Source organism: Martes martes (genome assembly GCF_963455335.1).
Source record: "Martes martes genome assembly, chromosome: 16".
Lineage (NCBI taxonomy): Eukaryota > Metazoa > Chordata > Mammalia > Carnivora > Mustelidae > Martes > Martes martes.
The window spans coordinates 12,415,024-12,487,112 of record NC_137904.1 but is presented as its reverse complement, the minus strand read 5'-3'; the positions used below and the strand labels follow the sequence as shown (position 1 = coordinate 12,487,112).

The 72,089-nt window shown below is 42.0% G+C and overlaps 2 protein-coding genes across 5 annotated transcripts; one reads left to right on the top strand and one right to left on the bottom strand.

Moving 5' to 3' along the window:
* Positions 1 to 22,673: 22,673 nt before the first annotated feature.
* Positions 22,674 to 24,157, top strand: LOC308357119 (tripartite motif-containing protein 16-like; the record flags this gene model as incomplete). The annotated part of the gene is made up of 2 exons (XM_080826606.1): positions 22,674 to 22,761; positions 23,574 to 24,157. The coding sequence occupies 2 exons, from the start codon at positions 22,674 to 22,676 to the stop codon at positions 24,155 to 24,157; spliced, it is 672 nt and encodes a 223-aa protein (XP_080682732.1).
* A 6,999-nt stretch (positions 24,158 to 31,156) lies between these two features.
* ZNF624 (zinc finger protein 624) lies at positions 31,157 to 65,261 on the bottom strand. 4 transcript variants are annotated; one of them, XM_080826483.1, is made up of 7 exons: positions 65,184 to 65,250; positions 63,765 to 63,933; positions 58,757 to 58,831; positions 55,771 to 55,836; positions 41,822 to 41,948; positions 41,021 to 41,116; positions 31,157 to 34,226 (listed from the first exon to the last, which is right to left on the bottom strand). In XM_080826483.1, the coding sequence occupies exons 2-7, from the start codon at positions 63,798 to 63,800 to the stop codon at positions 32,008 to 32,010; spliced, it is 2,619 nt and encodes an 872-aa protein (XP_080682609.1). In that variant the 5' UTR covers positions 63,801 to 63,933; positions 65,184 to 65,250; the 3' UTR covers positions 31,157 to 32,007. The 4 variants fall into 4 exon arrangements, with proteins under 4 accessions (XP_080682609.1, XP_080682608.1, XP_080682610.1 ...); XM_080826482.1 differs by lacking the exon at positions 63,765 to 63,933 and having other exon boundaries at positions 65,184 to 65,261; XM_080826484.1 differs by lacking the exons at positions 41,021 to 41,116; positions 41,822 to 41,948.
* Positions 65,262 to 72,089: the final 6,828 nt, after the last annotated feature.

Here is a 72,089-nt window from a genome sequence, read left to right as displayed (position 1 = left end):
ATAAGATAGTTACTTTCCTCAGGGGGAAAACTGTTAAAGCTGGAGATTAAACCAGATATTAAGATGGAACTAAAAATGTTTTATAGGCATGTAAAACATTTTTATATGAGGTTTTCAGAGGAGGAAGTTATTTGCAATTGTGGTGATCAAGGAGAAGATGACACTTGAAGTTGTGTCCTAAAGGAGACTGACTTGCAAACTGAAAAGAGTGATAATATGACAACTACCCTCTTGATTAAAAAAGACAAAAAAATAAACAAACAAAAAAGGATTAATGCCCCCTCAGAAAAGGCAGAAATCCCTGCTTTAATCAACAAAGCTCTCTTCCTGCAATCCTCAAATTAAGCCTGGGGTCACCATACAATGAGCTCATCACAATACTGAAAACTATCCAAGCTTCTTGGAGGAAAACTATTCTTCTTGGAGGAATCTGAGATGTAACATGTATGTTAATCTTCCCTCCACTCAACACAACTAAGTCAATCACAAGCAGTTTTAACCACATAAATTAGTTTTAACTATATATATTCATTCTAAATCAGGTTATCATAGATGAGGCCACTGAAGGAAGGAAGGTCAAATGTTTCTCCACAACCCAAACTAACTGGCTCCAGGAAAGAAAAGGTTTTTGTTTTTTAATTTTTTTTATTTTAATTTTTTAAAAGATTTTATTTATTTATTTGACACAGAGAGAGAGATCACAAGTAGGCAGAGAGGCAGGCAGAGAGAGGTGGGGGAAGAAGCTCCCTGCTGAACAGAGAGCCCGATGTGGGGCTTGATCCCAGGAACCTGAGATCATGACCTGAGCCGAAGGCAGAGGCTTTAACCCACTGAGCCACCCAGGTGCCCCAAGAAAAGTTTTTTTGAAAGGACCTTGCTATACCTAACATGTTAACTACCATTATTTGAAGAGCTCTGATTCTAATAACAAGACCCTTCCTTGGAGGACTCTTTTTTTTCTTGCCTCCAATTTCTAAAAGTTACTAAGAATTTCATGTATTTCAAAAATTATTTCCAGATGTCGCCATTTCTTCAGAGTATTTTGTCTTACAACTTTCAGAACAAAAATCCTTTTTCCCTCTATCTTCAGTTGTGCTTTTCAGCTCAGAAACTCAAGCCCTGTTGAACTTCAAGCTGTAGCTAACACTTTAAACAGAAGATAAGGGCGGGGAAGTCAGAAGGGAGAGTTCCAAGTAGCCCTTTTAGTGAGGACAGTACTGCTAGGAGGAGGAATGATTGTACATTAAGGCAAAGATTTCTAGAAAGGCAGTTTTCAAATATACGATCAACCATGAGTCTATTTAACTTGGACATGGGCGGTATTCTTTTTTTTTTTTTTTTAAAGATTTTATTTATTTATTTGACAGACAGAGATCACAAGGAGGCAGAGAGGCAGGCAGTGAGAGGAGGAAGCAGGCTCCCTGCTGAGCAGAGAGCCCGATGCGGGGCTCGATCCCAGGACCCTGGGATCATGACCCGAGCTGAAGGCAGAGGCTTTAACCCACTGAGCCACCCAGGCGCCCCATGGGCGGTATTCTGATCAGTACAAGGAGGGTCAATGAGCTCAAGTTTAAAGAACTGGAATTCCTTTGCACGTTGGAATAGCCCAATCCTGGGGTTAGGAAAAAAAAAAAAAATCACTTCATGGTGACACCAGTCATCTTCAGGCACAGATGAAAATACACACGCAGAAAGACCGATGGTTGCTCTCGGGCTATTTCAGCTTCCAGATCAGTACTTCTTCACATGGAATTGTGGTATGCTGCAACTAATTCTTTGCACGAGAAAACGGGAGGCAAGGATTCTCAGCCCTCAAAAAAAGGGGGGGTGGATCACAATTCTAGTAACTCATGAAAGTAGGATTCTTTGGTATTTAACAAAGTGACGGGTATGAATGACCACACATTCAGAGTGATTCTCCACTGTGAAGCCTCTGATGCCTGATGAGGGCTGAACTACACCTGAAAGCCCTGCCACGTTCATTACACCCACAGGGTTTCTCTCCTCTGCTGCTGAGTAAGATGGGCGCTCCTGCTGAAGCCTTTCCCACACTCGTGACACTCAAACAGCTTTTCTCCAGTATGAATCTTCTGATGTTGCATCAGGGATGAACCCTGGCTGAAGGCTTTCCCACATCTTTACAGGCATAAGGTTTCTCTCCAGTGTGGGTTTTTGTGTGTTTTATGAGCGTTGAGCTCTGGCTGAAAGCTTTACCGCATTCTCTGCACTTGTAGGGTTTTTCTCCAGTATGAGTTCTCTGATGTCGAATAAGGGCTGATCGATCCCTGAAGGCTTTCCCGCAGTCCTTACAGGCATGCAGTTTCTCTCCAGTGGGAGTTCTCTGATGTTGATAGAGGTGTGAGCTCTGACTAAAGACCTTGCCACACTCTCTACATTCATAGGGTTTCTCCCCAGTGTGAATAAACTGATGGACAATAAGGGAAGAGTTGTGACCAAAGGCTTTCCCACACTCACTGCATTCGTAGGCCTGCTCTCCAGTATGAATAAACTGATGTTCAATACAGGATGAGTTGTGACTGAAGGCTTTACCGCATTCGTTACGTTCATAAGGTTTCTCTCTGGTATGAATTCACTGATGTTGAATAAAGTGCGTGATCTGACCGAAAGCCTTCCCGCATTCATTACATTCATGGGGTTTCTCTGCAGTATGGATTCTCTGGTGTTGAATAAGAGAGACGTTATGATTAAAGGCTTTCTCACATTCCTTGCATGCATACAGTTTCTCTCCAGTATGAATTCTCTGATGTACTGTAAGGGCTGAGTAATTACCAAAAGTTTTTCCACATTCACTACATTCATAAGGTTTCTCTCCATGTTCGGGTGTCTGATGTGGAATAAACAGTGCATTCTGAATTAAGGCTCTTTCACGAACCATCCCACCATGAACACTCTGATGATGTCTGGCAAGGTGTGAGTTCCAGGTGTAGACTTTCCTATCTTCATAAGACTTCTCTCCAGTAGTAGTTTTCTGATGTTCCATGTGGTGTATATCATGACCAAAGGTCTTCCCATACTGATTACATTCCACATTTTTTTCTCCATTATGAACTATACAATGTTGAACATAAACTGAATGATCACTGAATATTTTACTACATACATTACACTGCAGAGCTTTCTCATTTATGCTCTTTTCTGATGTCTTATTAATTTTGAATTCTGTTTAAAGCTCTTTCCCTGAGCATCAGACATATAAGGTCTCTCTTCTTCGGGGTGTCTTGATTGTATAACAACGTCTGACTTCAGACTACCATGTCTGCCAGATTCAATACATTTGGGGTTACTACCGGCCATAGAAATTCTTTTCTTGAAGAGAACTGTTGCTTCTTTCCAGAGTCTATCATGAGCATCTTCTTTGATCTCTGCATATCCCCAGGCTTCCTTCAAACTGGAAGGACCATCATCCCCTGTGCTTTTCTCCATATTTATCCCCTGGTATGATTCTTTTCCAGAAAATACCTCCTTTGGGTTTGACTTTCTGGTTTCCAAATCTGGAGGGGAAAAGTAAAAATGTAAAGTAAAAAAATTAAAAAATAATAAATAATAAGTAAATAATAAAAAGTAAAAAAGTAAAAATGATGAGTTCTGTCTCTTCTGTTTGAAGAGTCTGTAGCAGATCTAAACCAGGGGTTCTCAAATAGGGTCGATTTTGCCCCCAGGGGCAAATGTCTGAAGACTGGGAGGATGCTATGGGCATCTAGTGGGTCGAGGCCAAAGATGGTGCCAAGTATCCTACCATGCACAGGACAGCCCCTCCCACAAAGACTTGTCTTGATAAAATGTCAGGAGTGCTGCAGTTGAGAAAGTTAAGTAGGGGTGTCTAGAAGGTAGAGAAATATACAGAGGAGATGTCAAACGGATCTTGGCAAGGGAAAGAGATACCTGGTGGTACAGCAAATAGGTGGTAATTAAAGACACTGGAGTGGATAAAATATGAGAAGGAGAAATAGGGCATGAAAAGAGTTGCAAGAGAACTTAGAAACCCAATGAACATACAGATTTAAGTATCTGCTGTCTGTCTGTCTATATCTGTATATATCTATATCACTTGTGTACTTAAAAAAATGTGGGGGAAAATGGTGTCAAAATAATAAAATAGCAATAATTCTTAATAATGGGTGATGGCAGTAGAGGATTGTTATACAAATTTTCTCAAAATAAATGAAGGAAAGGGAATCCAGAAAGGATACTAGGAAAGGGTGGCCAGAGTAGAAGGAAACCAGGTCAGGTTCTTATCATAGAAGCCCATAGAAAAGAGCTTTTCAAGGAGGGGAGGTGTGCATAGTGGTAGACACTAGAGAAGTCAAGTAAGGACCTGAAGAATGTCCATTGGACTTAACTGGTTGTTCCTTCTTTTTGGCTAACATGGTAGTGGATTAGTCCCCTGCTACCATTTCTCTCCCCTAGTTAACTTATGTTGCCTTCTTTTAACTTTCATTTTCCTACTTTATATAAGGTTTTCAAAGCCACATACTGAGTTTACTTTGAAGATAGTCCAGCTTGCAAAACACATGTGCTGTCTTATCCTTCATCAGGCTGAAAAACTACTTACAAGATCCCTAATTACAAAGTCCCAACTTTACAACAGCTAAAATGTCACGTATAGTTTCCCCATAAGAAAGCTGAACTAGTACTAGTAGTAAGCCTAAGCCCCGATCCTCCTAAAATCTCGGCATCCTCCTGAACTTTGACCGTCTTTGTCTTTTCTTGGGGCATGTACGTGTGTACTTTGGGAGGCCCAGAGAGAGAGGGAAAAAAGGGAAGCTGAAGGAAGTCTCCGGCAAATTCTCACATTCAGGGTAGCAAGGGAAAATATGGCTAATGATTTTACTGAGTCCAACAGCAACCCCAGGCATAATCAAGGAGCGTTACTGGGGAGCTGTGCCAGTGGGAGTGGAAGAGGTAGGCATTGAAGGAGGACCCTAGCAGGAGTGAACTCCAGACAGGGGACACGGGACTGCTGGTGGTGGTGGCATCAGAAGCCAGGGAAGATTCTCGTGCTTCAGAAGCTAGGGGCAGATATCATTCCAGTGTACGGTACTGATCATTTCCAGTTGAAATCTCCCTCACACGTATTTTACAGCATTCATCATTCTTGAAATCATTTAATACTTGTTTTCCGCCAAAGACTGTAAATCTCAAAAGAGCTGGTACTACATCTGCTTCGTTTGTCATTGAATCCTAGCATATAACACAGTGCCTAGCCCATAATAGGTGTTCAATAAATTATCTGTTGACTACTTGACTTATATTTGTGACTAATGGTATTTATGCAATTTTATTATCTCATTCCTACTTTGGTCATTTCCTTCTTCTAGTTCAGGGAACATTTTTACTTTTCCCCTCCAGATTTGGAGACCAGAAAGTCAAACCCAAAGGAGGTATTTTCTGGAAAAGAATCATACCAGGGGATAAATATGGAGAAAAGCACAGGGGCTGATGTTCCTTCCAGTTTGAAGGAAGCCTGGGGATATGCAGAGATCAAAGAAGATGCTCATGATAGACTCTGGAAAGAAGCAACAGTTCTCTTCAAGAAAAGACCTTCTATAGCCGGTAGTAACCCCAAATGTATTGAATCTGGCAGACATGGTAGTCTGAAGTCAGACGTTGTTATACAATCAAGACACCCCGAAGAAGAGAGACTTATACGTCTGATGCTCAGGGAAAGCTTTATTTTTTTTTTAAAGATTTTATTTATTTATTTGACAGACAGAGATCACAAGTAGGCAGAGAGGCAGGCAGAGAGAGAGGAGGAAGCAGGCTCCCCGCCGAGCAGAGAGCCCGATGCAGGGCTCGATCCCAGGACTCCGAGATCATGACCTGAGCTGAAGGCAGAGGCTTAACCCACTGAGCCACCCAGGCGCCCCTCAGGGAAAGCTTTAAACAGAATTCAAAATTAATAAGACATCAGAAAAAGAGCATAAATGAGAAAGCTCTGCAGTGTAATGTATGTAGTAAAATACTCAGTGATGATTCAGTTTATGTTCAACATTGTATAGTTCATAATGGAGAAAAAAATGTGGGATGTAATCAGTATGGGAAGACCATGGAACATCAGAAAACTACCACTGGTGAGAAGTCTTATGAAGATAGGAAAGTCTACACCTGGAACTCACACCTTGCCAAACATCATCAGAGTGTTCATGGTGGGATGGTGCATGAAAGAGCCTTAATTCAGAATGCACTGTTTATTCCACATCAGAGACCCGAACATGGAGAGAAACCTTATGAATGCAGTGAATGTGGAAAAACTTTTGGTAATTACTCAGCCCTTACAGTACATCAGAGAATTCATACTGGAGAGAAACCCTATGCATGCAAGGAATGTGGGAAAGCCTTTATTTTTTTATTAAGATTTTATTTATTTATTTGACAGAGATCACAAGTAGGCAGAGAGGCAGGCAGAGAGAGAGAGGAGGAAGCAGGCTTCCACTGAGCAGAGAGCCCGATGCGGGGCTCGATCCCAGGACCCTGAGATCATGACCTGAGCCGAAGGCAGAGGCTTTAACCGACTGAGCCACCCAGGCGCCCCGTGGGAAAGCCTTTAATCATAACATCTCTCTTATTCAACACCAGAGAATCCATACTGCAGAGAAACCCCATGAATGTAATGAATGCGGGAAGGCTTTCAGTCAAATCACGCACTTTATTCAACATCAGTGAATTCATACCAGCGAGAAACCTTATGAACGTAACGAATGCGGTAAAGCCTTCAGTCACAACTCATCCTGTATTGAACATCAGTTTATTCATACTGGAGAGCAGGCCTACGAATGCAGTGAGTGTGGGAAAGCCTTTGGTCACAACTCTTCCCTTATTGTCCATCAGTTTATTCACACTGGGGAGAAACCCTATGAATGTAGAGAGTGTGGCAAGGTCTTTAGTCAGACCTCACACCTCTCTCAACATCAGAGAGCTCCCACTGGAGAGAAACCGTACACCTGTAAGGACTGCGGGAATGCCTTCAGGGATCGATCAGCCCTTATTCGACATCAGAGAACTCATACTGGAGAAAAACCCTACAAGTGCAGAGAATGCGGTAAAGCTTTCAGCCAGAGCTCAACGCTCATAAAACACACAAAAACCCACACTGGAGAGAAACCTTATGCCTGTAAAGATGTGGGAAAACCTTCAGCCAGAGTTCATCCCTGACACAACATCAGAAGATTCATACTGGAGAAAAGCCGTTTGAGTGTCACGAGTGTGGGAAAGGCTTCAGCAGGAGCGCCCATCTTACTCAGCAGCAGAGGAGAGAAACCCTGTGGGTGTAATGAACGTGGCAGGGCTTTCAGGTGTAGTTCAGCCCTCATCAGGCATCAGAGGCTTCACAGTGGAGAATCACTCTGAATGTGTGGTCATTCATACCCGTCACTTTGTTAAATACCAAAGAATCCTACTTTCATGAGTTACTAGAATTGTGATCCACCCCCCCTTTTTTTGAGGGCTGAGAATCCTTGCCTCTCGTTTTCTTGTGCAAAGAATTAGCTGCAGCATACCACAATTCCATGTGAAGAAGTACTGATCTGGAAGCTAGAATAGCCCGAGAGCAACCATCGGTCTTTCTGCGTGTGTATTTTCATCTGTGCCTGAAGACGACTGGTGTCACCATGTAGTGATTTTTTTTTTCCTAACCCCAGGATTGGGCTATTCCAACGTGCAAAGGAATTCCAGTTCTTTTTTTTTTTTTTTTAAAGATTTTATTTATCCATTTGACAGAGATCACAAGTAGGCAGGGAAGGAGGCAGAGAGAGAGGAAGGGAAGCACGCTCCCCGCTGAGCAGAGAGCCTGATGCGGGGCTCGATCCCAGGACCCTGAGATCATGACCCGAGCAGAAGGCAGAGGCTTTAACCCACTGAGCCACCCAGGCGCCCCAGGAATTCCAGTTCTTTAAACTTGAGCTCATTGACCCTCCTTGTACTGATCAGAATACCGCCCATGTCCAAGTTAAATAGACTCATGGTTGATCGTATATTTGAAAACCGCCTTTCTAGAAATCTTTGCCTTAATGTACAATCATTCCTCCTCCTAGCAGTACTGTCCTCACTAAAAGGGCTACTTGGAACTCTCCCTTCTGACTTCCCTGCCCTTCTCTTCTGTTTAAAGTGTTAGCTACAGCTTGAAGTTCAACAGGGCTTGAGTTTCTGAGCTGAAAATCACAACTGAAGATAAGATGGAAAAAGGATTTTTGTTCTGAAAGTTGTAAGACAAAATACTCTGAAGAAATGGCGACATCTGGACATAATTTTTGAAATACATGAAATTCTTAGTAACTTTTAGAAATTGGAGGCAAGAAAAAAAAGAGTCCTCCAAGGAAGGGTCTTATTATTAGAATCAGAGCTCTTCAAATAATGGTAGTTAACATGTTAGGTATAGCAAGGTCCTTTCAAAAAAACTTTCCTTGGGGTGCTGGGTGGCTCAGTGGGTTAAAGCCTCTGCCTTCGGCTCAGGTCATGATCCCAGGGTCCTGGGATCGAGCCCCACATAGGGCTCTCTGCTCCGCAGGGAGACTGCTTCCTCCTCTCTCTCTGCCTGCCTCTCTGCCTACTTGTGATCTTTGTCTGTCAAATAAATAAATAAAATCTTTTATAAAAAATAAAAATAAAAAAATTGGAAAACAAAAACAAAAACAAAAACCTTTTCTTTCCTGGAGCCAGTTAGTTTGGGTTGTGGAGAAACATTTGACCTTCCTTCCTTCAGAGGCCTCATCTATAATAACCTGATTTAGAATGAATTTATATGGTTAAAACTAATTTATGTGGTTAAAACTGCTTGTGATTGACTTAGTCGTGTTGAGTGGAGGGAAGATTAACATACATGTTACATCTCAAATTCCTCCAAGAAGGATAGTTTTCCTCCAAGAAACTTGGATAGTTTTCAGTATTGTGATGAGCTCATTGTATAGTGACCCCAGGCTTGATTTGAGGATTGCGGGAAGAGAGCTTTGTTGATTAAAGCAGGCTTTCTGCCTTTTCTGAGGGGGCATTAATTCTTTTCTGATTATTATAATAATAATAATTATTATTATTATTTTAATCAAGAGGGTAGTTGTCATATTATCACTCTTTTCAGTTTGCAAGTCAGTCTCCTTTAGGACCCAACTTCAAGTGTCATCTTCTCCTTGATCTCCACAATTGCAAATAACTTCCTCTTCTGAAAACCTTTGCCACTCATGAGATCCTTCAGGGATCTCATAATAAAAATATATAAAAATCTCATATAAAAATGTTTTACATGCCTATAAAACATTTTTAGTTCCATCTTAATATCTGGTTTCATCTCTGGCTTTAACAGTTTTCCCCATGAGGAACGTAACTATCTTGTTAGGTCTTTTATTGTTGACTTTAAACAAAATAATACTTACACGGGGTTTTAAAAATTCATATAAGATGAGTTCAGTGAAAAGTCATCCCTGTAGTACCTTTGATATGCATCATACACTAGATGATTTCTGGGTATGTTTTGCCAAAGTCATGCATACAAAATATAGTGGCTTGAGATAACCATCTTGGAGAAAATCATATCATACTTACATTTTACTTAATAAGAATTCAACCATATGCACCAAGACACCCGCCTCCGAAAAAAGCCCAACAGATAAATTAGTGAAATTAGAAGTAGTGTACAATTATGTTTTACATATAGATACAGCATTCTATTGTTTACTTGTAGATTTATACATATGAACACATAATAGCCTGTGTTCTCAGAGTTATACACAAAGCTATGTAACTGCATTTTATGAGCAACAGAGATTTATTTTTTTTAAAGATTTTATTTATTTATTTATTTGACAGACAGAGATCAGAGAGAGAGGGGAAGAAGCAGGCTCCCTGCTGAGCAGAGAGCCCAATGTGGGACTTGATCCCAGGATCCTGGATCATGACCTGAGCCGAAGGCAGAGGCTTTAACCCACTGAGCCAACCAGGCTCCCCAACACAGAGATTTTTAAGGACAATATTGATAATACTCTATTTCCATCTTATAGGCTCATCACTGAAGGTGATTTTGTTTCTTCAAAGAATTGAGAGGCACAGCCAATACGTTTACATTTGTGTATTACTTTATTCCTCTCCGCAAATATTTCCGCTCAATTGGCCAGAGCTGATTATATCAGCAGATATGCCGATTCATCCTGGTAGGAAGGTTGCTATGATACAGCATCATGGAGAACTGGGAAATACTCCTGTTTCAGCTAGGTAAAAAAAAATCCATTTCCCCAAATAATCCTGGCCTTAGGTATCTGGATCATTGCCTCAGTTTGGGCAGACCTCATTTAAACCTCTTCTTTAGTAAATGTAAGAAAGGAAAGCTACCTGGATTTTCCCCTTATCCTAGAAATGCAACTCAAGAGGTAGGCATTGATATTCCATTCCTTTCCTTTCATAAGCATAAAGTAAGGCAGAATTCAGTGTATAAACTGCCATTTGTTTCTTCTTTGTATTTTAGTTCTTCCCAGACCCCTTTCAGAGGATTTCCATGACAGTAATAGCTAATACTTGTAGTAAAGGTTTATTATATGCTAGACACTGTTCAGGCACCTTTGTATGCGTCAACTCATTCATTTCTTCCAGCAATGCCCTTAAATAGGCACACCTTATCCCTATTTTGTAGAGGAGGGCACTAGGACTCAAGTCACTGGCTGACCTGGAAGCAGTGTGGGGCTGAGATTTAAACTCAGGGAGTCTGGCTCAAGAGTCCTTGTTCTTAAACGTTTTACTCTACTGCCCTTCTGCTCATGTGTATACGTATTGTGGCCCTGAGATAAGGATTGAGGAAGGCTACTGAGCGTGCCAGTCACCAGGGCGCAATGGAACCACTTGTTAGGGATGGTAGAAACATCAGGGACTGATGGGATTACGGATGTCAGAACTTGGCTTTTCTCCCTGTTGTACAATCTGGGAGCCTTCGGGAGGACAATATGCCAAGAGTAGATGCTTCTGTATTGACTTAGAGCTCAGAGTTAGAGCACTCTTCACATTAAGACGCCATCCAAAAGGAGCCTTGTTGGATGGGACAGTATCGTCTGGGATTTGTTCCTGTGTAGGCCTCAAAGGAAAGAGTTCCGGATTAAGAGATGCCTCCTCTAATATAATCCAGGTTATGGTGCCTACTTAGGCAACTGCTAGGAGTGTAATAAGGTGTTAAATAGCATACAGGAAAGTCAGAGTGGTTTTCCTTGGACAGAACAGCCCAACTTTACTTACCAGTCCCTTGGAGAGAGGCCAGTGTTTTTGACAGCTTCTGTGTGGTCCTTAAGATTCATGACTCACAGCCCAGGGCCTCTTAAGAGCAGAGAGTGGGGCTGATAGTCCTTCCTGAAGAAGGCTTTCTGAATCCTGCCCTCTCCCCCTCCTTTGTACTTGATGACTGACATGGTACTAAGCACACACGAGAAGGGATTCAGAGGTTTCTCTGTGGAGTGAAATCAAGAGGTCCCAGTTTGAGGAAATTAGGAGAAGAAAGAGAAAATCCATGAGATTCGTTTCCTTTTATTTCTTGCCGTTTTAAGAGTGTGGCATAGGATTCCTGTGACTTCAAAATTATTCCTAGTCCAGTGATGTCATTGTTCCGTTTACCATGAGAGGAATGGTCTCCAACAGAGGAGAAGGCTCGTAAATCAAAGATGAGTTGGGGAGGGAGGGTCCTTCCCTGCCAAGCTGGTCCGAGGAGAGGGCAGTCGCAGGCCCTGTCCTTTGTCGCTTTGGTTCCCCCCCTCCTGGAGCGCACACTTGCCTTGCCCCTGGCGCAAAGCAAAGCTCTTCGCTCTCTGTGTTGGCTACAAGGTTGTCCATCTTCTCTGCCATTTTGGGAGGATAGTTCTTCTATGTATCCTTAGTTGCCGGTGGTTGTTTCTCACTTTCATTTTCAACTTTAAAAACAATTTTTTAAACTTTTATTTCTAAAGGCCTTTATTTATTTTTGAGATCTCCCACCCAAGGTGGGGCTCAATCCCACAAGGACATCAAGAGCCCCACCTAAGGACCTACTTAATCAGAGGGAGCCATTTTGTTGCAGTGAACGTAGATTGACCCTGCCCCTCCCAGAGGAACTTCCTTGCAAAGCCCAGATACAAGGGCGGGTCAGGCCAGGTGAAGACATCCAATCAGTGGGGCATACATATATCTACTAGGGTAAATTGAAATTCAATTGGCCGTCCGCGTGTAACCTAGCAGCTTTTGTGTGTGTGTGGCAGATCTAGCATGACTGTGCAGTTTTCTCTGCGTATTGCAATCTCATTGGCTACCTGTGTATAGCCCGGCTAAAGTGCCTCTATAAAGGTTAGTTTGCGAGGCTAGGAGGAGTAGTAGGAGGAGTTAGTCAGGGAGAGCCGTTAGGATAGCCCTCGTAGGGCAGTCCTCGGAGCATCGTCATGGTCGGCGGGAGCGTCCTGGTCCTCCTCCTGTTCGTCATAGTCGTTGGCAGCGGCGCCGCGACAAACGGCCTCACCGCCAGCAGCCTCGCCACTACCGAGCCGCGGCCCCACAGCCAGGGCGCCAGGCCCGACGCCAGCAGCCTTGCCGGAGCAGCCTCATTCCGGTGAGTGGCCCTGTCTGGGGAGCGGCCTCGTCCAGAGCGGCCTCGGGGAGCAGCTTCCTTCCGGGCAGTGGCCCTGTCCAGAGCGGCCTCGTCCAGAGCGGCCTCAACGGAGCAGCCTCCTTCTGAGGAATGGCCTCATCTGGGGAGTGGCCTTGTCAGAGAGCGGCCTTGTCCGGAGCGGCCTTCTTGGGAGCGGCCTTGTTGGGGTCGTCGTCATCCTCTCTTCGTAAGAGGCGGCCCCTACCAGTTTGATTCTCGATGCTTGGCACAAAATAAAGCTTTGCTTGACCTTCCCTTTGTATCAGTCTGGCTCCTTTGATCACGGACCCTAACACCCCACGCTCTTCCGACTGGGCCAGCCCGGCGCCCTTACCCTTCCCGTTTTAGAACGTGTCCTCTGGCTTCTCTTTCAGGGAAACTCACATTCGCGTAGCTCACCGGCCTCCTGTTCCTGGTTCTGGAACCGGCCTTTCTCGCTGTTCTGGTTCATCGATCAGGTGGGGCCGTGAAGACCTTTTCCCCTTACGACAGCCCTGCCTGCTTAAGACGATAAGCACAGAAATTAGCCCCCTTCCTCCTGCCTTTTTTGTCTCTTGGCGCAGATGCTCTTGGAGGTTGGGTTCACCGTTTGTGGGGCGGGGAGAGAAGCTCATGGGTTGTCATGGAGACCAGACGCGGACTGGTCGGGTGGAGGCGGGGCGAATAAACACCACAGCTGCTGATTGGCCAGGAAGCCACGCTGTTGCGCAGAGACCGAGAGATTTCTGTCTGCGCAGGCGCATTGCTTTCCGGGCCGAGGGGTGTGGCGCCGTTTGTCTCGGGGTGTGGGTTGGGCTCTCCGCGGGCTCCTGGTCGACTGATCCCAGGGCGGAGCTACTTGTCTTCGTAGACCGCGGGGCGGGACTGATTCCCGCGCGGCCCCGCGTCCTGGCTCCGCCGCCGCGTCCGGAACCCCCCAGCGAGGCAGGCCCAGGGCGCCGCGGCTTCGCTTCGGGTCCATCCACCTGCTCACCGCGGTCGCTCCTGGAGAGGCTGCGCGGCCGGGCGGGTGCCGGCCTGGTGGCTCGCTCCGCGGCGCAGCGACTCGGGCGCCAAGGACGGGCCGTGGCCTTGGGCGGTCCGCTGCTGTGGGGCGGCCGAGCCCCGCTGTGTCCACTGTGGGAGCCCGGAGAGCCACTGGCCGTGGGTGCAGGGAGGATCCCGTTCCTCCTCGGGAGTGGGGGAAGAGGGAGCGCGCGGGCATGTTCGAGAGCGCGCAGGACTCCGTCTGGAGCCTTTGGAGCCTGCACGGGAAGACACTGCAGGCGAGATTGTCCCTAGCCGAGGAAGGCTCCCGTTCGGATGGTGTCTTAAATCGATGTGGGGGCATTTCCAGCAAGGTGGGCTGGGTGCAATCCCGGTGTCGTCCTGACTCCTTTTCCTGTTTCAGGTCTTGTGTTGGTATGAAGGAGCCCTGATCCGGCACAATTCCCCGCATGTGGATGCGCTTCTCCAACTTTGCTGCAGTGCTGAGTGCTAAGATTTTATTTCGTGCCTCTTCACCACGGCTTTGAGCTTCTCAAAGAGTAAAGATGGGAACCCTTTTTGTGCCCTCCCTCACTTAGGGGAGAAATATTCAGGCCGATTCTTTAATGTCAGTAAAAATATTATATAACAGGGTAGGAAAATGTTTCCAGGTATTTTTGGTGTGTAAAATAAAAGTCAAATATTTTAGTCCTTATTATGAATTAATGTCTCTAAATTTTTATTTCAAACCTTCCCTCACCATCAAATTCATCCTTGAAAGACTTAAAATGACTTATAAAACCATTAGGAATTTTCTACCAGAAACACCGAAGTAGACTTAAAGAATTGGTTTCTTTTTCTTTTTCCTTTTTTTTTTTTTTTTTGAGATTTTATTTATTTATTTGACAGAGAGAGAGACATCACAAGTAGACAGAGTGGCAAGCAGAGAGAGAGAGAGAGAAGGAAGCAGGCTCCCTACTGAGCAGGGAGCCTGATGTGGGGCTCGATCCCGGGACCCTGGGATCACGACCCTAGCCGAAGGCAGGGGCTTAATGACTGAGCCACCCAGGTGCCCCCAAATTCCACCCATATTTTCAACACATATTGTCGAGTTGCCCATCCAAAAGTCACCTACGTACCTTCCCCCAGAGCTTGTGTTGCTCCCTTGGCCGTGTGAGCAGAAAACGGAAGGGCTGCTTGTGACGGGAGAATCGCAGTGGGTGGGCCAGGCAGCTGTGAGGGTGGGGCTAGGCTGAGGGGAAGAGTTTTTCATCTCTTACTGTTCACAGAGGACAGAAATGGCAAACTAAGATAATATCAAAGATAATTTTCTTGTACCTATTTAGATACTGAGGGACAAACTTCCTGATTTTTTTAGGAAAATAATATTTTTTTTAAGATTTTATTTTTATTTATTTGACAGAGAAAGATCACAAGTAGGCAGAGAGGCAGGCAGAGAGAGAGGAGGAAGCAGGCTCCCTGCTGAGCAGAGAGGCCGATGCGGGACTCGATCCCAGGACCCTGAGATCATGACCTGAGCCGAAGGCAGAGGCTTTAACCCACTAGCCCCCCAGGCGCCCTTTTTTAGGAAAATAATAAAGCAAGCATTTAAAAAGGGGGTTTTAAGATAGGGAATCTCAAATTTTTAAATTTTTAATTGGAGGATAGATGACATATGAGTGTCAGGTATACAACATAGTGATGGGATGATTATATATGTTATGGAATGCTCACCATGATAAGGGTGGTTACCATTTATCACCATATATTAAAACACTATTGGTCATATTCCCAAAGCTGTACTTTTTATCTCCATGACTTATTTATTTTATAACTGGAAGCAATTTTCTTTCCTAATTTGCCTATTCCTCTATCCCGCTACCCTTTGGCACCTGCCAGCTTGTTCTCTGTATCTCTGAGTCTTTTTCTGTTTTGTCGTTTATTTTTTTAGACTCCACGTATAAGCTGGGGAAACTTGATTTTACACGTTCTTTATTGGAGAGATGCACGTTCTCTCATAGAGAGGCACATGTGGAGCTTGGTATACCCAGGGGTGTGCTGGGAAATTCTCAACAACTAGCTTTTGGGAGGGAGAGCGGAGAGAGTCTCCATTTGTAGTATTAGTCATTTTCTGCGGTGTAAGGAATGCCGTCGTGGCTGATTTCAAGCTACCAACAGGACCGAGTGAGGAAAACGAGCACGTTTCCTAGGCATTTCAAATATTTTGAAATTTTCCCAAGTATCTCCATAACCCAAACTTTCAAAGATCTTCTGTTTTCTAACTCCTAACTGATCGCAACTGAATTGTGTATCTTTGCCATATAACTATCTTTTTTTTTTTTTAAAGATTTTATTTATCCTGTTAGCAGGACCACTTCTAAAGGATTCCAAGTGACGTTAGCACCAGCATCTATGTGAGTAGTGCCCCCCACACCCATGCCCGGAGTTACGTAGAGCACAGGCTCAAAAGAGTAGTAGAAAGATTTCTGCGGAAGGTCTCTTCTCCGGAATGTCCGTGTTTGAATAAGACTGTGAACGCCTGAAACTAATATAACACTATGTTAACCATATAGAATTTATAATGAAATGACATTAGTCTTTTATTTAGTCTTAGTCAGTTAAGCCTCTGACTCTTGGTTTTGGCTCAGGTCATGATCTCAGGGTCATGAGACTGAGCCCTACATCAGGCTCTGTGCTGAGTGCACAGCCTGCTTACAATTCTCTCTCTCCCTCTCCTTCTACCCCTCCCACCCCTGCCAGCGCTCTCTCTCTTAAAAACCAAAAACCAAACCAAACCAAACCAAACAAAAAGCTTATTCTAGAAAGAAGTCATATAATGCAGTAAGTGTGGAACGGCCTTCAGTAATCACGGAAACCTAACTTGATATAAAATAACCCATACTTGAAAGAAACCCTCCGAATATTTCAAAAGTGGAAGACCCTTGACCGTGACACACATCTTACTCTTCCAACACTCACAGCAGAGAGAAGAATATGGATGCAACTACTGTGTCAAAGCCCCTGGTCTTAGCTGCCCCCCTTACTCTTTATCGGACAATTCATACTAACAAGAAATCTTACAAATGCTGTGAATTTGAGAGGACCTGTCGTCACTGAGCTTTTACTCTACCTCTATGGATTCATCCTAGAGAGATCATATAAATACAGTAAAACCTCCTGAAAGGGAGCTTAAAATATCTAGTATTAGTCTTTTTTTTTTTTTAAGATTTTATTTATTTATTTGTCAGAGAGAGAGAGGGAGAGAGAGAGAGAGCGCGAGCACAGGCAGAGGCAGAGGGAGAAGCAGGCTCCCCGCCAACCAAGGAGCCCGATGTGGGACTCGATCCTAGGACGCTGGGATCATGACCTGAGCCCAAGGCAGCTGCTCAACCAACTGAGCCACCCAGGCGTCACTAGTATTAGTCTTTTGTTTCATAAATAAGGAGATGGAGATCTGGAGAGATTAACTGATATGCCCAAGGCCATGTTTGTTTGAGGTTTTTGTTTCTGTGGCTTCTGTGGATTTTTTGAGGGTGGGGGTAATCAATAGCAGAGATGAATTTCCACAGACATCCCTCCTACCCCTGCACCCCCACCCCTCATCTGCCCCCCACCGCCGCTGGCAAAATACTTGTTGGTAACCTGTAGATTCTAAGGCAGTAATACTGTGAGTACAGTGGACATAGGGATACTTCCAAACAGGGTCACTCAGTCGGCTGAGTGAGGGACAGGAGGCGACCGGCTTCCTGTTTTGTGGCACTTACTGACTGGGACACTGGGCTGAGGCCACAACGTAGGGGCTGTGAGTTCCTGCTGTAGGTCTGGGAGCGGGGTGTGGGGTACCCGTGCTGGGATTTACAGGAGGCAGTTGGGGATTCACTAGATAAGAATGGCTTTTCTTTTTCTTTCTTTTAAAAAATCTTATTTATTTATTTATTTGATACAAAGACCACAAGCAGTGAGGAGAGGCAGAGGGAGAGGGAGAAGCAGACTCCCCAGTGAGTAGGGAGCCCAAGGTCATGGACCCTGAGATCATGACCTGAGGCAAAGGCAGATGCTTAAGAGACTCAGCCACCCGGGAGCCCAAGAATGGCTTTTCTTGCTACTGAATTTAAGCCTCAGACTATGGCAAAGCTATGAAAAGAATTCTGTGTGGGCGCAACCATGGGTCAGAGATCCCTGGTTCCAGCTGACATTAGACACAGATCTCGTAAAGATACCTTGTCTACTGTAATATTTTAAAAAAGATTTTATTTATTTATTTGACGGAGAGAGAGAGAGATCACAAGTAGGCAGAAAGGCAGGCAGCGGGGAGGAAGCAGGCTCCCTGCTAAGCAGAGAGCCCTTTGCGGGGCTCGATCCCAGAACCCTGAGACCATGACCTGAGCTGAAGGCAGAGGCTTAACCCACTGAGCCACCCAGGAGCCCCTACTGCAATATTTTTGTGAGTGAATGAATGAGCACATCTTGTATGTTTACTGTACATTCACAAGACTTCCATTCTCTTAGATCGGGGGCTCTCAACCAAAGTCAGTTGTGCCCTGTCCCCTTTGTGGGGGGAGAATTGCCAGGGAGAAACTTCTTAAGTTGTCACAACTTAGGGAGAGGGTGTCACTGGCATCTAGAAGATAGAGGCAAGGGACGCTACTAAACATCCTACAACAGACAGGACAGCCTCCCACCCCACCCCACCCCCATTTATCGGGCCCCAAATGGCAAGAGTGCGGACACGGAGAAACCCTCAGACCCGCAATTTATCATGACTCTGTGTGACCACCAGATGGCAGTCATGACGCCTGCTGCCGAGCCGGTAAAGGAGTCCACCAGGGACAGAGTTGATTGGAGGCGTCTTTCTCCTTTCAACACAGACAGACAGACACGAAGTGTTTTTACATTACAAAAGTGAAAAGGATTTCACAATAGATTCAAATAATATACAAGTATATACACTGGGGGCCCCCCGGGTGTCTCAGTCGGTTAAGCGTCTGCCTTCTGCTCAGGTCACCATCTCAGGGTCCTGGGATCCAGCCCCGCATGGGGCTCCCTGCTCAGCCCGGAGTCTGCTTCTCCCTCTCCCCCTGCTTGTATTCTCTCCCCTTCTCACTCTGTCAAATAAATAAATAAATCAATAAAAGTATATACACTAAAAAAGCAAGGGCTCTTCTGTTCCCCCTTCAATTCCTACCCTTTAGAACTGTTTGATGTGGACCTGGCCAGATTCCTGCGTACGTGTGTATGTACACACACATAGAACTAGTCTCGTACTGTTGGGTTTTTTTTCACAACTTCTTTTAATTCTCAGTGTTATACTGTGGACCTAAGTAATTTAGAGCTACCTCATTTTTATTTTTTTGAACTACTGCATTTTTAAAATGGATACATAGTGTTCTGATGTTACATGGACTAGAATTTATTTATATATATTCTTATTGATAGGCATTTGGGTTCGTTCCAATATTTTGCTGATACAAGCAATTTTGTGGTCTCGCTGTTATTTCTGTAGGACAGATTCCTGGAAATGTGAGAGCTGGGTCAGAGAGTAGGTATATTTAGAATCTAGACGAATTAGCAGTACTCATCTATACTCTTGTAGTGTAAGGGAATACCTAGTTCCCCATACTCTTTCCTACATTGGATATGATCAGTATTTTACCTTAATTTATATTTTATTATACTGCATTCTTAGTGATTCATCATTTCATATACTTATCTGTATTTTCATCTTAATCAGTCCATGAATTGCCCATTGAATCGCCCATTCATTTCCTTTTCTCATTATTATATTGAGCTGTTTTCTTTTTATGAGTTTGAAGTAGCTTTTTTAAAAAAGTAGCTTCTTTTTTTATTTGACACACAGAGAGAGAAATCACAAGTAGGCAGAGAGGCGGGCAGAGAGAGAGGAGGAAGCAGGCTCCCCGTCGAGCAGAGAGCCCGATGCGGGGCTTGATCCCAGGATGCTGAGATCACAACCTGAGCCAAAGGGAGAGACTTAACCCACTGAGCCACCCAGGCCCCCCTACTTTTCACGTTTGAGACAATTTCAAACACACAAAGGCAGTGGAGAAAATAGGACAGAATTCTGGTATACCTTTCATCAGACTTCTCCGAACATTAACACTTTCTTTAACTACAGTACATTGACCAAAACCAGGAAACGAACATCAGTTTGCTGCTATTAACCGATCTGTAGAATTATCCAAGTGTTTCACCAAGCATGCCGACCAGTGTCCTTTTTCTGGCTCCTAGTCCGATCCAGGATCACAGATGTTTCCCTACCTCCTTAGTCTCCCCCAAGCTGGGTCCAATCGCTTAGTCTGTCTTTCATGAACTTGGCACGTCGGAAGCTCCTGGCTAGTTACCAGATGACTCCCTTTTAAGTCTGGCTTGGCCAGAATTGGGTAACCTGGTGTCCTGTCATTGTGTGGTACTGATCTGGTCTGTTAGCATGTTTTAGAACACTGTGTTTCCAAGGGCGCCTGGGTGGCTCAGAAGGTTAGGTGTGCGCCTTTGGCTCAGGTCACGATCCCCAGGGGTCCTGGGATCCAGTCCCGCACCAGGCTCCCTGCTCCTTGGGGAGCCTGCTTCTCCCTCTGCCTCTCCCTCTGTCTCTCCCTCTGTCTCTCATGAATAAATAAATAAAATCTTTTAAAAAAATAAAATAAAACACTGTGTTTCCTATCAGGACATAACCAGTCCATATGCTTTCATCTCCCAGGAGAGGCGGGACTGCATATTTTTATGACTTTTGGGACATGCCATTGAATCCTGTTACTGCTTGTTTTCTGGGGGTGACCAATGGTTGACTAAGTGCGGGACCTCCCTTTCCATGGAGCCCCAGGTTCCAAGGACCGTTTCCTGTATTTGCCACGGCTCCTACTTTTTCTCAGGACCTCTCCACTTCCACATAGTTTCCTTTATTTATTCTTTCCTGCTTCCTGAAAAAAGCACATCTGTATTGTTATACACAGATCTAATGAATACAGGAAACCAAACACACTTTATTCCTGACATTAAGATAGAGATGAAATATATCGTATTATAACCTGTGTTCTTCGGCATTACGGAGGTCTTTGTTCATACCCAAAATTAACTTTGTCTTTTTGGGGATTGTTATGAACTTTGAGGCTTTTATAGAGTCCACTTGATGGACCTGTCAAAGTCATGTGGCTCAAATTGCCAACTTGACCAGTGGGGACCACTCTTCCTCCTTTAAGAGTTTAAAGGATATATTTTTTTAAAGGATATTTTTTAAAAAAAGATTTTCTTTATTTGACAGAGGGAGATCACAAGTAGGCAGAGAGTCAGGCAGAGAGAGGAGGGGGGAAGCAGGCTCCCCGCCAAGCAGAGAGCCCGATGCGGGGCTTGATCCCAGGACCCTGAGATTGTGACCTGAGCCGAAGGCAGAGGCTTAACCCACTGAGCCACCCAGGTGCCCCAAAATATGCCTTTTAAAAACACAATTTTGGGGGCACCTGGGTGGCTCAGATGGTTAGGCATTAGCCTTGGTCTCAGGTCATGATCTCCAGGTTCTGGGATTGAGCCTGCATCAGGCTCCCAGCTCAGCGGGGAGTCTGCTTCTCTTTCTCCCTCTGCCTTTCCCCCTGCTTGTGCTCTCACTGTCTTTCTCTCTCTTAAGTGAATAAAAACAAACAAACAAAAAAAACCACATTATTTGAGGTATTATTGACATATAACATATACAGGTTTTACGTGTACAAGATAATGATTTGACATACACCTATATTGTGAAATGAAGAGTTTGGTTATCATCCATCACCTCACATAGTTACAAAATTCCTTTTTTTAATGATGAGAACTTTTGAGATCTACCCTCTTAGCAACTTTCAGATCTGCAGCACAGTCTCATTAACGATAGTCACTGTGCTATACATGACATCCCCTGGACTTCTCTTATAGCTGGTACTTTGTACCTTTGGCTGCCTGTAAAATTGTGGAATGCTGGGATGCCTGGGTGGCTCAGTTGGTTAAGCGTCTGCCTTCGGCTCGGATCACGATCCCAGGGTCCTGGGATCGAGTCCCACATCGGGCTCCTTGCTCAGCAGGGAACCTGCTTCTCCCTCTGCCTCTGCCTGCCTCTCTGTCTGCCTGTGCTCACTCTCTCTGACAAATAAATAAATAAAATCTTAAAAAAAATAAATAAAAATAAAAAAAATAAAATTATGGAATGCTTCACGAATTTGCATGTGACCTGTGTCCTTGGACTGTTCTCATTTCCGTATTATTCCCATTTTAGTATAGATGCTGCCAAAGTGAGCACCTATATGCCTTTTTATGGTCCTCAGTTCACATTCATGTTTCTTTTTTTTTTTTTTTTAAGATTTTGTTTATTTATTTTGAGAAAGAGAGAGCTGGGGGAGGGGCCGATGGAGAGGGAGAGAGAAAATCTAAAGCAGATTCCATGCAGAGCCTGACGTGGAGCTCGATCTCACCACCCTGAGACCGGGACCTGAGCTGAAATCAAGAGTCGGACAGCCAACCCACTGAGCCACCCAGGCGCCCCTTCATTTTTACTTTTAACTTCTTAGATTGTTGTGTCCTTTTTTTTTTCCTTCTAAAGTGATTCATTGACTGCTAAGAATCTCCCTTACAAAACCAAAACAAAAAAACCCCCCACAACAACAAAAAGGAATTTCCCTTCCCTAGACACAAAGAAATTTGGAAAACTCTGGGTTAATCTAAAATAATTTTTTATATTAATAGATCTTAAATAGACTTGAATATGCTAATTCACTTGGGGAATATATACTGAACATCTCTGAGCCAGAAGTCCAGGATCCAGTCCCATGTGAAACGTGGAGTTTATAGATTAGAAGGAAGACAGGCACAAAATGAACCCATAAGTAAATAGATGATACCCATTGTGTGGAGTACCATGATGCTTAAGAAGTGGGAGGGCTCTGAGAGAAAGTGCTGGCGAGTCACAGAGGGCCTCCTTGAGGACATGAGCCCTGAGCTACAATTTGAAAGATCAGCAGGAATCCCCCAGGCTCAGGTTAGGGCGATGATGAGGTCACGGAGAGAATGGTCTGTGCTAAAGCCCCGAAGTGGGCTCAGCGCTGCATGTTCCTGAGGCCGGGAGGGCTGGACCATGGCCATCAAGGGCCAGAGGGCAGGAGCCAAAGCTGGAGACACGGGCAAGGGGCAGTCATCCCTGGCTGTGCAGGCCAGGGTGAGGGGTCACTGCTTCATTCTGTGGGCAAGAGGCACTATCCAAGGTCTTAAAGCTGGGGTGACATGATTTACCTTAGCCTGTACCCTGAAACCTGCTCCATGGCTCTGGGGTGGACAGGGGATGGGAGGGGGTCAAGACGGAGCAGCATGGCCAGCTAGGAGCCTGTTGTACGATTCCGGACTGGATTGGGGGTGAAGCAGTGGTTTGCACAAAAGTGGGATCTGCCAGGCTTGGGGCTGTCTGTGTGTTGTAGGGGGAGTGGTGAGGCTGGGGGCAAAGAAATTTCCAGAATAACTTCAGTGTGACTCCAGCAACGGGGCGCATGCAGGTGCCATTATTTTTGTATTCTCTGGGATTGGGAAAGGAATATGTTTGAGGGAATGGGTGAGAGTTTACCATGCTAAATATTGGTCAAATTAAAAAAAAAAAAAAGAATCAGGAGTGGGTATATGAGTGCCTATTGCCACAAACCCTTGCCAACACTGAGAAGACGATGAGTGCCCGGCTTTCAATATGTATTTTTCGAATGAATGAATGACTAAATCAGGGGGTTTTATTTCTTGATTCGGTTCCATAAATCTCACAGTCAATGCCAAGCAATTTGAACTTCAGAAAGGAAGGAAGTGGTGCGACTTGTGTTCTCTGCTCCCTGATTTTCGCCCACCTATTTTCTGGGGGAGCAGTGGACTGGGGGTAAACAGAGCAGAGGAGAGATGTTTTCTCTTACCTGGGAAGCGGGATGGGTTCAAAGTGCCCTGTCCGGAGCAGCTGTCCCTTCCTGACCTGCCTCCCCGCCCTTCTCCCATATCCCCTCAGATGCATGTGACATCTCTTTTGACCCGGACACGGCGCACAGGTATCTCCGGCTGCAGGAGGACAATCGCAAGGTCACCAACACCACGCCCTGGGAGCACCCCTACCCGGACCTCCCCAGCAGGTTCGTGCACTGGCGGCAGGTGCTGTCCGCACAGAGCCTTTACCTGCACAGGTACTATTTCGAGGTAGAGATCTCGGGAGCGGGCACCTATGTTGGCCTGACCTGCAAAGGCATCGACCGGAAAGGGGAGGAGCGCAACGGTTGCATTTCTGGAAACAACTTCTCCTGGAGCCTCCACTGGAACGGGAAGGAGTTCACAGCCTGGCACAGCGACACGGAAACCCCGCTCAAAGCCGGCCCTTTCCGGAGGCTGGGGATCTACGTGGACTTTCTGGGGGGGATCCTCTCCTTCTATGGGGTGGAGCCCGATGCCATGACTCTGATTCACAAGTTTGAGTGCAAGTTTTCAGAGCCGGTCTACCCTGCCTTCTGGCTTTCCAAGAAGGAAAATGCCATCCGGATCATGGATCTGGGGGTGGAGCCTGAGAAGCCCATGCCAGGATCTGCCGAGGCTGCGCCCTAGACCCCGGACTCTTGCTGACCACAAAGACCCGCCAGCAGCCTGCATCTTAAGGGGGACTTGGGGATGGAAAGGTCTGCCAGTGGCTTTAGGAATCACGTGGGTTCCTGCAGGAGGAGAGAGGTCCCTGGCTTTCCCCTTTTACTTCTGCTGTGCTGGTCTCCGTGGTCTCTACTCCCTAGGCGCCTACACCCCGTTTCTCATCTTCTAGTGACGTTCTCCTCTCTGCTCAGGTGAATGTCACACTGTGCCCAGGCTCGGTGCCCAGGAGTCTTCATTGCCATCACAGAGATTGCGGAGTGATCAGAATCAATTGCAGACTCTATTTTGCGTTGCCTACGCCCCAGACCCTGTTCTGGATGCTGCATGGCCATCGACTCCCAGCTTCATGGTAGCTCCCTGGGGGTCCAGGCTCCCATCATCCTCAGTTTGCAGATGGGGAACCCGTGATCCCGGGGTGGGGGGATGGTCAGTGAACTTGCTCAAAGTCATTGCACTCACACGGTGAGCGCGCGGCAGCGCTGGGGTTGGAACCTGGGCAGCCGATGCAGAGATTTTAACCACTACACGATGCTGCCCTCGTCATCCCATCCTGGGTGTTGTGTGTAAGGGAATAAGCTACACGATGAGCTCCTCAGCATGGACATCGAGTCTCTTAAACCCTCTGTGCCTTCGCGCCCACTCCATCTGGGCGGGCGGAGCAGCTGAGACCTCACTACCTCACCCTGCAGCTCATCGTATTTTTGGATAGTGACGAGGCTAAGAAATGTCTTCCCGGAGTTGGAGTCTTAGTCCTCGTGACCTCAGGGGAGGGTCTCACCTCAAGATGTGGACTTTTCCCATCTCTCATTCAGAGAACTGTCCTTCAAATACTTGGAGGCAGTTCTCACGCAGACCCTCCAGGGAAGTCGTCTTGTTTTCACGCTACATTTCCCACTTTCCTTCATAACTTCTGGGTCGTTTCCTGTGAACCGTGTCAGGAAAGTCTCCTCCTCTGTCTCTCTGATGGTCCTTTCTCAAGAGCACATTGCTTTGAGTTGCTTACCTTGTTTCCAGAGACCCTGCCCTCTATTCGTGTCCAAGGATTTATACAGTGTAGGATTTGAATTGTTTTTATCGGATTTCTTGAAATTTGAATTTTACTGAGCTCATTTTTTTTTACTTGAATTTAAAATTTCATTGCATCCTTGCTGCTCACCAAGATGCTTTTGATCCTTGATTCTGGAGCCCATAGATGAGTCCTGCTTCCTAACCTGGTGTCCCCCACAGAGCTGGTCAACTTTCCTAATTAATCTTATTGATACATATTGATGAGGGGAGGGTCAAATAGGGAATCTGGCAGCCCCCAGCCAATGCCTTTTGAGTTTGAAGTAAGTTACACTTTGATAAAACTGTGCACTGAGGTAGCCCACTTTTAGCCCTTCCTCCCCCAGACACCAGGAAGGACTTTTCCAAAGGGAGAAACCAGGACACGTCTGCCTTTCCTCATTCCACCTGTCTCACAAGGCGCTCAGACGAGAAAAGGAGGACCCCGCGGCCTGCCTTGTTTTTATGGAACCACTGTGGCGCATTGGTGCAGCTGCTTTGTTTTCTGAATGCTCACCGTCTGCTTGATTAAACCGTTTTTAAGATTTCTCTGCTGTGAGTTAACATCAAGTTGATGAGTCTGTTGATTCCAGAACCTACCTTTATTTCTTTTTAAAAGCTGAGACAGTTTTGTGTGTCCCCATCGTCTATCACTTTTCTTAATTTCTCGAACATTGCTGCCTGGCTTTTGGTCACATTGGCCAACGGTGTCAGTGTCGTGAGATGTAGCTTGCTGAGGTCAGAATGCAGGAGCTCTTCTAAGGGGACCGTTTGGGCGTCTCCTTCACTGACTTGAGCTTCATTTCCCTGCCAGCTCCTTTTTTGTTCATTCCGTTTCAGTGTCAACCCTCCCTTTTTGATACAGAAGATCAAAGCAAAACTGAGAGTTAGAAACACCTGCTTTCTGTCTGTCATTGCTTCCACTGACGGGCATATGTTTTTGCTCATTCTTGGTCCCCAAACAGGAATTGTTTAAAATGAACAAATTCAAAAAAAGAAATAAATAAAACAAGAGAACAAAGGCCTATTTTATATTATGTCATTTCCCCTAACGGGTGTGTGTGTGTGTGTGTGTGTGCGTGCGCACGCGCACACCATCCTTCTGTATTTACCTGCACTTACTTCCTCTTGCGCTGTGTAGACGCATTTGGAAAAAAAGTCTGAACTCGTCAGGGGCTCCTTCTGGTGCGTGATTGTTTTGTTCCGTTACTAGACCACTTGTGATTGTGGAGTCAGAATGTCATTTTAGCCACTACGTAATTCATTCTTGTCTCAACTTGTTGAAGTTCAAGTGCTTATGACATTCTTTTCCAGGACTGTTAGAGAACCTAAGTAAATTCCCACATCCTCCCAAGCTTCATGACGGAATGAGGAGATACGAATTTTGGCCCAATTGTGGAACCCTTATTTCTCTAACCAGGTTTAGCATGTTTTTGGAATGACTGTCCTGAAATCAAATCAAATTGATTCAACACATGAGGCATTTATAACATGGAAGCCACTATGCTAAGATAACAGTGACCCAGAACATAACTAGATGTATCTTTTGATCACAAGAAGTTGAGATATATATATATATATATATATATATATTTTTTTTTTTTGAAAGAGAGAGAGAGAGTGGGGATTGGGAGGGGCAGAGGGGGAGAGAGAGAGCGAGAGAGCATCTTAAGTAGGCTCCATGCCCAGCGTGGAGCCCACTGTGGGGCCCAATCTCATGACCCTGAGATTATGACCTGAGCTGAAATCAAGGGTTGGATGCTTCACTGACAGCCCCAAGAAACTGATTTAAATTTAAGTGAAAAGTGATAGAATCTGAAGAACTAAATAAGAATCTACTATTCAAGGGGCATTTGGCTGGTAGAACATGGGACTCTTGACGAGGGGGTTGTGAGTTCAAGCCCCACACTGGGTGCAGAGATTACTTAAAAATAAAATCTTAAGAAAACAAAAGGAATCTACTATACACAACAGTAACAGCCAAAGCAGTAGGAACTACATCCCTCAATTCCTGTCTGAGGTGCCGCCTCTAATGTAATGTCTTCTCGGGCCAACTTGAATTTTCTGTTGTGTCATTGACCCACCATCTAGCTGATTGCTTCTCATCTCTACAACCAACTACCCCCATTTTGGGGCTCACCACTCCAGCCCCATTAGCCAAAGACAGATAAAGAAGAAATGGTAGCATGCATATTTCCTGCTTCTCCGAGCTCCCTGAGCTCAACTCCCCTCCCTCTGCACCCACCGTGAGACACGGTGGCGGGAGGGCAGGAGGCCTTGCAGGGAGGGTCACTGTATCATGTTCAGCTGATACACGCACACAGGGCACACACTGTGTATGGCTCAGGTAGAGTGATTGGTCGTCCAGGCTTTGCTGGGACATGCTTAGTCCCTTTTTTTTTCTTAAGATTTTATTTATTTGACACAGAGAGAGACCACAAATAGGGAGAGAGAGAGAGGGGTAAGAGAGAGGGGGAAGCAGGCTCCCCGCTGAGCAGGAAGCCTGATGCGGGCTGGAGCCCAGGACCCTGAGATCATGACCCGAGCCAAAGGCGGAGGCTTTAACCCACTGAGCCAGCCAGGCTCCCCACCCCCATCCCACCCCACCCACCCCACCCCCGCCCACCCAGCCCTGTGTTCATTTTTAAAGCCAAGTTCCATTCACAGACTTAGATGCAAGCAGAGCTCACAGCCGCGCTTCTCAAAATGCGGTTTCCCCACCAGCCACATCAGCACCTCCCAGAAATTTCTTAGAAATGTAAATCCTGGGGCTCGCAGCCTGGATTTAGGAATCAGAAACTCTGGGGACCGGGCATAGCAGTCTGGTTTATTACGGCCTCGGGGCGATTCTGAAGCCCCAGTGAAGTGGGAGAACCACCGGTTTCCATCTCTCTCTCCCCAACCGGCTCTGCTCGTCAACTGCCAGCAGCTGGGTTTCCAGCTTTTCTGTGCTTGTCCATCCTCCCCCTCGTGCATCATAAAACACATCGAGCCCATGTCCTTGTGTTCCACCTGCTTCTGTCCAAGTCAAAGGGCCATTTGAGAGCCTGGGAATTGACAGACTTCTTAGGAGCAGAAACTTTGCTCAGTTGACTTTGTAACACCGCACGGCGGAGAGATGATGATAAAATGTGAGTTTCCCCTGCTTCCCCGCATAAGGACACTTGGATAGTCTTCACACACTGTAAGGTGCCATTCAAGTGCATCCCTTCATTTGACCCTGACTCTCACCTGCGAGCTAGACAGAAGGACGAGCTCCACTTTACAGAAGGGGAGCAGCAAGGGAATTACCGAGGGGCGCGTCGCTGGCCGCAGCACAGCCTGGTTTCACCCCACACCCTCCCACGCCGGCCCCCCAGCCCGTTCCCGACTTCCTGCTGGCTGAGCCCGGCAGGTGGCGGTGGCTGCAGTCCTAGACAGGGCAGCGGAACGGGGCAGGGTGAAGCAGTCCTGCTCCCTGGGGCTCTCCAAAGGGTGCGAGAGGGTGGGAAAGGGAAGTAGAGACTGAGGTCGTATGGGAAGACCGTTTAATCGGAATCGTGAAGAGCACAGGGCAGAAAGGACAGCCAGGGGACTGGCACGAAGTCTACAGGCCGCTGGTAGCCTGGATATCTGAGAAATCTCCAGGTGGACTTCCCAGCCCCAAAGCCTTCCTTTGAGAAATGTTTTCCTCTCCTGGGTCTCAACTCTGATGAGACCTATTTGCCTGCCTGCCTCTTTGGGTACCAGCGGCGGGAGTTCCCCATCATTGGCTTATCCCGTCTGGTCACCTTGCAGGTAAGATGCTGTGTGCGTGTGTGTGTGTGGTGGTACTGAGTGGAAGGTAGAGGAAGTAGTAAGAAATCCCATGCTCACCTAATTTCATTAATTAGTCCTCATAGGACAGCACCCTGTGCGGTGTGGATTATGTGTCTTCTACAGATAAGAAAATGGGCTCTCAGGGAAGCACCAGTACCTCGCTCAAGGTCCCACAGCTAGTAAGGAGCAGCAATGGGGTTCCAGCCAGTCTCTCTGACTCCCAGGTTTGTGCACCCCCACAGGACCACACTGGCCCTCAGCATGGGATCAAGGCTGAGCTCAGTGGGTAAAACCACTTTGATGTACTGTCAGCCTCACTGATTAATTTGGATCTTGAAAAACAAGCCACTTTAGGGGCGCCTCTGGAGCTCAGTCAGTTAAGCATCTGACTTATTTCAGCTCAGTTCATGATCTCAGGGTTGTGAGATCGAGCCCCACATCGGGCTCCCTGCTGGGTGTGCAGCTGCTTAATATTTTCTCTCACTCTCACCCTCTGCCTCTTCCCACCCTCCCAGCCCACCCTCTACCTCCCTCTCTAAAAACAAATAAAGCAAAACAAAAAACACAAGCTACTTTTTAATAGTAGTTCTGGGGCGTTGGTAGTGTGTCTCCTGCGTAGAGACCCAAACCCTATGCCTGTGGGAACTCTTTCCTCCCGGCCACCCTCCCCAAGAGTTTATTTTATTTATCTTTAAAAGATTTTATTTGTTTATTTGACAGAGAGAGAGATCACAAGTAGTCAGCAAGGCAGGCAAAGAGAGAGGGGGAAGCAGGCTCCCCGCGGAGCAGAGAGCCCAAAGTGGGGCTCGATCCCAGCACCCTGGGATCATGACCTGAGCCAAAGGCAGAGGCTTAACCCACTGAGCCAACCAGGCACCCCTCCCCAAGAGTTTATGCTAACCCACCTTCACCCTTTCTCCAGATACTAATTCATGCAGAAGAGACCAACCTGGTAGAACTGATCTCCTTCCCAGCCTGATTCGTCCCCAACCCCAACCCTTGTGTGAAACTGCCTTTGCCACCGAGCCAGGCAATGATATCCAATACCTTTCTCTAACTGTGCCTAGTCTCCAGACGTGGGCACCAAAAATGCTCAGTTACCCCAAACATTTTGGCATAATCTAGAGAAATCATTACAACATTGACAAGAGCAGTGACAACTGGTCTCGCACATCTGATCTAATCCTAGAGGGAAGCTGTAATTATTTTTTTAAGATTTTATTTATTTGACACAGAGAGAGAGATCACAAGTAGGCAGAGAGGCAGGCAGAGAGAGAGGGAGAAGCAGGCTCCCTGCCGAGCAGAGAGCCCGATGTTGGGGTCGATCCCAGGGGCCATGACCTGAGCCTAAGGCAGAGGCTTAACCCCCTGAGCCACCCAGGTGCCCCAGGGAGAGAGAGAATCTTAAGCAGGCTCCTGCACAGAGCTTGATCTCATGACCCTGAGACCATGATTGGAGCCCAAACCAAGAGTCAGACACTTAACCGACTGATCCACCCAGGTGTCCCGCGTGTCTGTCGTCTTTAACCTCAGGTTCCCAAGTTGTGTCTTCATCATTCTAGTGTTTTCTCTTCTTCTCTGTTCTATTTCACTCTCTAAAAATGCCCTGTACACATAAAGCTCTGTAATAAAGCAATTAGGTATTAAAATTGTGGAAATACCTTGAGATCAACTAGTGTAGATATAACTAATTTTAAAACGCACTCTCATGCTCTTCCACAGAATGGTTATATCACCATTTATTCAACCACTCCCCCATTAATGGTCATTCACTTTGTCTCCAATTGGTTTTCTACTTTGCCTCTACAAACAATAGTTCAACAAAACTCCTTAATTGTATTTTTATGCATTGATGATGTTACTTCTGTGGGGGCAGATTCCCAACATGAGACTGCTAGGTCAAAGGATTTTTAATTTTAAAAATTTATTTAAAAACGTATATATTGCTGAATTGCTGGTGGAAATATAAGTTGATATATAACCTTTTTGTAAAAGTAGATGGTTTCCCCAAACCCACTAGCAAAAGATCTCTTAATTTTTGCCAACTTCACGAAGTCAAAGTGATAGCTCATTGGTTGGGTGTTTTTTTGTGTTTTTTTTTGTTTTGTTTTTCATTGGCTGTTTTAGTTCAGATTTCCCTGAGTACTTCTTAGATTCATTAACATTTTCAGAGATTAATCACCATTTACTCTTCTATGACTAGCCATCTAGTCCAGATGGATTAAAGGCTTTAATGTAAAAAATAATCAAAATCTTAGAAACAAATTAGGGATTAAGGAGACCTTTTTGACTTTTTAAAAGAGTAAAGTAACAATCTAAAAAGGAGAATATATAAATATCTTACTGTGAAAAATTAAAATGTTAAGTTCTTTTACTATATAAAAAAGCATAAAGACAATCACTAGATTAAAAAAATTTGCAACACACATGACAAAGGATTAATATTTCAAACATATAAAGAGCACCTCCAGATTTATAAGAAAGACAAACCAATACAAAAATAGGCAAAAAATATATAGGCAATTCACTGAAGATGATTTGTTGAGTAAAGTATGAAATCTGGATGAATATTTTCATTTGCCCATTATTTTTCTCTATTGTGAATTTCCTTAGACCTTCTAAGATTTAATATGACGGTATGCTTTACCACATTCTTATGTTTCTAAAGTATCTCTCTCTTTTTAAGAGACTTTATTTATTTGAGAGAGAGCACGAGAGAGAGAGCAAGAGCAGGGGGAGGGGCAGAGGGAGAAGCAGACTCCCCGCTGAGCAGGGAGCCCGATGTGGGGCTCGATCCCCAGACCCCGGAATCATGACCTGAGTGAAGGTAGATGCTTAACCAACTGAGCCACCCAGCACCCCCTCTAAAGTATCTCTTAAGTGTGTATTTTCTCTGGTGAATTGTCCATAAAAGACACAGTTTGATTCTTCTTGTGGTGTTGGCATCTGGATGAATGCCTTATTAATCTTTATATTAGCTGAGTTTCTCTTTGATGAATTCTTTGATGTACAGTAAGGCTGGAGCTACTCCTAAAGGCTTTCCCACACTCATTACATTTATAGGGTTTTTCTCCAGTATGCTTCCTCAGATGTACAGTAAAGTCTGAGTTGGTTCTGAAGGCTTTCCCACATTCTTCACATTTATAGGGCCTTTCCCCAGTATGAATTCTCTGATGGAGTGTTAGCTGTGATAGAGTGATACAACCTTTTCCACATTCCTTACATGTATAGGGTTTTTCTCCAGTATGTGTTCGCCAATGCACTGTAAGGTATGAACCTCTCCTAAAGGCTTTTCCACAGACATCACATTTATAGGGTTTCTCTCCACTATGGATTTTCTGATGTTCTGTGACATGTACCATCTGGCTAAATGCTTTGCCACAGTCATTACACTTAAATGGTTTCTCTCCAGTATGTGTTCTTTGATGGGTGTTAAAGCCTGAGTTACTTGTGAAAACCTTCCCACACTCATTACATTTATAGGGTTTTTCTCCAGTATGCCTTCTTTGATGTACAGTAAGTTGTGATGTATTAGTGAAAGCTTTCTCACATTCAGTACACTTATATGGTTTTTCTCCAGTATGGGTCCTTTGATGTACAATAAGGTATGACTTAGTCCTGAACGATTTTTCACAATCACAGCATTTATAAGGTTTCACTCCAGTATGAATTTTCTGATGCTCTTTGAGATTTACCATTTTGGTAAATGCCCTCTCACAGTCAGTGCATTTATATGGTTTCTCTCCAGTATGAATCCTCTGATGTACAGTTAGGTGTGATTTTATTCTGAAAGATTCCCCACACTCATTACATAGATAAGGTTTCTCTTCAGTATGAATTCGCTGATGTATAATTAGGGATGAAGAACGCATGAAGGCCTTTCCACATTCATTACACTTATAAGGTTTCTCTCCTGTATGCATTCTGTGGTGTACAGTAAGGCATGAATAATTAATGAAGGCTTTCCCACATTCATTACATTTATAGGGTTTTTCTCCTGTATGAATTCTTTGATGTTCTGTGAAATTTGCTATACGATTGAATGCTTTCCCACATTCATTACATTCATAGGGTTTTTCCCCAGTATGAGTTCTTATATGTACAATAAGGCTTGAATTACTTCTGTAGGCTTTCCCACATTCATTACATCTAAAGGGTTTCTCTCCAGTATGAATTCTCTGATGGACATTAAAAATCGTGGTATTCTTGAAAGATTTCCCACACTCATTGCATTTATATGGTTTCTCTTCAGTATGGGTCTTCTGATGTACACTAAGATATGACTTATTCCTAAAGGCCTTCCCACAATCATTACATTTGTAGGGTTTCTCTCTATTGTGAGTTTCCAGATGTCTTGCAAGTTTTGATTTATCACTGAAAGCTTTCCCACATTCACTACATTTATAGGGTTTCTCTCCAGTTTGAATTCTCTGGTGTTGGTTAAGGCGAGCACACTGGCTAAAAGATTTTCCACAGACATTGCATTGATAAGGTTTCTCCTTAGTATGAATTCTCTGATGTACCATAAGTGATGAAGAAGCAATGAAGGCCTTTCCACATTCATTGCATTTATAGGGTTTTTCTCCTGTGTGAATTTTTTTATGTTGACTGAGATAGGAAGGCTGGCTGAACATTTTCCCACATTCATTACATTCATAAGGTTTTTCTTTAGTGTGAGTTCTCTGATGTTGAATGAGCAATGACCTATAACGAAAGGACTTTTCACATGTACTACATTTATAGGGTTTTTCTTTATTATTGTATTTTTCCCCTAAGGTAGGTTCTGAAGTAGGCCTTATGGCTTTGCCGCCTTCTGTATCCTTGCAAAGTTTCTTCCCCAGATGGGGATCTGTAATCAAATCTAAATTCTCAGTGAAATTCTCATGTGTTTGGCATTTGCTGTGGGGTTCTTCTGTGATAATGCCTGCTTCAGGAAAAAGAAGAGATCCAAATCTAAACCTTCTTTGACCAGAGGGAATCTTCTTGTGAGTAACTATTTTTTGACTCAAATGATTTTCCTGACTATTTTGCAATCTTAATATCCTTTCATTCCATTTCCATAATCCTCCCATTCTGGAGTTCCATAGACCATTCTCCATGAGTTTATCTATTGCGGTCTCCTGTGATACATCCTCAGAAACATCCTCTGTTGATACAGCATTCTTGGTTGCAGGTTTGGTCTCCAACTCTGGGGGAAGAAAAAGATAAATCAAATGACTCCTATTTCTGAAGTTAGGAAGATCTCAGTAAACAAGAAAAAAAAACGGAAACCTTAGCTGATAATGAATATGAAGTTTTAACTGCTTGCAAGTTGGTCTTGTTTTTAAGAAGAAAGACATATGTTTGAAGGAGGCTAGTTGAGCCAAGAACCAAAGCAGCAAATTCACTTTTCCCTTACGAAAAAAATTCATTCATGGTAACCCTCCTAGAATCTAAGTATCTCAAATAGTTCTCTTCTCATTCCCTTTATAATAAACTTTTTTTTCCAGACCATTCATCATAGGTTGTGATTATTTTTTTCCCATTTACTCTACAAACCAGACATTGCTCACATTCTTCCCAACTATACTTTCTACTTGTTCTCACTCATTTGATAGCTTTTTAAATAAGGGCTTTCTCAAATTTCCGTGTCAGAGTAGCTTACTCAAATCTTTTTATGTAGTTTTTAATAACACGTTAATGGAAAACAACACTTTGCTTTTTCAGAAAGTAGGCTGAACAGTAAATTAGTCAAAATTAATTTTATAGTTATTAATATTTCAAATAGTGATAATAATTATCAAGGGTAGTTTTGGAACATTTTATGTCTTAAGATCATGCCTAAAAGTCTGTCCCAAAAAACTGGATAAAAACTACTGGGGCGCCTGGGTGGCTCAGGAGTTAAAGCCTCTGCCTTCGGCTCAGGTCATGATCCCAGGGTCCTGGGATCAAGCCCCACATGGGGCTCTCTGCTCAGCAGGGAGCCTGCTTCCCTTCCTCTCTCTCTGCCTGCCTCTCTCCTTACTTGTGATCTCTGTCAAATAAATAAATTAAAAAAAAAAAAAAAACTACTTACACACTGAATTTTAAAGCCATGAAGCATTCCACTATCTGCAAAAGGTTTTTTTTGTGTTTTTTTTTTTATCTGCAAAAGGTTTTGATCTGATTTGTTTTTAAACATTTAGAAATAACTGCCTGAAAATTAATTAGAAATTTAAAAGAAGTATAAAAGTACGGAGCGCCTGAGTGGCTCAGTCGGTTGAGCCTCTGACTCTTGATCTCAGCTTGGGTTTTCTCAGGGTTGTGAGTTCAAGCCCCACGTTGCACTCCACGTGGAGACTACTTAAAAAAACAAAAAGTATAAAACTGTTCTAAAAGTAAACTATTGGGGAGCCTGGGTGGCACAGTCAGTTAAGTGGCCAGCTCTTAATTTCAGCTCAGGTTGTGATCTCAGACCTGTGAGATCGAGCCCCGGGTTGGGCTCTGTGCTGTGTGGAGTTTGCTTTAGATTCTCTCTCCCTCTCCCACTTCTACTTGTGTTCACTCTCAAATAAATCTTTAAAAAAAAGTAAAATACTGGGGCACGTGGGTGGGTCAGTTGGTGAGTGTCCAACTCTTGGTTTTGGCTCAGGTCATGATCTCATGGGTTGTGAGACTGGGCCTCGCACTGGGCTCTACACTCAGCAGAGGGTCTGCCTGAGGATTCTCTCCCTCTGCCCTTCCCCCCACGTGTGCATGCATGCATGTTCGGTCTCTCTCAGATAAATAAATCTTTTTCAAAAAGAGTAAAATTTTAAATTGTATATACAAGCAAGTTTTAAGACAACCATCCCACAGTGTAACCTTTTTTAAAAAGACCAAGATTTGAGGGGCGCCTGGCTGGCTCAGTTGGTAGACCATGCAACTCTTGATCTCAGGGTTGTAAGTTTGAGCCCCATGTTGGGTGCAGAGATTACTGAAACATAAAGCCCTAAAAAAAAAAAAAGGACAAAGATTTGAATTCAAAGGTACCAAAGAGGAGAACCCTAGAATCCAGTTCACTTAAATGTCTAACTCAACTAAGGTAACTGGGGATGGTTACAGCCTTTACCCTAGCAGCCCACCAAAGCAAACAATTCTCCATGGAAAAAGATTACACAATCCAGAAGCTCAAACTATCTTTACAGGTTCTCATATCAATGCTTGACAATGAAAAACAATAGGCATACAAGAAGATAAAAGTCTCATTAGAAATAAGTCAAGAGGGGCGCCTGGGTGGCTCAGTGGGTTAAAGCCTCTGCCTTCGGCTCAGGTCGTGATCCCAGGGTCCTGGGATCGAGCCCCACATCGGGTTCTCTGCTCAGCAAGGGAGCCTGCTTCCTCCTCTCTCTCTCTCTCTGCCTCTCTGCCTACTTGTGATCTCTGTCTGTCAAATAAATAAATAAAACCTTTAAAAAAAAAAAAAAAAAGAAGTCAAGAGAGAGGCACCTGGGCGGTGCAGCTGGTGAGTGTCCAACTCCTGGTTTCAGCTTGGAGGGTTGTGAGATCAAGCCCTGCACTGGGCTCTTTGCTGAGCCAAAGAGAGCGCTTAAGTTTCTTTCTCTCCCTTCCCTGTCCCCATTCTCTTTCTCTCTCAAATAAATCTTAAAAAAAGAGAGAGAGAGAGAGAGAGAGAAAGAAAAGAGTCAAGAGAACAAAACAGATAATAGAAACAGATTTAAGGGGCGCCTGGGTGGCTCAGTGGGTTAAAGCCTCTGCCTTCAGCTCAGGTCATGATCCCGGGGTCCTGGGATCGAGCCGCGCATCAGGCTCCCTGTGAGCCTGCTGCCTCCTCTCTCTCTGCCTGCCTCTCTGCCTACTTGTGATCTCTGTCTGTCAAATAAATAAATAAAATCTTAAAAAAAAAAGCCAAATAAGATTGATAAACCCTAGGCAAGACTGATTAAGATAAAAGAGAGAAAACAAACAAACAAAAAATCAATGTCAGGAATGAAAAGGGAGACATCACTTCAGATCCATAGCGACATTTAAAAGAGAGGAGAGTATGCCAATAAATTTAAATTTTAGATAAAATGGATCCATTGCCAGATAAACATAACTTACTAAACTGACACAAAAAGAAACAAGACATATCAATATTGCTCTAACTACAGAAGGAACAGAAGCTATAAACACCTTCCATAATAAAAGCATCAGGCCAACATGGCTTCCCTAAGGAAATCAATGTATCTTAAAAATATCTATCGTTCCCTCTCTCACAGATCTTTCTTTTCTCCGCACCATAAGATGATGGTCTTGCTTCATATTCTTCTTTCAATTCAGAATTGATTATACTAGAACGCCTTGATCTTCCTATCACGGGTTGACCTATCATCTGCACCTGCCTTCTCCAACCTTCCTAGGTTACAGCAGGAGAGGCGGCCTCTCTGCCTACCAGTGGTAAATCCCTCCTTTTCCTTTCTTGAGTTTATTTCCTTTAACCTTCTCACACACTTTCGTTTTCATTCTTCACTGAGTCCCATCTTGGTCTTGCAACATCAATTTCTCCCTCTCCACTAGGCATTCTTCTTATCAGCACTCAAATATGCCATACGAACTCCCATCTCAAATATAAGACAAAAGAGTTTTGTTCTTCATTCCGCACTTTCCTGTAGCTACTGCCCCATTTCTCTTTCCCTCTTCATGGTGGTGGGGGGGTATCTTCTCTAAAGAGTCATCTAAACTATCTAATGTCACTTTTCATTTACTATTTTAAAAATACATATTTTGGTTTTTTTAATTATTTTTTTTTTAAAGATTTTATTTAATTGTCAGAGAGAGGGGGAGAGAGTGCACAAGCAGAGGGAGAAGCAGGAGAGGGAGAAGCAGGCTTCCCGCTGAGCAAGGAGCCCGATGTAGGACTGGATCCCAGGATCCTGGGATCATGACCTGAGCCAAAGGCAGACGCTTAAAGAACATGTAATATTTCCAACACTCAATGTTAATGAAAAGGACTGAAGATGACACAAACAAATGGGAAAGTATTCCATGCTTATGGACTGGAAGAACCAGTACTGTTAAAATGTCTATACTACCCACAGGAATATGCATATTCAATGTAATTCCTCTCAAAATACCAATAACATATTTCATAAAATTAGAACAAATAATCCCAAAATTTGTATGGAACCAGAGAAGATCCCAAATAGCCAAAGCAATCTTAAAAAAAGAGAACAAGGGCCCCTGGGTGGCTCATTTGGTTAAGCATCCGCCTCTTGATTTTGGCTCAGGTTATGATCACCAACCCCTTTCCAAAAAAAAAAAAAAAGAGAAAAGAACAAAGCTGGGGGTTTCAGTCTCAGATTTCATGATATATTATAATGTGGCAGTAATTAAAACAGTATAATACTGGCACAAAAACAGACATAGATCAATGGAACAGGACAGAACAGAGAGACCAGAAATAAACCCATATTAATATGGTCAATTAACAAAGGACGCAAGAATATAAAACAGGGAAAAGACCGTGTCTTCAACAAACAGAGCTAGGAAAACTGGACAGTTACATGCAAAAGAGTGATCTGGACCACTTTCTTACACTATGCAGAAAAATAAACTCAAAATGGATCAAACACCTAAGTGTGAGAGCTCAAACCACAAAATTCCTAGAAGAGAACATAGGCAGTGATTTCTCTGACACTGGGCACAGAAACATTTTTCTAGATATATCTCCTCAGGCAAGGAAATCAGAGGAAAAATGAAACTACTGGGATCACACAGCTAAAAAACTTTATGCACAGTGAAGGAAATCACCAACAAAACAAGACAACCTACTGAATGGGAGAAGATAATTGTAAATGATATATCTGATAAGGGCTTAATATCCAAAATAAAGAACTTAACTCAACACCCAAAAAAACAAATGATTCCATTGAAAATGGGGAGAAGGCAGGAAAAGACATTTTTCTGAAGAAATACAGAATGGCTGATGGAAACATGGTAAGAAGCTCAACATCACTACACATCAGGAAAATGCAAATTAAAACCACAATGAGATATCACCTCACACATGCCAGAAAAGCTGAAATAAAAACACAACAAATAAAAAACGTTGGTGAGGATGTGAAGAAAAAGGAACCCTCAAAAATAAATAAGTCAATAAATAAAGGAACACTCATTCACCACTGGTGAGAATGTAAATTGGTGCAGCCACTGTGGGAAACAGTAGGTAGGTTCCTCAAAAACTTTAAAACAATTATCATACGATCCAGTCATTCCACTACTGGGTACGAACCCAAATAAAACAGAAACACTAATTTGAAAAGATATATGTACCTCTATGTTTCCTGCAGCATTTCTTACAATAGTCAAGCTATGGAAGCCACCCAAGTGTCCACTGACAGACGAATGGATAAAGGAGATGCGGTGTGTACTTACAATGGAATATTACTTGGCCACGATAAAGAATGAAATCTTGCCATTTGCAACAACACAGATGGACCTAGAGGGTATTATGCTAAGTGAAATAAGTCGGTCAGAGTGTAATACAGGAAACAAAACAATGAACAATGAAAAAGAGAGGTTAAAGAAAACCCCAGACTCTTAAATACAGAGAACAAACTGGTGGTCACCAGAGGGGAGGCAGGTGGGGGATGGGTGAAATAGGTGAAGGAGATTAAGAGCCCATTTATCTTGATGAGCAATGAGTGATGAATAGAATTACTGAATCATTATATTGTACACCTGAAACTCATATAAAACTATGTTAATTATACTTGAATAAAAAACCTATAATATTGATACATGAAAAGAATATGTATAACACCTACTGAGTTACCGATGGCATCATGATAAAATTCTCAAGTGAACTAGAATCCAATTCTTGGATTCCATCTCCACTATCAGCTCAACCCAAGATACAAACTCTGCCTAGACTATCGTAACAACCTCATTACCTGGTTTAATGTCCTCAAGCTCGATTTCCACACACAGAGTTATTTCCTAAAAATCCTTGATTAAAGTCTATCAACGCCTTCACGCTCGCTTTGATTAAAATTCCTGCTGAGCAAGGAGCCTGACATGGGCCCCGATCCCAGGACCCTGGGATCATGACCTGAGCCAAAGGCAGAGGCCCAACGACTGAGCCACCCAGGCGCCCCTCATTCTTTTCTGCGTCCAGTGCTTTGCCTGGAATGCCTCTCTTTTCCTCTTCCCTTAGCTGGTTGCTTCTGAATCTTCAAGGCAGATGTCGCCCCTCAGAAGCCTTCCTTGACCATTTGGAGGAGGCACCCTCATCCCCATCCCAGTCACTCTTTTATATCCCCCAATTTATCTCATAACTGAAGACTGTTACAACCATTATTGAGCTTCCTTTTATTTATATACTTGTTAATTTCTCAAAATTTAATCTTCATGATGGCAGGGACCTGGTCCATCTTACTCATTGCTCTAGAACTAGTACTTAACCCACTACGCAGAATACAGACGTCCAATAAATATTCATTAAGTCCATAAATAAATACTGTATTTTGACTTTCCACTGGTTCCTTGTTTGTATTTTCAATTAGCGAAGAACCTGGAGGAGAGGAGGAGCGTGCCCCCAGAACTGCAGCAAGCTTACAGGGGAAGAAAGTTAAATAATGAGTAAGTAGGTCTGGCTTAAACGGAACCAGTGGGGACCCTCGGGAAAGCGTTTTCAGGAAAATGAATGAAGGAAGAGATGTCAGAAAATGGTTAAAAGATGAGAAACATGTAAAGTTAAAGTAAACTTAAGAGGACAGAACTGAAAGGCGTGCTTCCCGCATGTCTGAATGAAGGACTAATTACGAAGATCGTGTCCTCGAGAAAGTAAAGTAGGACGGGACTCACAAGCAAAGAGGAGAAGCAACAGGACAGGGAAGAGGAGAGCGCGAGCAAGGGAGGGAGAGACTCTCTTCTGAGATCGTTCTGAGCAAGGATACTGCCCAAAATATTTCAGAGGTTCTGCTCCATCCATAACCTATGAACTTGAAAGAAATCCGGTCCTCCTGGGTCTTATGCACTCACCTGGGTAGGGGGTTCTTGCAATTTCTCTCACTACCACCCACGGTCCTTTTCCAGCCTCCAAATGAGATATCATGTCTGGTTTGGAAACTGCGAGCCCTGTTCAGAGAAAAATGAATAGGACTTGACTGTGTCTATGAGTAAGAACTACTGCCAAATGGAGTCTCAGCGCTTCATCTTCAGTGCAGAGTGGTTATTATGGAAAGTTCTAGAGATGCACTGCCCAGTACAGTTGTCACCAGCCACAGGTGGCTATTTAAATTTAAATTAGTTAAAACTATATAAAATTTAAAACTCAGTTATTCCATTGGAATAGCCAGATTTCAAGTTCTCAGCAGCCCCAAGTGGCTAGTGCCTGTCATACTGGACAGCACAGACACAGAACATTCTATTGTACGGTGGTGTTACAGATGATTACAAAGGAGCCCAACACTATGATCCTAGGTTTTCTGGGATTATAGATCATGGCAATAATCTGAGTTTAGGAAGAAAACGAACACATCTGTTCCTTTCTTTCTGGAGGTACTGATAACTCCCATTTATAAAAATGATCAGAAAAAACTTCAGTCCTAAATCTGGGCAGCTGTCAACAATCTCCAAGATGCCAATGAAAGATGTATTTCTTACTCTACAATGCGTGGGCCACTTAATTAAGAGCAAGGGATCGCATGATCCCAAAAACATCCCCCTAATAGATTTTAATGCCTAAACTCTTACCCCACGTCAGTTAAGTACTTTAGAGGCTCTGTATCTTCAGCACACCTGATCAAGTGGGTAGGTACGGGAACCAGAAGTTATTCTTACCCAGGGAGACAAGATTCCTATAATTCTCTAGCATCACATCCTTGTGTAGGTTCCTCTGTGAAGGGTCCATCAACCTCCACTCTTCTAACGTGAAGTCTATAGCCACATCTTTAAATGTCACGGGATCCTAAAATAAATACACTGTGATCACCCAGGGACTACACAATGACACCTGTTGGGCAGAATAATACATATACAACTGGAGGAATACTCCAGAAATCAGAATCACCAAACGGCCACTGAAGTCACCAGTTCAACCCTCAGAGGCTGAGGGAATCTCTCCAGCGATAAGAACTTAAAACCACAAGAGGAAGCGCATTCGATTTCCTGAGTTTTACTTGAAGCAGGATTTCCTTTTCAGACTACTTAAAATCTGGCTTTCTCTAATTTTGAAATATTGGTCTTACTATATTCTCTGGAGTCAAACAGCATGGTTTCCTCCTTCCCTAGAAAGTCCTAACATCTGATAACAGCTAGTAGTTTCTACCCAAATCATCCTTTCTCCCTCAAAACTCTGGCTTATCTATACTATCTGCTCTTCCTCAGCACCAAATCTACAGAATATGACATAATAAAACATACAGTTTATCATTCAGATTGTAGATACAGAATATCGTAAGCTCTGTCTTTGAGCAAGAAAAAATAAGAAATCATGGGCACTCTGGAGAACTTCATTGGTCAGGATATGAATTACATATGTGCTTGTATAAAAAAATGCAAGAATAAGCCATAAATTTTTTTAGTGGTTACCTGATAGAAAGAGAAGGGAACGGAGAGAGTGCAGAGGACTGGAATTAGAAGCTAAACTCTTTTGAATATTTCTTGTTCGGTAGACCATGTAAATGTATTATGAAAAAAATCAAAATTTTAGTCATTCCCAAAAATTAACAGGAAAATGAAAGCAGTTTGAAGCACAGACATTCATCAAAGATGAAATATCTTAAGTGACTTTAAAACAACAATTATCTGTATGTCCTTTGTGAAATATACCCCAAGAAGAAAAAGAACGGCAAAAAGCAAAAACTATGTTTTCAATAAATAATCATACTGTTGGTGGTAGTGATGAAAATGCTATTTTGTAACTGCTGTGTGCATAGTGTTTGCTAAAGCAAATTAGTATATTGATGCCACTGAGAACCAATAAATTTGGCATGACAGAAAGAAGAGATAATGTGATATTGGTGAGATGATGCAATAATTCCATAGATCCAAATTTGAATTAGAAGTATCAGTATAAACTCGTGAATTACTTTAGTTTTAAGGAAGAAAATAAAATATATTTCCTAGTTTCATCCATGGAAAAGGCCTAAAAATAAAAACAATAACAAATAAGGTAACATTATGCAAGCTAGAAATGGCCTCTAAGTATTACTTATCACTAAAAGGAACAAAGGCCTGGAACATTCTGTGATACCAAAGACAAGACAGCTATCAAAGACTACTAAGATCATATCTAAGACGCAGGAGAAACTTGAAGAGGCTCCCACTAGTTAATAATAATGGGATAATTTGAACATCAGTGAGGATGATAAATACAATGGGTTTCAAAAACACACATTTAAATTCATGATTCCACATACTACTATAAAAATACTCAATATTTTTAGAGGATGCCTGGAAACTGATAAATAAATAGAAAGAATTAACCTTTTGTCCTTTTCCTATGGAAAACATTTATAGCTTGCATAGTAATCAATTGTGATCACACAGTTGGTAAAGAGAGATTTCTCTTTATGGAAGGATTCCAGCTAATACATGAAAAGGAAAAAGAAAATTAGAACATCATCATTTTGCAACCTCTAATGAATTAAAGGGTCATCAGTGTTTGCTAATATACCAAGGAGGCCTCAACAAGGCATTATGTGCCTTCTGGGAGTATATACCAGATATCTGCCAAAAACATTTTGAAAAGAATCAAATCAGAATCTGATTAAGCCTCCAGATCCAACTAACAATATACTGGAAATACAGGGGACAGAGAAACATCTTAAATAACCCTTATTTAATAATCAATACAATCCATGTTGTATGAAATTCTAAATCAATACTGCCCAATAGAAGTGTATTGTCCAATAGAAATGTATTGCAAGTCACATATGTAATTTAAGGTTTTCTAGCAGACCCATTAAAAATAAAAGGAAACAAGTGAAATTTTTAATATTATTCAGCCTAATATATATGAATATTATAATCTCAACATGCAATCAATGTAAAAATTATTAATGAGACACTATCTTTTGTACTAAGACTTTGAAATATGACACGCATTTTTTTTCATTTTTTTTAAGATTTTTTTTTTTAAGATTTTATTTATTTATTTGACAGAGAGAGATCACAAGTAGGCAGAGAGGCAGGCAGAGAGAGAGGAGGAAGCAGGCTCCCCGCCGAGCAGAGAGCCCGATGCGGGGCTCGATCCCAGGACCCTGGGATCACGACCTGAGCCGAAGGCAGAGGCTTTAACCCACTGAGCCACCCAGGCACCCCAAGATTTTTGTTTTTATTTGACAGAGCGAGATCACAAGTAGGCAGAGAGGCAAGCAGAGAGAGAGGGGGAAGCAGGCTCCCCGATGTGCAGAGAGCCCGATGCGGGGCTCGCTCCCAGGGCCCTGAGATCATGACCTGAGCCAAAGGCAGAGGCTTAACCCACTGAGCCACCCAGGTGCCCCATGACACGAATTTTAAATTTACAGGGCATTCCAATTTGGAATAGTTACATTTCAGGTGCTCAACAGCCATAAGTGGGTAGTGGCTATTCTACTGGGCAACAGTACAAATAAGTACAAATAACAGTACAAAGAAAGTACAAATAATGTGGGTTTCTTCAACCAATTATTACAAGGAGAAAAAAAGAGGGAAGCGGGAAACTCTAGCCTAAAAGTGACCTAGGAGACAATATCAACCAATCATAACATATGAATCAACCAGGAAAACAAATACCAAGTCAACATTTGATAATATTAAGAATTTTTGCTGATTTATAGCTGAAACCATGGTAATATACTTAACATTAAAAAACATGTTATGGATATATAACAAGATATTTATTGATGAAATTACATAATGTATATGCTTGAAAATAATTAATGAGAGAGGGTAAGATTACAAATGAAATATGATTATCCAGTGGCTGATCATTGTTGAACACAGGCATTAGGTACAAAGGGATTCATGAAAGCACTCTCTCTTCTTTTGTATACATACAGTGCATAATATTTGTCAAGTACTGATCTAAGGCCTTGTTATGTAATGACTGAATCCTCCCATTAAGGAAGGTGCTAATAAGAAAAGTGAAACATGAAAAGGTTCCATGTCTTGTCCAAGTTCTCATAAAGGTAAAGTCTAGATGCAAATTCAGACAGTTTGACCCCAGAATTCAAACTCATAATCCCTAACTCTATGATCTAATAAACTAAAGACCCTGATTAGCTGATCAGCCAAAAGTCTCAAGTTAGATTTGATTTGTCCATGATTTGCTCTGTATCAGAAGAAACAGATTTCCTCTGGGGTGTTTTCCTGCCATAGATCTGTATCCTTGTCAACTGTTTAACCCCTTTATTTATTTGTACCTGAAAGTCCATGAAACAAACTTTTCATTCTGCTAATAATAAACTACAGCTAATATGGGAGAGAATGACAGTACATAATCTTTACTGTTAAACACTTCACATGTCACTCAAAGTGTAATGAACTTACTGGGCTTCATTTTCTTTTCCCACCAAGAGCTAAGCCCCAAGTTAAGAAGGCCCTCAGCTCTCACCTTTGGCTTACCCTGAGGTTCTGTGAAAGCAAGAGTTGTAAACTCCTACTTAAGACTAGGAAGAGAAGGTATGCCCAGCACATACAAAAATCTTTTGACAAATGCTAGAAGACCTGCTGGTTTGAGACGTTTAAGGAAATCTGTGTCCAGTCATTAATTACTATGTCGACCAAGCAGATATTTCAAAGACTGCACATGACAAAGAATACAGACTTTACTGAATTAGTCCAGAAAAGTCACGAAACATAACAGCACAGCAGCAGCAGCAACAACAAACCCTGGGGACCGCAGAATCTGACTTCTAGAGTTGCTGCATCATTTTATTTAAAATATGTGTTTTGAAGAAGAGTTGTAAGATACACAAAGAGACAAGAAAGCGTGGGCCATGGTTAAAGAGAAGTCAATGGAAAATGTCCTTAAGGAAGCCAAGAAGTTGTACTTACCAAATGAAGACGTTAAATGAATATTAAAAGTATATTCAAAGATCTAAAAAGCTCATCTAAAGAATTAAAGGAAATTATGAAAATGGCATCTCACAAAATAGAAATTCTGTAGTTGAAAAATATAATAACTGAAATAAAAAATTCACTAGAGACGTTCCCTGAAAGGAAAGAGCAAACTGAGCCGCAGTAGAGTGTGAATGTTTGTGTTTCCTTCTCCGTCCCCACTTTCATGTGTCAAAATCATAATGCCCAGTGTGATGACATTAGGAAGTCCGGCCTCTAGGAGACACTTAAGTCATGAAGGTGGAACCCTCATGAATGGAAGTAATGCCTTAGTAAAGTAGCTCCAGAGAGATCCCTAGCTCCTTCTGCCACGTGAGAGTACAGTGAGAAGGCTGTGACCCAGAAGACAGCCTTCATCTGAACATGCTGGCACACTGATATCAGACATCCAGCCTTCAGAACTGTGATGAATAAGTTTCCATTCTCTATAAGCCACCCAGTCTTGTGTCCATAGAAGCCCAAACAGATTAAAATAAGCAGGCAAAAAAGAGAGAGAGAGAGAGAATGGGTACCTTGAAAAAGATAAAATGACATTATTTAGACTGAGGAACAGAGCAAAAAACAATGAAAAAAGTGAACAGAACTTCAGAGACTTGTGGAACAATGAGCATACCAATAAATGCATGATGGGAGTCCATGAAGGAGATGGGAAAAAGAGGCAGAAAAAATATTCAAATAAATAATGGTTGGGGCACCTAGATGGCTCAGTCGATTGAGCATCTGCCTTCTGCTCAGACTGTGATCCCAGGGTCCTGGGATAGAGCCCTGCATTGGGCTTCCTGCTCAGTGGGGAGCCTGCTTCTCCCTCTCCCTCTGTCCCCCTCTCATGCTCTCTCTCTCATGGTTAAAAAAAAAAAAACAAAACTCCCCAAATTTGGTGAATATTAATCTGCACATACAAGAAGCTCAATGAACACTAAGTAGGATAAAATCAGAGACCCCTGCCTACATATGTCATAGTCAAACTGATGAAAAGACAGAGAATCTTGAAAGAAGCAAAACAGAAGGGACTCCTTATGTGCAAGGGATCTTCAATAATGATGTCAGTTGATTTCTAAGCAGAAATCAGTGAAAGTAGAAGGCTGTGTTACAACATTCAGAATGATGGAAGAAAAAAAGTCAACAAAGAACTCTATAGCCAGCAAAATTATCCTTAAAAAATGATATATAGGGGCGCCTGGGTGGCTGGCTCAGTGGGTTAAAGCCTCCGCCTTCGGCTCAGGTCATGATCTCAGGGTCCTGGGATTGAGCCCCGTGTCGGGCTCTCTGCTCAGCAGGGAGCCTGCTTCCCTTCCTCTTTCTCTGCCTGCCTCTCTGCCTACTTGTAATCTCTGTCTGTCAAATAAATAAATAAAATCTTAAAAAAAAAATGATATATAAAAAATGAGAGAATTCACTGCTAACACATCTGGCCTGCACTAAATTCATCTCAAGTAAAATGAAAGGACACTAGACAGTAACACAAGTCCACATAAAGAAATAATAAACACCAGTAAACATAACTCTACAGATAACAATATAAACATATTTTTATCTGTAAATTTTTCATTTCTTATTTTCCATTTTTTTTTATCCTTTAAAGATTTATTTATTTGTGGGGCGCCTGGGTGGCTCAGTGCGTTAAAGCCTCTGCCTTCATGAGCTCAGGTCATGATCTGGGGTCCTCGGATCGGACCCCGCATCAGGCTCTCTGCTCGGCAGGGAGCCTGCTTCCCCCTCTTTCTTTACCTGCCTCTCTGCCTACTTGTGATCTCTCTCTGTCAAATATATAAACAAAATCTTTTAAAAAATTGTTATTAGAAGCCAAGAAAGGTTGGGACGCCTGGGTGGCTCAGTTGGTTAAGCAACTGCCTTCGGCTCAGGTCATGATTCCAGCGTACTGGGATCGAGTCCCACATCCGGCTCTCTGCTCGGCAGGGAGCCTGCTTCTCCCTCTGCCTCTGCCTGCCACTGTGTCTGTCTGCCTGTGCGTGCTCTCTCTCTCTCTAATAAATAAATAAAATTTAAAAAAAAAAAAAAAAAGCCAAGAAAGGTATTTTGTAATGATAAACTGGTTAATTTATTAGTAAGACATAAAAAATTTAAACATATAAAAAAAAATTTAAACATATATTCCTTTAAAGGAATCTCAAAAAACAAGAAACAAAATTCATAGAATTGAAGAAACAAAGACAGAATCCAACAACAGACTTCAATGCCCCATTTTCAATAACAGTACAAGAAAGCAGAAGATCAACAAGGAAACAGGACTCGAACAGACATCTGTAGAACACTGAGGCATCCAATTATAGCAGAACATACATTCCCCTCAAGTGTACGTGGAATATTCTCCAAGACTGACCATATGTTAGGACACAAAGCAACTCTCAAAATTTTGAAAGACAAAGTATCACTTCTGATTACAATGAAATGAAACTACCAATCAACAAGAAAAAAACTAGAAAATTCAAAAACACATAAGAATTAAATAACTCTTAAAAAAACTGATGAGTCAAGAAATCACAAGGGAATTTAGAAAATACTTTGAGAAAAATGAAAATGAATTACTTTCTATCAAAACTTGTGGGAGACAGTGAAAGAAGTGCGTAGTTGGAAATGTGTACCTGTGAATGCCTACATTAAAAAAGAGAAAGATATCAAATCAACACTCTAAACTCATACCTTCTGGAACTAGGTACTATGCAGACCCGTACTCTGAAAACTATAAAATGCTGATGAAGGAAACTGAAGACAACACAAAGAAATGGAAAGATATGCCATGTTCATGGGTTGTAACAAACATTAACAAACATTTAACATGTAACAAACATTTAACAAACATTGTTAAAATGTCTATACTACCCAAAGCAATGTACAGATTAAATGCAACCCCTATCACAATACCAAGAGCATTTTTAACAGAACTAGAACAAACAATTCTAAAATTTGTATGGAACCACAAAGACCCCAAATAGCCAAAGAAATCTTGAAAAAGAAAAGTGAAACAAGGTATCACAATCCCAGACTTCAAGTTATGTTACAAAGCTGTAGTAACCAAAGCAGTAGAGGACTGGCACAAATACAGACACATAGATCAATGGAACAGAATAGAAAACCTAGATACAAAACCATAATTACATGGTCAATTAATCTTCGACAAAAGAAGAAAGAATATACAATGCAAAAAAGACAGTGTCCTCAGCAAAGGGGGTTGGGAAAACTGGACAGCTACCTGCAAATGAATGAAACTCGATGACTTTCTTACACCATACAGAAAAAATAAACTCAAAATGTATTAAAGACCTAAATGTGAGACCTGAAACCATAAAAATCCTAGAAGACCACACAGGTGGTCATTTCTCTGACATCAGCCATAGCAAAATTTTTTTAAGATATGTCTCCTGAGGCAAGGGAAAGAAAAGCAAAAATAAACTACTGGGACTACATCAAAACAAAAAGCTTCTGCACAGAGAAGGAAAGAACCAACAATCCAAAACAACGTATTGAATGGGAGAAGATATTTGCAAAAGACATATCTGATAAAGCACTAGTATTCAAAATATATAAAGAACTGATGACACTCAACAAAAACACAAATACTCCAATTAAAAAATGGACAAGAGGGGCGCCTGGGTGGCTCAGTAGGTTAAAGCCTCTGCCTTCGGCTCGGGTCATGATCCCAGGATCCTCAGATCGAGCCCCTGGGATCGATCCCCCTGGGATCGGCAGAGAGCCTGCTTCCCTGCCTCTCACCCTGCCTGCCTCTCTGCCTACTTGTGATCTCTCTCTGTCAAATAAATAAATTAAATCTTTTAAAATTTAAAAAAAAAGGACAAGAAGACTTTAACAGACATTTCTCTAAAGAAGACATTTGGCCAGCGGACACATGAAAAGATGCTCAACATCACTCATTAGGGAAATGCAAATCAAAACTACAATGAGATACCACCTCGCACCTATTAGAATGGCTAAAACCAAAAATCCAAAAGAACTGTTGGTGAAATTGTGAAGAAAAGGAACACGCATGCACTGCTGGTGGGAATTCAACCTGGTGCAGCCACTGTGGAAAACAGTATGGAGCTTCCTCAAAAAGTTAAAAATAGAACTACCCTATGATCCAGGAATTATATTTCTGGTTTTTTATGTAAAAATATGAAAACACTCATTTGGAAAGACATATGCACCCCTATGATTACTGCAGCATTATTTACGATAGGCAAATTATGGAAGCAACCCAAGTTGTCCATCGGTAGATGAATGGATAAAGAAGATGTGATATACATGAGTGTATACATAATGGAATATTATTCATCCATCAAAAATGAAACCTTGCCACTTGCAACAATACAAAAGGATCAAGAGAGTATAATCCTAAGCGAAATAAGTCAGTCAGAGAAGGGCAAATATCATATGATTTCACTCATATGTGGAATTTAAGAAACAAAACAAATGATTAAAGGAAAACAAAGAGAGAGAGACAAACCAAGAAACAGATTTTTAACTATAGAGAACAAACTGATGGTTACCAGGGGTGAGCTGGGTGGGGAGATGAAGGAAATCGGTGATGGGGATTAAGAGTACACTTACCAAGATAAACACTGAGTAATGTACAGAACTGCTGAATTACTATATTGTACACCTGAAACTAATACAACACTATATGTAACTATACCGGAAATAAAATTAAAACTTAATACAAAATAAATTTATACCTTAAGGAACTAGAAAAGGAAGAACTAGAAAAGGAACTAAATTTTTTTTTAAAGCAGAAGAAAATAATGAATATTAAAATGGAGATAAACGAGATAGAGAATAAAAAAAAAGAGAGAGAGAGAAAATCAACAAATGCAGAAGTTGGTTCTTTGAAAAGATTACAAACCCTTGGCTAGACAAAGAGAGAAGACTCAAAGTGCTAAAATCAGGAATGAAAAAGGAGACATTACTACTGACCTTACAGAAATAAAAAGGATTATACGAGAATACTAGGAACAACAGTATGCCAACAAGTTAGAAAACCTAGGTAATATGGGCAGATTCCTAGGAAAGACACAAACTACCAAAACTGACTCAAGATGACAAAGAAAATACAAATAGGTCTATAATAATTAAACTTCCCACAATAAAAGCCCAGGTTCAAGTGGCTTCCCTGAATTCCATCAAACATTTCAAGAAGAATACCAATCTTTCACTAACTCTCCCAAAAAATGGAAGGAAATAATTCTCATCTCATTCTATGAGGTCAGTGTTACTAAAACAAGACAGACGTAAAATTTAAGGAAGAACCAGGCAGAATTAATTCAGTCTGATTCAGTTTGAATCCCGCAACAAAGAAAACACAGCCAAATGCGATTTACCCCAGGAATACAAAATTCATTTAATATCTTAAAATCAACCAAGGTAACACATCATATCAGTAGAATAAAAAACAAAACCCACACAATTATCTTAACAGACTCAAAAAATTATGTGACAAAACCCAACAAACCAGAAATAGAAGCAAGCTTCATCAACGTGATAAAGACCATCTATGTAAGCACTAATCTAACATCACACTTAATGGTGAATGGCCATATGCATTCCCCCTGAGATCACAAATCTCACAGATGTCCTCTCTCCTCACTTCTATTCAATACTGTACTGTAAGTTTTAGCAAGAAAAACTAGAGAAGAAAAAGAAATAGAAGGTATCCAGACTCGAAAGGAAAAAGGAAATTTCTATTTGGAAATGACATAATCTCTACTTACAGATGATACTATCTTGCATACAGAAAACCCTGAGGAGTCCACACTCGTGCACATGCACATACAAACAAACAAAAACCCTTTTACAATGAAAACTAGTTCAGCAAGGTTCAGGACACAAGATCAATATACATAAGTCAACTGTTTCTATACATTACCACTGAACATTCCAAATAAGAAATTAAGAAAAAAATCCATTTAAAAGAGCAAAAAGAATAAAACACTTAGGAATGAATTTAACAAAAGATGTGCAAGACTCACACATTAAAAGTGACAAAATACCATTGAAAGAGACTGAAGGACACTTAAATAAATGAGAGGACATTCCATATTCTTCCTACTAGAAAACGTAGTATTAACACAGGAATATTTCCCAAATTGATCAACAGTTTCAACACAAGCCCTAAGAAAAGTCTATCTGCCTTTTTGTAGCTATAGAAATGTTAGAAAGTATCACTGAAATACTGGTTCTACTCAAATGCACCTGAGTGGCTCAATCAGTTAAATGTCTGACTCTTGATCTCAGGTCAGGTCTTGATCTCAGGGTTTTGAGTTCAAGCCCCAAACTGGGCCCCATGGTAGGCGTGGAGCCTACTTAAAAAAAAAAAATTAAACAAAACAAAGCTCAGTACTTATAAACAGGATGCAGAATTTAAGAAAGAGCCAGACAGAATTAATCTTCTCCTAAGGACTTCCCGTCAGAATAAAAATAAACCACATGAATTATTCACCATGTCAAAAATAATGGTATTTTCCGACAGTTCATGATTCAAAGTCTAAAACTATTAATGTTTTTACCTTAAAAATTTTTAAGTCTAAACTGTCATATGTTAAAGGACAAATTTAAGGGGCGCCTGGGTGGCTCAGTGGGTTAAAGCCTCTGCCTTTGACTCCGGTCATGATGCCAGGGTCCTGGGATCGAGCCCCACATCGGGCTCTCCACTCGGCGGGGAGCCTGCTTCCTCTTCTCTCTCTGTGCCTGCCTCTCTGCCTACCTGTGATCTCTATCTGTCAAATAAATAATAAATAAAATCTTAAAAAAAAAAAAAGGACAACTTTAAGAATGATTGGCCCAGTATTAAATTTCAAAAAGACTACATAAAAATTATGTGGAAGAGTCTCAGAATGTATGTTGTCACAGAAGCAAAAAGAAAAGCCCAGTTTCACATAAAATATTCTTGGAATAAAACCAAATTCCAAAGTGTAATTTTAAAAACTTAAAAACATAATTCTGGAAAAAAAAAAGGAGCTGAACTTCAACATACTCTCTTTTTTTAAACCATAATTATCTACAAGACAGGAAGAATATAAATGGGGAAGACAGTCTCTTCAACAAACGGGTGTTGGGAAAGCTTGACAGCTACATGCAAAAGAATGAAACTGGACCACCTTTTTTTTTTTTTTTAAAGATTTTATTTATTTATTTGACAGACAGAGATCACAAGCAGGCAGAGAGGCAGGCAGAGAGAGAGGAGGAAGCAGGCTCCCTGCCGAGCAGAGAGCCCGATGCGGGGCTCGATCCCAGGACCCTGGGATCATGACCTGAGCTGAAGGCAGAGGCTTTAACCCACTGAGCCACCCAAGTGTCCCTGGACCACCTTCTTATACCCCACACAAAAATAAAGTAACAATGAATTAAAGACCTAAATGTAAGACCTAAAACCATAAAACATCTAAAAGAAAACAAGGACAGAAAACTCTTGGACACTGGCCTTAGCAACAGTTTTCTGGATCTGTCTCCTCAGGCAAGGGAAACAAAAGCAAAAGTAAACAACTCGGACCATATCAAACTTAAAAGCTTTTGCACAGCGGAAGAAACCACCAACACAAGAAGGTATTTGCAAACGATGTATCTGATAAGGGGGTAATATCCAAAATACAAAAAGTGCATACAATTCAGCAAAACCCCCAACTAACCCAATTAAAATTGGGCAGGGGACCTGAACAGGTATTCTTCCAAAGAGGACATACATACAGATGGCCAACAGACACATGAAAGGATGCTTAACATCATTAATTACCAAAGAAATGCAAATCAAAACTACAATGAGAAAATACAGCTGTCAGAATGGCTAAAATAAAAAAGACAAGAAATAACAAGAATTGGCAAGGGTGTGGAGAAAAGGGGCCACTTGGGCACTGTCGGCGGGGATGCAAGCAGGTGCAGCAGCTATGGAAAACAGCATGGAGGTTCCTCAAAAAAATTAAAAATAGGATGACCATATATGATCCAGTAATTCCACTGCTACTTACCCAAAGAAAATGAAAACACTAATTCAAAAAGACATATGCACCCTTATGATTACTGTAGCATTATTTCCAATAGCTAAGATACAGAAGCAATCCAAGTGTCTACCAAAAGATGAACAGATAGGGACGTCTGGGTGGCTCAGTCGGTTAAGCAGCTGCCTTCGGCTCAGGTCATGATCCCAGCGTCCTAGAATCGAGTCCCACATTGGGCTCCTTGCTCTGCCGGGAGCCTGTTCTGCCTCTGCCTGCCACTCTGCCTGCCACTCTGCCTGCCTGTACTCTCTCTGTCTCTCTGACAAATAAATAAATAAAATCTTAAAAAAAAAAAAAGGATGAATGGATAAAGATGTGAGATATGTATACTATACAGCCATAAAAAGGAAAAATGGACCTAGAGGGTATTATGCTAAGTGAAATAAATCAAGGACAGACACCACATGACTACAGATACATGTGAAATCTAAAAAAACAAAACAAAATGAACAAACAAAAAACAGAAACAAGCTCCAAAATATAGAGACCAAACCAGTGGTTCCTAGGAGGGGAGGGTAATGAGTGAAAGAGGTGAAGGGGATTAGGAGGTACAAACTTCCAGTTATGAAATAAATAAGTCACAGAGAAGAAAAGTACAGTATAGAGAGTACAGTTAATAATACTGTAAAAAAACTGTAAAAAAATACTGTGAAAAACTACTTTTTATGGGAAAGATGGTTAACTACAGCTACTGTGGTGAGCACTGTGTACTGTATAGAGTTGTCCAATCACTAGGCTAGACACCTGAAACTAGTAAAATTTGTACATCAACTATACTTCAACAAAAAATTTTTTAAAAATTTAAACCCCACAATTCTAAAAGTATCAACAGAAGCCAAAGATTTATGTAAGTCATTAATGAGAGTTCAGCTGCTTCAAAGTAGATACAAAAATAGGTATCTACTGATAGCAGAAAAAAGAATGCCAGAATAAGACATGTCTACTATGACACTGAAAGGGTATACATTAATTTTTTGCCTTATTTCTTATTTCTAAGTTTTAGATAATTTTTCTTACATAATTCATAAATTTCTGACTTCGTTATTTTTTGAAAAAGTCAGGTGGATTCTGTACTCACAAGGAAGAAAGTAAGCTTAAATGATAATGAAATAAAAAATCTAAACTAATGTAAACACATCTTAAGAATGTTTCCACTCAAAAAAAAAAAAAAAAGAATGTTTCCACTCACATTGATGCATTCTTGGTTTTTGTTTTTGTTTTTAATTTTTATTTATTTATTTGAGAGAGACAGAGTGTGAGAGACAGCAGGGGAGAGGGGCAGAGGGAGAAGGGGAAACAGACTCCCAGCTGAGCGGGGAGCCAGATTCCAGGCTCGATCCCAACACCCTGGGACAAAGGCAGACGCTTAACTCACCGATCCACCCAGGTGCCCATGCTTGGTATCGTTAATGATATTGAGTCTCACAATGCAAATCGAGAATCAGAGAATGTCATGAAGGATACTTCATCAATTAGCAATGACAATGGGACCATCTGCCACCGTAGGGCTGCCACCACTGAGAGAAATGAAATCTGCCAAATGGATGGGACCGGCCCTGGGGTTACTACACCTATCAAGCAAGATGGTGTTCACTGTAAACGTGCAATGAACTAGGAACATTAAGAACCAGGGGCAGTAAAAGAGACCCTTCTCCGTCCCCTTACATACATGTTAAGTATTACCTTTACCAGCTTTGGCTCTTCTGGCTGAAGGTGAAGATCGTTATCTGCCTGGGAATTTTCAGGATTCTGAGGGGATACAGGATAAGATCGTTCAGTGACAGGCTGCCTAGACCTATAGCAGAGCCTCAACAAGCAACATCCGTCCACGGTGGATATGGCATATACAGGATAACCTCTTTTGTTGTTTTATTTAGGGCTGAAATGAATGTCCTGGAGTAACATCCAATTATAATTTCTTTGGCCTTGTTTAAGACAAGGACAAACATAAGACTGAGACAGATACAGGGGTGCCTGGGGGGCTCAGTGGGTTAAGCCTCTGCCTTTGGCTCGGGTCATGATCTTGGGGTCCTGGGATCGAGCCCCACATCGAGCTTTCTGCTCCATGGGGAGCCTGCTTCCCCCTCTCTCTCTGCCTGCCTCTCTGCCTACTTGTGACCTCTGTCTGTCAAATAAATAAATAAAATCTTAAAACAAAAAAAAAAGACTGAGACAGATATAACCGCATAGTTTCTAAAGCAGGCTTCCAACAAAGAACCTATCACAACAAAAATAAATTTATAAAAAGAGGCCTTCAGATGCCACACAATTTTCCCTTTAGATGTAGGGTTGAAATGTATTTCTCAGAAACGATCTCTCTCACTCAGGAAAAGTACTCAAAACCTGCCAACACTATGTATTTTTCGCAGCTGAAAATCATTACAGTGTTGTGGGGGATCCCAGGGACCATCTCATTCAGGAAGTATTTCAGGGACTTCTCACTATATTGTTTTCTTCCAAACCTTATAAACTGCATCCCCATGAGGGCCTGATTTTATAGATAAAATGATCTTTTATTGTATCTTTCCATTAGCACTTAACAATTTTAGGTTTTATGTGTGCCATTTTAAAAACTATGGGTAATATAACTACCTAAAGTCCATGGCAAAAAAATGTTATCTTTCTCCTCTTCCAAGTTCTATCTAAAAAATATAAATATTTAGCTTCCCGAAAATGTGCACCTCAACATCTGGTAATTAGGGATGGGTCTGACCATGTCAATACTAGACAAATGCTTTGGATCTACTGATAAAATGCAATATTTTGGCTTTTATTTATCTTTTCTCTCTCTTTTTCAAAGGAAGGCTCCATGTGGAGGACCTGAACCCAAGATCCTAAGATCAAGATCTGAGCTGAGATCAAGAGTCAAACACTCAGGGCACCGGAGTGGCTCAGTTGGTTAAGTGTCTGCCTTCAGCTCAGGTCGTGATCCCAGGGTCCTGGGATCAAGGCCTGCATCTGGCTCCCTGCTCAGCTGGAAGCCTGCTTCCCCCTCTCCCTCTGACTGCTGCTCCCCCTGCCTGTGCTTTCTCCCTCTCTGTGTCAAATAAATAAATAAAATCTTAAAAAAAAAATCAGATGCTCAACCAACTGAAGCACCCAGGCGCCCCTCATTTCTCTTTCAAGGGTATGTTTTAAGGACTATTTTCACTGTACATCCCAACTACAAAGAATAAAAGATCACGACTGCAGGTTACTGTGGATTATTACTAGAACAAATTATATTTGTTGGTATCATCTTTCTTCGGGATCTCCTATTTCAGAAAGTCACTGCTAAAATATAGCTTTTATCAAATTAACACCTATCTCAAACACATTCACACACAAATACGTATGTATACTTAAATGTCTTCAGGGAAACATTAAAAGATTCAGCTTTAATATCTAATTCCCAGGCTTCTTTTTCACAAGTTTCCCACTGGAATCACTAGCTCACAGCACTGTTCTCTGCCACAGAGCCTTGCCCTTGAACTCGCTTCTCACCTAAAGTACCTTCACAAACACTTTAACACAATTTAAATCATTGGATCATTGTCTGGGTACCACCTTAAGTCTCACTGCCCTCATGAGCTTTTTCATTGACCGATTACGCCCTTACTTATGTCCCATTTCTTTTCTTTTTTTTTCTTTTAAGATTTTATTTATTTATTTATCTGTCAGAGAGAGGGAGAGAGAGTGAGCGAGCGAGCACAAGCAGGCAGAGGGGGAGAGAGAAGCAGGCTCCTGCTGAGCAAAGAGCCCGATGCGGGACTCAATCCCAGCACCCTGGGATCACGACCCAAGCCAAAGGCACGGGCCTGACTGTGCCATCCAGGGGTCTCCATTTCTCTTCTTTCATAGCAATCATCTCTTTATCATATGGCTAAGCAACTACCATTCACCTAAATAAATTATGTAACTGTTTCTTGTGTATGCCTTACTCAATGAGACTGTAAGTTCCCTACAGCCAAGCACTGTGTCTTAAACATTTTCTTTCTCTCCCTGTCATCTATTAAGCTCGATCACTTCTTAATGGGTAGAAAAGAGGAGATCACTGAGAGTGGGCACAAGGGGCATGGTCTAATGAAGAGGGTGTGTGGGTGTGTCTGTGTGTGTACATATTTTTCCAAAATTTCCTAAACAAAATTTCCAACTTAAAATATTCCATTCTTCTATCCCATAAATAAATGAAATTTCCTGGGAACTATACAAATTGAACATCAAAAGTAAATTTCCGGGAACCTGGGTGGCTCAGTGGGTTAAAGCCTCTGCTTTCGGCTCGGGTCATGATCCCAGGGTCCTGGGATCGAGTCCCACATTGGGCTCTCTGCTCAACAGGAAGCCTGCTTCGTCCTCTCTCTCTGCCTGCCTCTCTGCCTACTTGTGATCTCTGTCTGTCAAATAAATAAAATCTTAAAAAAAAAAAAAAGTAAATTTCCTAGACTATCTATCAAAACTAGCAAAAGTATTTTCTGAAAGCTCATGTGCCTTGATAATTGGTTCAATATGTATAATGAATCTTTTTATAGAGTCCACGCTTTACTATGATGAACCCAATTTCCATGGGTGAACAATCTGATTCAGTTACCAGAAGGGATGTGGGTGAGGTAGGGAAGTCACAGACTTCAGGAAAAACCGACATGCTCTCAACACAAGAAGCAGGTCAGGACCCAAAGAAACCCGAACTTACCAGAGGTCCAACTGAAAAAACCACAGCAGCCATAACCTCTTCCTCTGTGTTCCCCTCTCTGGCAAGAGTGGAGTCCTGCAGAGGCACACCCGAGAAAGAGAAAGAAGCCATGAAAACCCATCCTGCCTTGGAAATCGTAGACTTACCCAGCTGGAATCCTGACATTACAAGAAAGCAATGACGTCCCCAAAGAACACAAGATTAAATCAAAAAAAAAAAAAATGAGGAAAAAAACTCCAAAATCAGTGAGAAAAAATGATCCCTGATCCCTGAGATCTTGTCATTTTAATGCCATTAAATGTAGTCATGGCTAGCAGGCCAGACATTGTACAAGGTTCTTTTAATTTGAACTTCATATCAATCCAATGGGAATTATATTCCCATTCCACTGATCAGGAAAAGGAAGCTTAGAGAAATAATACTATTTATCCAAGGCAATGCATGACCCCAAATGAGTAATTCCAATGCTCACAACTTTTCCATTAAATCAACTTGCTACATGATGTGGAAGAAAATAATTTAATCTTTCTTTGCCACAATCACCTATTCATCTAAAAATGAAACATTCGAGGTGCCTGGGTGGCTCAGTGGGTTAAGCCTTTGCCTTTGGCTCAGGTCATGATCTGGGGTCCTGGGGTCCAGCCCCACATCAGGCTCCCCACAGCAGGAAGCCTGCTTCTCTCTCTCTGCCTGCTTGTGATCTCTGTCAAATAAATAAATAAAATCTTTAAAAAATAAATAAATAAATAAAAATGAAACATTCTAAGAATCTCTTCTTCCTATCTTTCATGTGATGATCAATTTACTAACATTTTCAGAGATTTCAGCTACAACTTGAAACTTAAAAGAAGCCCTGATATGTTTCTCTCAATCTCATATTCAAACAGATCTTTATCTAGTCATTCTGTATCAGGCAAACCCAAATAAGAAGGAAGCAGGGGAAAAAAAAAAAAAAGAATATGACCCAGCTAATGCTGAGTTTGGTTGCAAAACGAGAGTCTACAAACTCTTACAAAAATGTTTGTAAATGTTTGTAAACATTCTCTTAATTAAAGGGCAAAGTTTCAGGATGATGCTGCAAGACACAGAAAAGGGCAGTGGTGCAATAAGAATTAAGCTTCCCAGATTTTGTGAAATTCTTTTTTGACAGTTTCCTAGGAAGTCTGATGCTCTCACCATGCAGTAGGGCTTGTGGGGCCCAAGGGAATCTATGCAGGATTATGCTGAGTCTGTCCCTGCTTTACATAGTCCATTTGCCTCCATTAAGAATTCATATCCAAGACCTTTGTATTCAAAAGCCTAGTCCAAAGAACAGCAAAATAAACATTACTGGGGAGCTTGTGAAAATGCAAACTTTGAGGTCCAATTCCAGAACCTATTGAATCAAGAATCAACTTTTTAATAAGATCCCTAGCTGATTCATGTGCACACACCAAAGTTTAAGACAATATGGATCTAATAAAGATCATGCCAACAAATGGACAACCTAGAAGAAATTAGTAATTCCTAAAACATACAATCTACCAAGACTGAATCATGAAGAAAGAGAAAATCTGACAGACTGAATACTAGTAAGGAGATTGAATCAATAATAAGAAGTCTCTCAAAAAACAAAGTCCAGGACAAGGTGGTTTCATTGGTGAATTCCACCAAACATTTAAGAAGAATTAGTACCAATCCTTCTCAAACTCTTCCAAAGAACATAGAGGAAGGAACACTTTCAAACTCATTTTACGAGGTCAGCATTATCGTGATACCAAAACAAGGCAAAGACACCACAAGAAAAGAAAATCAGACATCACTAACCCTCTTGAATATGGATGCAAAAATCCTCAACAAAATACGAGCAAACTGAATTCAACAATACATCAAAAGGATCATACACAATGACAAAGTGGGATTTATTCCAGGGATCCAAGAATGGTTCAACATCTGCAAGTCAATCAATGTGATGTTCACCACATTAACAAAATGAAGAATAAAAATGATATGATCATCTCAAGCGATGCAGAAAAAGCATTTGGCAAAATTCAGCATCCATTTATGATAAAAGCTCTCAATAAAGGCCATATATGACAAGACCACAGCTAACATACTCAGTGGTGAAATGATAGAGCTTCTCATCATTGCCCATTCTCATCATTTATATTCAGCATAATATTGGAAGTCCTAGCCACAGCAATTAGGCAAGAAAAAGAAATCAAAACTATACAGATTGGAAAAGAACCATTACTATTCGCAGATGACATAATATTATATAGCGAAACCCCTAAAGACTCTGCTGAAAAACTGTTAGGATAAACAAAAAACGGTTAGGATACAAATCAACTTACAAAAATCAGTTGTGTTTCAATACACTAATAATAAACTGTAAGAAAGAGAAATTAAGAAAATAATCGCACTTAGAATGGCATCAAAAAGAATAAAATACCTAGGGATAAATTTAACCAAGGGGCTGAAAGACCTATACATTGAAACCAGAAGACATTAAATGGAAAGATATTCTGTGCTCAAGGATTAGAAGAACCAATATTGTTAAAATGTCCACACTACCCAAAGCAATTTATAGGTTTAATACAATCCCTATAAAGTACCAACAACATTTTTCACAAAACTAGAACAAAGGATACTAAAATTTCCTTAAGGTTTCCTCAAAAAATTAAAAATAGTACTGCATTTTCCAGCAATTCCACTTCTGGGCATTTATCTGAGAGAAAAAAAAACCCTACCTCAAAAAGATATCCACACTCATACGTTCACTGTAGCATTAATTACAATAGTCAAGAAATGGAAGTGTTTGTTGACAGATGAATAGATAATATAATACCCTCAGAGGAATATTATTCAGCCATAAAGAAAGAGAAGGAAATCTTGCCATTTGTGAAAATGTGGATGGACTATGAGGGCATTTCACTAGGTGAAACAAGTTAGACAGATGTAGACAACTATCACCTCGCTGCTATGTGGAATCTAAAACAACAAACCAAACAACCCCCTACCCCAAACTTGAACTCATACATACAGAGAACAGATTGCCAGAGATGATTGCCAGAGGCGGGGGTGAGCAGTGGACAAGATGGGCAAAGGTAGTCAAAAGCCAGAAACTTCTAGTTATAAAATAAGGAAGTCCTGGAGATGTAATGTACAGAATGATGACTATAGTTAATTATACTGTATTATATATTTTAAGTGGATAAGGGTAAATCCTAAAAATTCTCATCACAACAAAAAAACCTATAACTATGTGTGATGATGGATATTAACTAGATTTGTAATGATCACCTTGTTATCTATATCTATAATGATTATTTTATATACCTGAAACTAAGATAATATTTATGTCAATTATATTTCAATTAAAAAATGAAGTACTAAGAATCTCTGTAGATGAAGAAAAGAAAGCAAGCTCTCATTATAAACACACATACATACACTAAAATGAATCATCATGCCAGGGGGTGGGGAGGTGGGGGGCACATGGGTGGCTCAGTTGGTTAAGTGTCCAACTCTTGATTTTGGCTCAGGTCATGATCTCAGGGTCATGGGATTGAGCCCCATGTGGGGCTCCATGCTCAGTGGGAAGTTCTGCTTGAGCTTCTCTCTCTTCCTCTCCTTCTGTCCCTCTGCCTGCTCTCATATGCTCTCTCTCTAGAATAAAATAAATAAAACCTTAAAAAAAAACTGAATATATGACGTTCTCTAACCATGATATAGTAGAATTACAAATGTAAGTTTGGAGAGGGGGGAGAAAAACCCAATCACCAGGAAATTAAAATAGATCCTCCTGAGTACTTATTAAGTCAAAGAGAGAACTTTAATTGCCAGTGAAATAGAAAATGAGAGAATTATAGGTTAAAAACTCATGGGTTGCCAAAACTTTTACAAAGATAAAATTTATATCCCTAAATACATGCAACTGACATTTTTAAAAATAAAAATACTAAACATTCAACTATATAAGAGAAATAATTAACAAGCAAACCATAAAGAAAAAATAATAAAGAAACTAATAAGAAAACAAAACAGTTGACAAAGGCAGGAGCTGATTCTCTAAATAATGAAATACATATGCCACTGGCCAAAGAAGAAAAATACCAGTAAATCAAAAATAGAGACAAGAAAGGGGCTATAACATATAAATCATCTTAAAACTGTATGCCAATAAAAATAAAATTTCCCAAAGAACAATTTTTGTTTAAAAATGTTCTAAGACTGACTCAAACGGCAGGAAACTTATGTGGGCCAAAGTAGCAAATACTGCTAATTGCATTCCAACGTCCAGTCTCCCCTTTTATACCGACAAAAGCTTGAAATCTCAGCTGGACACAAGGCCACCCAGGTAGAGACATTTCCCAGCCACCACATAGGCAGGTGTGCCCACGTGACTAAATGATAGCAAATGGGATTTAAACAAGAGAGCTGACGTCATATCTTTAAAGTGAGTGTGTGGCCTCCAGTTCCTCATTTCCACTTCCAAAGGCCTGGAATGCAACGGACTGAAAGTGAGCCAGCCTCTGCCATAGGTTAGACAACACACCCAGGAGGTGCCGAACCGAAAAGTTGAAAGGAAACTGGGTTTCCAGATGACCTAATGGATGAGAGCTGCCTACCCCTATCACTTCGGGCCACCTAACAGCTCAGACTTCTGTATGAGAAAAAAACAGGCTTTCTTGTTCAAATCACATAGACTCTCTTAAAGCTGAAAAATGAATTTCCTAATTAGTAGAATGAGTGGCCCTGAAAGAAAAATGGCAAGTTCTCAGGTAAGCAGGGGAGAGTAGGGTTTTAGTTAAATCAAAAAAACATGTGAGGGGGGTGCCTGGGTGGCTTAGTGGGTTAAGCTTCTTCTCTGGGCTCAGGTCATGATCTCAGGGTCCTGGGATCGAGTCCCACATTGGGCTCTCTGCTCAGCGGGGAGCCTGCTTCCCCCTCTCTCTGCCTGCCTCTCTGCCTACTTGTGCTCTCTGTCAAATAAATAAATAAAATCTTAAAAAAAAAAAAAAATGACCTGAAGAGTGCATGGGTGGCTCAGTGGGTTGAGCATCTGCTTTCAGCTCTGGTGGAGATCTCGGATCCTGGGATCAATCCCCGAACTGGGCTCCCTGCTCAGCCCAGAGACCGCTTCTCTCTCTCCTTCTGCCCCTCCCCGTTTGTGCTCTCTCTCAAATAAAGAAAATCTTAAAAAAAAAAAAAAAAGAATGACATGAGTCATCATTGCTTTTTAAATTTGTAAGGATTAATAAACTCCCCCTTGGCAATATGCCATATAGATAATGCTAGCTCAATATGTTTAATACCAAACTGTGCCATACACATCTTTTAAAGTTTTATCATCAGAATAACCAATGCTACCTAAAATTCAATAAATTGAGCCTGATCTCAGTTATGCAAAAATAATGCACAGAGACAAAGATAGCATGTGAGTAAGCCAAAAGTACACTGTAACCTGAGTGCTGGGCCTGAGGTGTTTACCTTTCCTTCTGTTTTTCTTCACTTTCCACGTAGACAATAAGGAGGAGTTTGGTGTAGGTTCTAACTTCGGTTTGGCTACTGTGGAGACACGTCCACAAGCAAACCACTTGAGCACAAGGCAAATCATCCGAGCAGTTGCTCCTTTCACCTCTGACATTACACAGAAGATATCCAGGCTGATACTTCATTCACCACAGTCGTAATTTCCTAGATATTTTTTCTGGATATTGCGACTTCACCCATACCCTGCCTACCCAAGCGCTGCGGAAGTCTCAGGGACTTGAGAAATTTCTCTCGCTGTGGCTCCCAAGCCAGCTTTGTTATTTGAAAATAACGAAGGGGACCATATTCTTCGTGAGAACTTCAGCGCCTTGGACCAGCGCAGCATTTCCCAACCAAAGCAATGATGCCGTTACCACGTCAGGGAGAGACAAGGGACTTAAAAGTGATGATGTTCAATGCCATAAAATGAGGCCGGGAAAAACTGCCCCAGGCACCGAAAGACGGGCGTCCGTCCACCTGTCAGGTCACCGGGTGTGAAACCCGGCCGTCCCCGCCGCTTCAGAAGCCGGCAGGAAGCCTCTCCTCCCTACCCCTTCGCCCCCTTCTCCGAAGAGCGCATCGGGCGTCCCCCTCCTCCCTCCGTCAAAGGCGCGGGCTGGGAGGAGGCGGCCCGCCCCGGTCCAAGCACGCAAGCCGGGGCCCCGCGCCAGGCGCTTCCCAACCCCCGAACCGCGCCCGCCGCCGAGGGCACCGACAGCTCCCGAGCCCGGCCAGCGGGAGACCGAGCCGAAAGCCAGGCAGGAGGCCCAGCCCCAGTCGCCTCTCCGGTGGGCGTGTCGGCTCAGGGACCGGGACTCTGGACGAACCGGCCACGCCCCGGACGCCGCCGGGAGCCAAGCGCCGAGGGAGGGGCAGCGGAGAACCGGAGCCTGGCGCCGGGGGCAACAAGTACCTGGCTGCCGAACTGAGGACAACTGCTGCCACTCGCAGAGCGGGGCGGGAACGCTTCCATCAATGGCGCCGGCTTGGCGGGGCCGGCCTCCAGGCAAGCCAGTGCGCCTGCGCAGCCGGGGCTCCCGAACTACAGCGCCCAGAATCCTCAGCGCGGAGCGGGGTTTTGTTTTTGGTTTTGGTTTTTTTGCCCCCCATTTTTCTTCTTTTTCTTCTACTCTTTTGTCTGCGTTTAAGACGGAATTGGATGTGTTTATCGACAATTTGGGTGACCTAAAAAATCTATTCAAATTGAACAAACTCGTATTGAGAGACTATAACCATGTGTCAAGCATTAGCACGAGCGAGGCAAAAAATGACACCACCTCTTGACTCTGAACGTTTCAGGGTGACTAAAGAAATAAAGTCAATGATAGAAGATACAAGCCTTTTGTAAGTTAGCTAACACTTCGGATGCCGGTAGAGTTGGTAAGTGCGTGTGCGCACTTTCGCTTGTCTTTCTTGAATGAAAAATTGGTAATCCTTTCATTATAATTTCTGGGTTTTTGATCTAGAGCTTCCTTCCTCAGCTCATCCAAATTAAAAAATAATTAATATTTATATTAATTTATAGTAATATTTTCTTATTCATATTGATTTTTATTATATTATTATATATTATATATGATAAAGCATGTTTTCTTTGCCTCAGTTCCATGGTTTAATGCCCGAAGGCCATATTTTCCATAGTGAAACAGGCTCCATAAAGTCTCTAGGGCAGCTTCCCTCGATGAAACCACTTCCTCCCTAACCCAGTCCTACTCTGTGTGCCTTGGATTGTATGCTGCTGTGATTGTGTATGGGGCCCACACAGGGTGAGCATATGGGGAGCATATGACATATGGGGATCTGCAGGGAAATAGCTCAGTGAAGCTGAACGTTGTAGAACTGGGTTCTTGGGATCTCAAAAAGCCAGTGGATACCTTTGGAGAAAGTATGACATATGACACTTGAACTATGAAAGGAAAAAATTTAAGTGGGAAATCAAACTCCTGGAGATAATATATCAGAAATGAAAAAAGAAAAAAAACAATAAATTAAGAGCTGATTAGACACTGCAAAAGGAAAGAATCATGAGTTCAAAGGCACAGAAATAGAAACTGTCCAAAATGAAACACAGGGAAGAAAATAGAGCATCAGTGAGTTATGAAACAACATGAAGTAGCCTAACTGTGTGTAATTAGAATGGCAGAAGGAGGGGAGAGAGTTAGGGAGTAGAAAAATATTTGAAGAAATGACTAAATACTGTCAAAATTTGATGAAAATTATAAACCCACAGAACCAAGCAGCTCAGTGAAATTCAAAGAAAACACTTGAAGAAAATCACACCAAGGCACAGCATAATCAAATTGCTACAAACCAGTAATAAAGGAAAATCTTAGAAAAACAAAGGTACGTGTTTCCTGGGTTCAAAGATAATTACTTTTCATCAAGGGGAAAAAAAAAAAAAAGCAAAGCAAGCCAGAGGACAATGAAGTGCTTTTAAAGTATCAAAAGGGGGGAGAAAAACCTGTCAGCCCAGAAATTCATACCCATCAAATTATTGTCATAAATGAAGGTAAACTGATAGTGAGATGAAATGGAATAGGAACACTTCTCCCTGTATCGCCCATTAATTACAGCTAAAACCCCTTGATATTATATATAAAAACAAATTAAGAAGACTCTGAAAGTTGGACAGGAGGCAGGCCAGCTAGGGATCTTTCAACCTGGGGAAAGACACAGTGGTAGGTTTTCTACATTTTTGTAGATGTATATCTACATCTTTTGTAGATGTATATCCTGACCTGGGTGCTGGAGAAGCTGGCAATCCTATATTCCAATGGGTGCAGATACCCCAAAGGAAAAAAAAAAGAAAAAGAAAGAAAGAAAAAGAGAAAAAGTGCCAAGGAAAGCTTGTTGCTCTCCTGCTAATGGACTAAGAAAAGGGCAGCCCAGAGTGACAAAAAACCTTTAAGAAAATAACCACTCTGCTTCAGCCAAACACCACAGAAAAAACTTTGGTCCTACCTCATCCCCAACAACAAAGACTGAAATGGGTTGCCCTTCTGTCCTTGTAGGGATAGAGTCAGAGCAGGCAGTATGGGCAGCTTTAACCTTCATTCCCACCCAGCTAGTAGTATTGAGCCTCCCTACACACAATGCCAGTGACAGCTACATGGAAGTGGTAAGAGATGCCTCTCTCCTCCTAGACAAGGTGTTGTTAATGGTGATGGTTTAGTGAGGAGCCTGAAATTCTATCCCTGCCCAGCAGGAACAAGAAATTCCCCTCCTCAGAGCTGTCAATAGAAGCTCAATTTCTTGGACTTGAATTCCCACCAAATAATAATAGTATAGTGGTGAATATCCTTCTCCCATCAGAGTGGTGTCAGGGGAGACCTGCTAAAACACAAATTTGGCAAAAATTTAGTCTCTAAATTTGACCAAAGACAAAAATCTTCATATGCAAGATGCTAAGAAAATGCCAACTGCAGTCTAAGACACATCATAATCAAATTCCTGAGAAATAAAGATGAAGAATCCTAGAAGCAACAAGAGAAAAAGGACACTGTACAACTAACAGAAAAACAATTCGAATGACAGTAGATTTCTCATCAGAAACCGTGGGGGCCAGAAGGAGATGAAACAATATTTTTCTTTTTCTTTTTCTTTTTTTTTTTTTAAGAGTTTATTTATTCATTTGACAGACAGAGATCACAAGTAGGCAGAGAGGCAGGCAGAGAGAGAGGACGAAGCAGGCTCCCTGCTGAGCAGAGAGCCCAATGCGGGGCTCGATCCCAGGACCTGAGCTGAAGGCAGAGGCTTTCACCCACTGAGCTACCCAGGCGCCCCGAAACATTTTTCAAGAAAGAAAGTAACTGTAAACCCAGAATCTGAGTTTAGTCAGTGACAATGAAGCAAACATTCTTCCCATCATGTTTCTACCCTTGTACTGCCATTCAAAGGTACATGGGAACAAGAAAATACATTGTTTGATATAACATGCTAAGATTCTTCCTGAAGGTGAGCCAAAAACTATTTGATGATAACACTCAATAATTTAAAGCAGAGAAACTGGAAGAGAAGCTAGAAGTGAAAGAATAAGAAGCAGCGTGGGTTAAAAATAGATGATCTAGGGGAATAAAAAGTTCTCCAGTATGTAGTATATAGTTAAGCAGGTGCTTTCTGATTGCAATGGCAACAGATGGTCTTTATTTGAAGTTGTGCAGATGCTAAGATAGTTCATGAAGAGGTTTGCCAACCACAGAAGGGTCAGAAGAGTTGTCCTCTCTTGGACCCTGGAAGTCAGAGCTAGCTCAGAATAAGCATAGCCGAGAAAACCTTGGGTACTGACTGCAGAGATGCTGAGCTGGTTTCCCAGATGAGCATTGGCTTTTCATGGTGGAATGTGTCAGGTCCTGGGAATGCCTTTTTTTCTGGATTTTATAGAAAATACATACCTCTTTGTGCCATACAAATCAGTTACACTTGAAAATCAAAGTTTCCTCTATCCCAGTTTCATAGGAATAGCAAATTTCTGCATTACCTCAAGATTTGGTATTCAAACAATAGTGAATTACTAGATTTCATTTTTATAAATATTTCACCACATATGTGATGGTGTCATCACAATAGAATATTCTTAAGTAAGAATATTTCACATAATCAGAGCTATAGAAAATCAACTTGGTCGTCATCTTCATGTTCTCCCAAAATGAAAGTTTTGACAACTTAAAATAGATGGTTTTATGATACCAGTATTTTTCAAAGGCACAGTTTAAAATATACTACACATTTAAGACTTTACAACTCTGGGGGCACCTGGGTGGCTCAGTGGATTAAGCCGCTGCCTTCAGCTCAGGTCATGGTCTCAGGGTCCTGGGGTCGAGCCCCGCATCAGGCTCTCTGCTCAGCGGGGAGCCTGCTTCCTCCTCTCTCCCTGCCTGCCTGTCTGCCTACTTGTGATCTCTGTCTGTCAAATAAATAAATAAAATATTAAAAAAAAAAAAGACTTTACAACTCTGGAAATTATTTCCAAGTGTTACCAGCATTTAAAAAATCATAGAAATTGTTCTTTGCTTTTGTGTTCTAAAGAACTTGGAAAAAGTAACTTGGTAATCCTCAGCCATTGTTCTTTTCTAGAGATTTCCTTACATTTGTTAATGACGTACTGTATATATACCATGTCCAAATTCTTTTATGCATATCCAAATACTTGTTTCCAACTCTTTTGTATAGCACCAGAATTTCAGGAGAGTAGGAGAAATTTATTTTAAAAAGATCTTTCTTGGGAACCTGGGTGGCTCAGTGGGTTAAAGCCTCTGCTTTTGGCTCAGGTCATGATCCCAGGGTTCTGGGATCGAGTCCCGCTTCGGGCTCTCTGCTCAACAGGGAGTCTGCTTCCTCCTCTCTCTCTGCCTGCCTCTCTGCCTACTTGTGATCTCTGTCTGTCAAATAAATAAATAAAATCTTAAAAAAAAAAAGATCTTTCTTAAAAAAAGGGGTCTTTCTGTACTTTGAAATTAGAACTAAAAATTACGTTTTTATATTTTTACTTGCAGAATTTCTTTCTTCAGCCTCACTGTCGCTGTTGAACTTAAATGAACTGGACTCTTGAACATAATAAAAACAGTATTTAAGAATTCCATATTTTCATGGACGGTTAGAATGAGATCATTTTAAGTTACATTAGTTCTTGGCCCAATGCAAACTGCAACTGCCTTTAGGCATAATGTAACCAAAAAATCCTGTGTGTGCTGGGCATTGCTATGATGTTCAGTTATTGACTTAATATAGATCTAAGAGCTTAAAGGAGGCAATACTGAGATGATTTTAAATGAGTCTTTTTTTTTTTAAAGTGCACACATTATAAACATTTCATAAGTGAAATACAAGTTTTCATCTTCAGGGACGCCTGGGTGGCTCAGTTGGTTAAGCGGCTGCCTTCAGCTCGGGTCATGATCCCAGGGTCCTGGGATCGAGGCCCCGCATCAGGCTCCTTGCTCGGCAGGGAGCCTGCTTCTCCCTCTGCCTCTGCCTGCCTCTCTGTCTGCCTGTGCTCACTCTCTCTGACAAATAAATAAATAAAATCTTAAAAAAAAACCAACAACAACAAGTTTTCATCTTCAAATGTGTCTATATATTTCATACATTTATTTGCATGCATTGAACTTTTGTTCTAGATGGAAGAGTAAGAAACCGCTTTAAACTTAGTGCTTTGTCTAGTCTATCTTCCTCAGGATGGACATTATTTTAACTTATTTATTTTTGCTTGAAAGTTATCTGAGGTGTCACTGTTTTGTTTTTTGTTTTTGTTTTTTTGAGAAAGAGAGAGCATGAGTGGGGGAAGGGCAGAGGAAAAGGGAAAAGCAGACACCTGAATGCAGAGCCACTGGGCAATCCCAGGACCCTGAAATCATGACCTGAGCCTAAGGCAGACACTTAACCAACTGAGCCACCCAGGCGCCCCTTACTTATTCAAAAGATTTCTCAAGATAATAGATTCTTGCTGGTGGGGGGGACCTTCTGAAGAGTAATGTTAAAATGAAAATATTGGAGAAAGCCCCAAGATAACAATCAGATGTACATTTTAAAAGTACGTGGCTGAGAATGAATTAGATGGCTCCTAATTCTTTTTTTTCCCCCTCTCCATGAAGGGCATAAACTGGGTAATACAAAAAGACTTTTAAAGATCCCTTGTATGTATTTGATATGCATTCTCTGCAGATGAAGTCTGACCACTGAAGAAATCCAAAGGGTAAGAAATGAGGTGTCTAACGGCTGATGTGTATGAGAGGAGTGGTTGCACGAGTGCCCTGCACTTGCAGAATGTGCATACCATGCAAAGTGTGCATACCATGAACATGCAAGAGATGGCAATGGGGTCATCTCTGAGATGAGAGGTAGAGTACATGGGCTTTTAGCAGAAGCAGCTGAAGTTACTACCAGCTTCCTAAGAACTGAGGAAGGTAGAAGCAATTAGTGCTCAGATGCATGAGCACATACTAGAGTTCCAGGAAAATGAGAAGATTCCGGAAAGATGGGAAGACTGCTTAAGAACCCGTGGAGGGGCACCTGGGTGGCTCAGTCATTAAGCATCTGGCTTTGGCTCAGGTCTTGTCCTGGGATCAAGCCTGTGTCCGGGCTCCATGCTGAGCAGGGAGTCTGCTTCTCTGTCTCCCGCTCTCGGCTCGTGTTCCCTCTCTCATTGCTCTGTCTCTGTTAAAAAACAAAACAAAACAAAAAAACACACACACGCAAAACAAAAAAACAAATCAATGGAAGTGTTGAGTCACTTTTGTTGTTGTTGTTGTTGAGTCACTTTTACACCTCTACAAAGTCCAAAAAGCATAAGACCAGGCTACAGCACCAGCCAAGGGCTTCGCTTAATTATATGGAACCAGCCATTTTAATTTCTAAGTTGTGACTACATTTTACCAAAACAATCACAAAATCTCTTTTTCCCCAAATGTTATGGGGCTCCTTTTCCCCAAATTGTCATGGGCAGGATTCAAGATGACTCTATTGCCATCCCTCTCACATGTTTGGTTCATATTCATGTGATGTGGTGCAGACTTTGCCTCAATTTTCAGCAAAAGGAAAAACCAGCCATCTATGAAATTTCAAGTGAAAGTGACACATAAAAATAAAGTTGCTCCCTCCTCCTTCTCATGATTTGTGTTTAACACCCTGGTTACGCTTCACACAAAAAAGGGTAAATATATTTATGATGTAATGTTGTGAAAACATATGCATAGCGAGATTTTTTAAGTTCATTTACTCTTTTTTAGTAACCATTACACCCAATGTGGGGCTCAAACTCATGACCCCAAGATCAAGAGTCACATGCTCTTCTGAGAGAGCCAGGCACCCCCTCATCTGTGTAATA

Bases quoted from the DNA above. Each gene is read 5' to 3' on its own strand.
- ZNF624 (XM_080826482.1), bottom strand. From the start codon at position 65,243: ATGGAAGCGTTCCCGCCCCGCTCTGCGAGTGGCAGCAGTTGTCCTCAG. The intron at 41,949-55,770 runs GTAATACTTAAC...TATTTATTTTAG, and splicing joins AAGAGCCAAAGCTGGTAAAG to GATCCCGTGACATTTAAAGA. The intron at 34,227-41,020 runs GTGAGTGCATAA...TTCTTCCCCCAG, and splicing joins TGCAAGAACCCCCTACCCAG to AGTTGGAGACCAAACCTGCA.